At 42.0% G+C, this 72,089-nt stretch overlaps 1 protein-coding gene across 1 annotated transcript; it reads left to right on the top strand.

The window, feature by feature from the left end:
* Positions 1-47,224: 47,224 nt before the first annotated feature.
* Positions 47,225-50,570, top strand: LOC142139498 (claudin-8-like). Its single transcript, XM_075197148.1, has one exon. It carries the CDS (start codon positions 47,652-47,654, stop codon positions 48,324-48,326), a length of 675 nt encoding a protein of 224 aa, XP_075053249.1. The 5' UTR covers positions 47,225-47,651; the 3' UTR covers positions 48,327-50,570.
* The last annotated feature ends 21,519 nt before the right edge of the window (positions 50,571-72,089 follow it).

The raw sequence follows: 72,089 nt of genomic DNA, 5'->3' as shown, positions 1-72,089 counted from the left end.
CACCAATCAGCATGCTAGGAGGCGTCTGTTGGGTATGACAGAATCCTGTCATATCCAAGAACTCTGCAGCCACACAGTTTATTGCTGTGGCTGGTGGCCAAGAAGCAAGCAGAGAATGCTTAAAACACAGTTGGAGGCTAAGTAGCATCCTCTGCTTGTTTTTCAGCCAGATGCGGCCCTACAGAGTACAACCCCAAGCAGCCCAGCTCCAACCCTGAAACTTGTACCAGCCCAGGTGGCAGATACCACCTTGTCTCCATCGTTGGTGGGGGGAGCTGGAAAGAAAAAAATAAAAATAATTCATACTCACGTGATCGGCGCTGCGTCCCTCCTTCCTCTCTTCTCCATTCACACTGACTGCCGGGTGTGATGTCATCAAGTCCCGCCCGGCAGTCAGTGAGGAGCGCCAGACAAAACTAGAAGAAAGAAGAGAAAACAGAAAAAAGAAGAGGAGAGAAGAAAAGAAAGATGGTAAGTAAAGAAGCGGAGAGGCAAGGGGAGGGAAACAGAAAGGGACAGTGCTATAAAGAAGAGGGAGTAAAAAAAAACAACAGGGGAGAGAGGCAGAGAGTAAAAAAAAAAAAGGGTAAGAAACACTAAAAAAAAAGGGGAGAGAAACACTAAAAAAAAAAGGGGAGAGAAACACTAAAAAAAAAAGGGGAGAGAAACATTAAAAAAAAGGGGAGAGAAACACTAGAAAAAAAAGGGGAGAGAAACATCAAAAAAAAGGGGAGAGAAACACTAGAAAAAAAGGGGAGAGAAACACTAAAAAAAAAGGGGAGAGAAACACTAAAAAAAAAAGGGGAGAGAAACACTAAAAAAAGGGGAGAGAAACACTAAAAAAAAGGGGAGAGAAACACTAAAAAGAAAAGGGGAGAGAACACTAAAAAAAAAAGGGGAGAGAAGCACTAATTAATGGGCACTATTTTGTTTGTAGGGTGATGGTGGGGCAATTTAATAGTGGGGACTATTAATTTAAGATGGGGTGGTTTGGGGACTATTGAATATGGGGGTGAGTTTAGGGAGAATGAGGTCTATTTATTAAATGTGACTATGAGTTATTTAATGGCAGTAATAATGATTGCGGGAAATAGGTATTGCTGTTTGCAGGAAGGGAATAGGTTTATTTATTAAATGTGAATACTATTATTTTAATGTTGGGACTGGAGGAAGGCTTAATTATTAATCGTGGGTGCTATTGATTTAACGCCGGGGCTGGCTGTAATTTTCTAAATGTAGCCATTTTTTTCCCCCAAATAGGCCCTTCACCATTTCAGGATCCGGACAAGCCGCAACTAAAGAAAGCAGCAGCCACAGGTGGAGAAAGTGAGAAGAACAGGTAGGAGAGAGCAGCAGAGTGTGTGAAATGTTGTGATTCTAGTAGGAACAATGTCAATTTTTGGTGAGTGTTGTGCCCAATGCAAGGTGCAGGCAAAGACTGAACTCTTTGTGTACACACTGCATTCTTTGTATACTACACTGTGGTGCTAGATGTCTTAAAAGTCAGGAGTGCTGGGACATATGTGACGCTCTGGTGAATTCAGGACCTAGTGATTTTGATGTGCTAGCCACGCCCCAACGGCGCATTGCCATGCCCCCAAATTTTTGGGGCTTACTCGACTATGAGGGGGGGCTCCATGAATTTGTTGTACCCGGGCCCTGAATTCCTCTTGGCAGCCCTGATCGACAAGACAACAAGAGTGTACAATGGGCTGGAAAAACAAGCCAAATTTCTGGACATTAAGAGGTTGGTCTGAACTACTGAACCTCAGGGATTCCTATACATTTACATGTGTAGTCATTGGTTGATTGGATTTACATGAAACAATCTGACCAGTTCCCATTGGCCCACACCAAAGATACAAATGTTAGCCCCCATTAATTAGCTAAAAGAATAATTTCACATACTGCATTTGCTCCCAAAAAAGTATAAATCCTTTAATTTAGAGATGCTTAGGCTCGGTTCCTGGAGATCCGAACACACCCGAACTTAGGGGATCCGAGTATTGAGCCAAGTCAGCTCAGTACTGTCGCGCGCCTTCGAGGCAAAACGTCATTGTGACGTCATCGGATGTCGGATCTCGCGAGTTTTGAATTTCTATTTAAAGATCCAACATCACGGAGTGAAGGAGGGAGGGCGGACCCCCATTTATCTTTTCTGCCACTGCTGTGTGCCAATGTGTCCTAGATGTGCTAGGAACTGCCGTGTGTTTGTGTCATTGTTCTGTCGCTTACCATCCAGCCAGGTCGCTGCAGTCTTTGTTTGAAAGTGTATGAAAATAATATTGTGACCTGTGAGGTGGTCTAAATTGACTGCAAATGACTTGAAATTAGTGTTATAGAGGTTAATATTAATGTAGGAATAAAAAAAAAAGCAAAATTATGTGATTTTAGCATATTTTAGGATTTTTTCGAAAAAATCCAAAACCAAAACACACGAGGGTGGTTTTGCCAAAACCAAAATCAAAACCAAAATACGAAGCTAATCCAGATTCAAAACCAAAACCGAAACCAATTCACGGGGGTCAGTCAGCATCTCTGTCAATGAAATACTTTCATTGTCCAGACAGTGAACATTGGGTTAAAAAAATATCCACTATTTAAACGTCTGTGCTGGTATCTCAATGAAATATCTCTGAACACTGTCTAGAACATTATATATATCTGCATCTCAAAAGAAGTATTCTCTTGAAACATCAAACTAATAATAACATATTTAACTGCGGCCCCTAGAGCCATAAAAATATTAATATTTTACTGGGATGTTCTGTTCCACCGTATTGATCTTAATGAATGATGATGGCTCATACGAAGAAGATGTTATATCTCGATATCATATATTTTCAGATGGTGAGAGAATAAAATGTAAGTATTAAATTAAGGTGGCGACTGGATGATGAAAAAGCTTTTCATTTAAACATATGCATTTTTACAAATACTATTATCTCCGTCCTGGAAGGAATACTGTCTGCAAAATGAAAAACTAAAACCTTTTTTCCTATTAAATACCATTTACTGAAGCCTAAGCAGAGCCATGCAATTTTCTGGTTCAAATTTTATTCAGATTATACGTTATTTTCTTAACTTCAAAGTTGAAATAAAATAGAAGCTGAACAAGGACATTGGGAAGAATAGGCATTGTCTGTTTAACCGAATTGATGTTTGGTAATAAGTTAATGTTTAATTTTCTATTTAATCATAATCATAATTTCTTGCACACTGTGCACTGGCTTTTAGTTTAAAGAACAAGTCCATTTATGTCCCCGCTATCTTACCTGTCTCACATCTCCCCCCCCCCCCCCGTTACCTGAAGCTTGAAGCAGCCAATCACACTCACACCATGCAGCAAGATAAAGCCCTTAACAACTGTACTCCTTGTGAGGATCCACCATAATACCAGCTACAGAAGACAGGTGGCAGTGCACCTTCAACACTGACAACTGTACATTCTTTTTCATTTACTGCAATCAGCACTTTGCTTAAGGTCAAGTCAATTAGGACTAAGAGACCCCCTTGAATGCGACATTTATAAGGCCCTTACGCCTACCAATCTTTTAATTTCTTTTTAATTATTGTGAGATCAGAGCAGAGAGTCCCAGAATTTACCTCGCTATCAGCCAATCACATTGCGGCTAGTGCCCATAGATTGTAAGCTTGCCAGCAGGGCCTTCTTACCTCTCTGTCTGTCTGTATTACCCAGTATTGTTTTGTTAATGTTAGTTCCCAATTGTAAAGCGCTACGGAATCTGCTGGCGCTATATAAATAAATGTTGATGATGATGATGATAGTGCAGGTGATTCAGTTCACAGACATTCGTTTGTGGGGTTTTTTCCCCTGTGGATTACAAGAGGAAGATTTTGCAGTGGATTACAAGAAGATTGCCACAGACACGTACCTTCTACTTGTGCCCATGTTTTTAACTACACGTTTTATGTGCAACAAACAAACCTCCCTAGTACAACAGAAACATCTCCCTGTCTCGTTTCTAAAAAAAAAAATGTTTTGCTTAAACACTTACACAAAAACATAATATATACCCAAGTGACAAAGAAAGCACCAATTAGCATCAGCAGTTGTCATTGCAAACAGTCAATCACTAGTGCTGGGGATCACCATCATCATCCTCTAGTTGCACCTGACCCCGACCGGCAACAATAATATGGCTTTGTGCCTAATGCCCTATGCTTATCCCTCCGTGGTGACAAGGTACATCATGGGCCACATAATGTAGTGCACCCTCTTGGATCCTGCCCACTTCCCTAGTGAAGTGGATGATGGGACCTAGATGACGCAATGCCATTGTGTCATCACACCAACCCCTGCACCGGCCCCCAGAGGTGGAGCTACTAGAAGTTGTCACGTATGATATTTTCAAAATTTTTGTAGACATCACAAGAAAAGCAGGTCACACGTACATAGGCTCCTTATATTTGTGTTCAGACTGTGATACCTATTTAAGTGTAAGCACGTGATGATACTACATTTAACAAGAACATGAAGGAATTTTTTTTTATTTCAACTGCATTATAAATCTTAACTTAGATTTTGCAAGCAATGCTTTTAGTCAATATGTTGTGCAGTTTACAGCTCCTGGTCAATTTATAAACACACTAGGCAAGTCACACGTGTCTGGATTTTACAACAAAGAAACTAAAGCCACTTACACAATCTTATGGGAAGACCTAGTAACTGCCAGGAATCTCAGATCCACCCTTCCAACAGGATGCCAAATCAAGCATTAGCTGCTTTGAAATAATGTATCAACTATGTTCCTTAGACAATGTTAATGTTCTTTCGTGTCACTTGGAACCCTGCATCGGTTTTTATGTGCCTACCCTTTCAAATGGAGAGTAAATTGCGCTAACAAAGGAATTTGTGGTGATAAGTTGTTGTTTTCCTCCCATGTAAACTGGTTAAAAAAAAAAAACTTGGCAAACATTTTACCGCAGTACGTCTTTTAATGAAAATGATCCGTGGAGGGATTGCAGTGAGATGTGGTCTCATAGAACAAGGGCACCCATTATATCACTGAGGGCACACACTGCTCCGGCTCCTTGTGACAAGCAATTGAACCAAATATATCTTTGTGAGCGAACAGTCTGTATTGCTGTAGCTGTAAAGGGAAGTGAACCTCCTAAGTAAAGCATAAAAACCTTTACAGCAGTAAACAACCGTACAGTAATGTAAGCAATAGGCCAATGCCTAGGGCAGCACTGTTTAAGGGGCAATTAAGAACTGGCTTTATACTAAATATATTTGCTGTTTGTATTTTGCTAAACTTAGGGAAGGGAAGTTTAACCCCCTCCCCATATTAATTTGATGTATATTTTTCTTTTTCATTACCCTTTTTTTTCCTACTTGCATTTATTTAGTCAAGAAAAATAAGGAGGAGGAGTGTTGGATAGAGCACTATGGAGTGCACATTGACTTATTTTTTAATCAACCTTGGATGTTGGGAGATTACACATACTCCTCCCCTACCCCAGGGGGCGCTGGCACAATAAATGTAAGGCGTTTCCGGCAATATACTATCAGTGCACAGTCCTTATCTATGGAACATATGTGGCCTTGTGACCATAGTTGCCAATTCCGCTTATAACAACATTGGGCTTGTTTTTTTTCAGAGTTGCAGGGTTTTTCTGGTGGTCGCGGGTTGCGGGTTTTTGGGCTTCACAACATTTTTTTTTTTTTTTTTTCAAAAAACTTTATTGCCTTGTGTATAATAACGATTTAGTCAGTGTAAGGACGCTGCTGGTCTCTTACGTGGGCGTGACCTCAGGTGTTGGTAGGTAAATTTCAGCGTTGGCTCCTCTTGGGGGAGCCTGTCTGTGTTGTATGCAGTAGATATGGAGAGTATATATGCGACCAGACAGAGCATGATGTGTGTAATTATAGTGTAAAGCTAGGGACATATTGTAGTGTACAGAGAAAACAAACCCCTAAAGTGCAGCTATAACTCCGGAGTCTTCATCTTTAGTTACTGTAACAGCAGAAACTGCTGCAGATCCCAGTACTATTAACATTATCTTGATAATTGTATCATAAATAAAAAAATAATAAATTTGTTACTTTTTTGGGCTCTTTTTAGGAGTGTTTGGGCTTGTTTTTCACTTAGTGGTTGCTTGTTTTTCATTTCAGAGTTGGCAACCCTGCTTGTGACTGATTACTGGTTCACACTCACATATTCCAGCAGTCGTAAAATAAATGATCAGATTTCCCCACAATGGGAGAAAATAGTCATAACCTTGATTATTTATCATAACTTGCTGCCTCTCTATCCCCTTATAGCTTATTATTGTAAATATGAGGGATGAGGCTAATGCACCATCAGTCACTTACCAGTGGTTGCCCTCTAGGCTACGAGTTGCTAGCAATCTGACTTTAAGTTGCCATTTTTGCTAAATTAAAGTTTAATATAACCCCTTTCTGGGTAATGTTGTTCCCATGACATTATCCAGAATTCTATTCTCCCCCAAAAAGGAATGTTCGGAGGAAGTCTAACTAAGATGAACCCGACTTTCTCCAGGTGACTGTTCCGTGTCATCACAGGTATCATACCTTACAACCCAGGGGGTAAAGCATGGACACAAGACGCTTGTATGGAAGTGGCATTACCTAGAAGTCTGTTCTCAGAAAAAAAGAATGGCTAACTTGCGTATTGCCCCAAGGGTATATAGCTTTAAAATAACCATCATTGTTTCAGTGGGGCTAAAATATATATATGTAACATGAAGGATTTCACTTGAAGTTTAGATCTTTCATGTAGGAAAGAAATGCAGCAAGCCGTGTGCTTTAGTACTGGTCATGGATCTCAGAGGTAACTTCTAATATACACAATAATTTACAGTAGCCGGTGCATCCTTGTATCTAATGTGCAAGTTTTCCTAATATACACTGAATTGATGACATCAGAACTCACTGATTATAAATGATAACATCAGACTTCCATGACACAACAACAGTTATCTTGAATAACCACAAGTTACCCAATAGACAGTAGCGTTCATGAAATGTGACTGATCCAATCACTGTGTGAATGTCTCAGGGGGTGAGGGTCTTCCTTTGGGGAAAGAACTTTCCTTGACTGGAGTTCTCCTTTACACTAATTTTAAGATAAGTTCCCTTTGAATCCCATGCACATTCTTGGTGACCACTTAAACATTCCCAGAAAACACAATTATATATTAAACTAACTTGGTTTATTTTTTGCTGTGTATATAACAAAGGGATGCGCTATCAATGACTCTGCATTTTGCAAAATGTGGCAAATTAATACAATAAATGGAGCTCAGCTCATTCTACATAACGTGGTGACAAATAATCTATTAATGATTTGATATTCAGTAGTTAGCCAGAGTCAATTTCTCAACACCCCTCATTGTGTGGGTATTAACTGTTGTGACTGGCAGAACTAATCTTGCCCATTGAAATGAGACACATATATTTGTCACAGATATTAGTTTCTGTGCAAATGTCATTTTGTGACATTGTGCACCAATTTTTACACAAATATGAAACAGACGGATGGTAAATGTCACAGCAAATGCCAGATATATAATAGTACATATCTTGTCATGGGACAAGCTGGGTGGGTCACAGCATTCTTTGCAACATGCATGTTGGGCTCGCTTATGTGTCCCATATATCGTCATCATGCTTCAGGATGGGATGTTTAAATGATCTTCAAAAGGTGGAGAAAAAGCATTGGGGGGGAGCATTCTTGGTTTAGGGAGGCCTGCAAATTGGCCTGCTTTTTATGGATACCCTGGAGATGCCAGAGATCTAGCATCATACTATGTTTTTCAATGTCCCACCTTTTGAGCCTACAGATGATTTCTACCTAGATACATTTGCCTGAGTGTTATGAACACATGTATCATCATCCTATATTATTCAATGACCCACCTTTTGAGCCTACCAGATGACCTCTACTCATGCATACGCCTTAGATCGTGGCCCTTTATGGGAGACCTTCTACAGCGTACACATATTTGCAATACTTGAAGTTTTCATTCGTAATATGGCCACATGATGATACAGTTCTCTTTATGTTCATGGGCAACATTTATTTATTTACGTTAGCAAAGCAAAATGACAGCTTCAGTTTACACTAAGGAATGAAAACATGTTTTACATAATATTTCTAGGAGAAAAAAATAAAAATACTCCATTCCAGTTGGACACCAGTGTCCACTTACAAGTCAAGCCTCTTCACATATAAAACAGCTTAACCATATCAATGCCGGTGATGTCTGCAAGAGAGATAAAGGAAAAAAGGAAGCTAATGTAGTGCAGGGCACAACTAGGATATATTACTATATATGCCTGTATATATGGGAGCGCATCTTTTGGGCATGACACAATGCATCTTACTGGGTTTATTGCTTGGCATATATTATACTGTACATGGTCGCATGGGCTGTGTATCACGGCCATGGAGTTATGTATTGTTGGCATAACGCTGTTATTCTGGGCATTGAAATGTAAATGGTGGGAATTATTATGGCATGCATAGAATTCACTTATTTTGTGTCCAAATTTTTTACTCTTTGCCATAGTATGTACTCAGCATGATATAAGTGCACACAAATATGCTTATGGTTATTTTACCTCACATGCTAAGTGTTTACTGTCTCACAGTACTGTTCTCTGTGTTATGCAAGGCATAATAAATATGTCCTTTTTTATTGTACAATGCAAATATTGTCTTTTTTAGCCATGGTAGGATGGTCATTGCTTAGTCAGCATAATGCATACTGCATTTATGCATCCTTCATCATCATCATCATTATCATCATTTATTTATATAGCACCAACATATTCCGCAGCACTTTACAATTGGGGACAAACATAGTAAACTAATAAACAAACTGGGTAAAACAGACAAAGAGGTGAGAATGCCCTGCTCGCAAGCTTACAATCATCCTTTGCAATGGGTACAACAAAATCAACCACCGTAATAAAACCACATCTTCTATTTTATATATTCTTTTGAATAGTCATACCCCTAAACATTTACTAGACTTCACGGAATTAGGCTGGAAACGTAAAGCAAGCACCTCAAAGGAAGTATTTTCTAATATAGTACCTGTGCCACGAGCTACACCTAATAGACGGTGTAAGCTTCATAAGTGGTTGGGAAATTAGTAAAGGAAGGAACGTTTGAGGTTTTTAAATAACCAGATGAATTTCTCTCTAGGCAACTAGCTGTAAAGTGAGGGCAGTCTGTCCCGAAGCGGGGAGGATGCAGCTGTGCTGGGGGGGCAGCACGAGATTTTAAACTAGGAACTGGGGTTGAGGGGGAAGATAGAAGACAGTGTATACGGAATAGCTCATACTTGGCAAGTTGGCCTCAGGGAGATCCGTGGGGAGGTGGACGTGTGGGGGCAGGTCTCGGTGAATTGCGTCATTTGACAATGCCCCCTAAACTGGCATCACAATTTCTAGCCTATTAAGGCAGGGGGCGGGGCCACGATGACAAGTGAATCACTTCCTAAGCCCCGCCCCCACCACTTCACTAATTAAGTAACCAGGATCCGGGAGGTTGCCCTGCTCTCCCAGAAATCTGGGAGTCTCCCAGACATTCTGGGAGAGGCAACTATGGAACAGCTTTGTCCAGAGAAAGTGGGGGAGGACACAGAAACCCATGTTCAAGGCCAAATGGTCTGTTGGGTGTTGACATTACATTAGGTGACCTTCTTTATTGAAGGTGGAGCAAGCACACAAATAAAGAAACATCATATATAATTACCCTTTGTTAACTACATTCCCGCAGATGACTAAGTCAGCCTTAATCCCCATGAGGTGTAAGGGCTGTTCTAATGGAATCTCGACTTCATCAACAGAAGTGTTATATCGAGATTCTGAGCAATTAGGTGGAAACATAACCACAGTGTTCAGACTGTTTCTCCTCTCCCATCCAAGCACTCAGCTTCAACCTTTTAATTGGTTAGGGATCTGAATGGTTTTGTTGGTTTATTTAATGTGCCACCGTGACCAGTCTGTGTGGTTTTAAAATTACTCATTAAAATAGTAATACCGCTCTTGAGGTCATTGGCGGTACAGTAGCGTATCCTGCCTACGGGGGGTCCTTTGGATGACCATTTCTTTCTGTTTGATCACTCTTAACCCCACAGGAGCTCCACAGACGCACTGCTTGGCTCCCCAGTCATTCTTATGAAAAATTAAAAATATAATTAGATAATTTAAATATATGGCAACAAATGTTATTAGTCTCCTAAGCAAAACAGGTGAACTAGAATTTATGGTGTTGCATGAGAATTATAATGTTGTGAGACTAGGCTGGACGAAAGATATAATCTAGATACAATCTACAAATAAATTTGGACAATGAAACTAACAAATTTGGCAAAGGAAACTCATTTTGATCTTTTCAAAGACAACTACATCTTAGAAGTGGTAGAATAACCAGCTAGATGTTATATCCAATGTAGAGGTGAGGGGCATTTAGGGAAAAGCGATCACAACATCGTAATATTTTACTTAAGTTTCAATAAAACGCTTTGTGGCCAGCAGCCAAAACATCATTTTAGAAGGACAAAGATCGATCAGAGAAGCTGAAAACGCCTGTAGACGGGGAAAGTATTCTCTTAAATAAAGCAAAGACCAATTAGAAATTTGTAAATATTTTCAATAAAAGGTATTGAAGGTAATAAGGGGGGGGAAAGCAGAAGCAGAAAAACAGATAACTAAAGACAGCAATTCTAATCCAAAAACATTGTTAAAGTACATAAACAGCAAGAAATATAAAACTTGTAATGTTGGGCTAATAAATGATAAAGTAGGCAAATCATTGTAGAAAATAAAGAGAAAGCTGAACTTTTAAATGTCTGTTTTGTTTTACAACATGCCAGTAAATACATTGTGTAGCAATAGCAGCCGTTAAATCTTACTTGTACAACGCAAGGAGACGGGCAGTTATGCCTTAACAATATTAAGGAGGAAATTTACTAAATTGCAGTTTAGTATAGTATACTGGGCTACCAGTTCTACCTTACATGCGCAAGTCTACTCACACAGGCGCACAATTGTAGAATCTGAGGGATCTTGGCAGGAACAGCAGTTTTTCGTGACTGCTGTTCCTGTTGAAGATTTTTAATAAAAACACACAAACTTTCAATCCTTCTCTTTGTGATAATGGGGCATATTTGACAACTACCGATGGCAAAGTATCATACACTTACTGTTAGAAACACTTCCCTCTGTGTGTCCCGCATATTTAAGAAGGGTGCATCGCAGCAGATATCGTGGAAATCTGCTGCTTTGCATTCCTTTTCGTTTTTGGGAGCAGTCACCATTCTACAGTATGGTGACTGCTCCCGACCGCAATCTAACAAGTTCCGAAAAAAAGCTGAAGCTGGCGTACATTATCATAATTGAAAGATTTCAGTGCTGTCAGCTCTGCTCCGAAGAGCAGAGCTGGACAGCGCATGTGTGGAGGGATCACATGGTCCCTCCCTGTCACTCACCACTCTCGCTCTCTGCAACTATAGTTTCAGAGACAGAGCGGAGATCTTTGTGCGCAGTTACAGTAAGAAAAGAAACGAAGAAGACAAGGAGGAGATCCGGAGACAGCGCATTCCGAAGAGGGGAGTAAGTATGTTTTTTTTTTTTATCACAGAAACAGCAGTTTATCGGAACTTCTGTTTCTGTGCTTCGTTTTTCATAAATTTGAGAAATAGTTCAATCCTTATCTTAAGGATTGAAAACTATTGATTGATTGATAAATGTGCCCCATTGATTGAAAGGGAACATGTTAAAAATGCTGTGTTTAATAAATATGTCCTTGGAACTCTTAGACAATCTTTCCACTATTACAAAAATTCCGGTGATAAGTGAACTTTCATCGCTGCAATAAGTGCCAATCAAAGATCCTACCATTCGCTGAGATGGAGGCTGCTAATTATACATATGGCAGTCATCTTTCAAACATTTGCGTATTAGAAGTGTTCTATTTGACTGGAGGAAAACTGTTAACATCGATATATGTAATATATTTTTTATATGACCACTTATAGCCGCTGACAACTGAATCTTGCTAGGATCAGCAGTTTTCTCATCTGAAAGGATTATCTCTGCAATGCCCAGGGACAGGCATCTCACTTCCAGTCTCTACATATGATGCTGTCTGTTTTATTTATAGGTGATCTCATGGGCACGCGGTGGAGAATAGTCGTGCCAAGCCCTGCAGCGTGCTGGCAGGCGAGAGCTCAGGCACGGTGGGTGATCTCCTCGCTTAGGAACATTTCACACAGACCAGACACCAATGTGTATTCATTTAGAAAAAAATATGCTTTTAATGTAACTGTTTCATTGATCGACGTCTCTGACACCACAAGATACAGCTTGCCTGACATTTAGATGACTCTGTAATGTATAATTAAAAGTTAATGGTGTGATATTAAATTACGACAATGTGTTGCCCGAACGTTATGCTTCATTATATCAAAAGGATAAAGCTTTTGCAAATAAAATGTTGTCTTATATCTGAAGTGGCAGTGTAACTTTTTTATACCAAAAAAAAAAAAAAAAGGTTCTCCCAAATCATCTACGTTGGGTCTATTTATAATGGGGAAAAAAGTAGGTGTGAAGTTTGAACTGATAAATCTATGTTATCGAAGTTGGTTGCTGCAATTGCCATATTCTTGCAAACGCTTATTCATCATTACAAGTCTTGTGTTAATTTACCAACACAGGTGCAAAAGGCTACAAGGACAGTAACCATCTGCTTTTATAGTCAAAGTAATTTTCAATAAAGAATGATAGAGAGATGGTCTGGTGGTCATAATTATACCAACATTACTGTGAACTGTATTGATGCACTTATAGGGCCTGATTCATCCAGGAACGGTCCATTTACATGCCACGCCAGTGATCACATCTGCATGTAATTCATGTCTGGACTGTCGAAGTCAGCAAATTGGATAAAGTCATTTCAATTACTATAGAGCAAACTTGATTGTCTTTGTCTGAAATTATGCGTAGAGCACGCTACGACGTGGAAGGGCGTATCCAGCCGCAACACGTGGCAATAACAGTTTTTACACTTTTGTATACATTCGCACAAACACACACATTTGTAAATAGTACACATTAATCGTAGTTGCAACACATAGTTATTTATGTCGAAATATATTAGTGTTTATGTGTAATATTATAAGTTATATGCATATTAGTGATACATATGGTTCAGGTTAAAGGAAATGTGTCATGTCTGATATCATATTAATCCCCTTTACATCAGCAGCTGTCCGGTGCATTCGGCGAAGAGATCGCACATTGCATACTCTAGTTATTGATGTTAGGGAATAAACCTTTAATATGATGCTGACTATAAAATGCTAATAAACTAGTTGTAATTGGAGTCTGGGCGGGAAGAAAGGAGCACATCCCCTGGAGAGATGACCCCCGCCTTTGGATTCTTTCGTTTGAACTTTCCTATGATCTGCAACCCCCTGGACCTTCCTGAAGCCTGGACCAATAGAAGCAAGCCATACCATCTGCATTGTTTCACTGTATTTCTGTTTGCATATAAGCAGTAGCTCTCATCTAGTGTTCAATCACATTGACCACAGACTTCAGACCTGAATGACTGTTCACTGGATCCAGAGCGCCTGCAATAAGTAACGGCTGTACTTATTATTATTTTGCTTGAATTATTCTGCTACTTTTTGAGAATAAATATTTGTGCGTTGGAAACACAAATCGAGATTCGACAATCGTTATTGGATAGCGACAAAACGTGCATAACAGGACGCAGATAACACTTACGACTATCTAAGACTTGGAGGGTGGTACAATGGTGGGAAGGGGTGGGCTAACGTAAGCAATGTACAGAAAGGGCGTTCCAAGGGAGAACGCACACACATGCGGCTGATTCAGGTTCATGGCATTTCTTAGGTACGTGATTTTTAGCTGTAAGTGCCGACTGACTGTGATGACGGAAGTGTATGCATTCCGGAACATGTATTTGCAATTAAAATATGTCTTTATTGATGATTACAGTAATAAGAGGTGTTAATGTATTTTATATTTATTTTTCTTTCTATGCGTTCTGATAGGACTATATTGCACATATACATTGTGTATATCCTGCAGTGTGTTGTGTCTGTCTGCATACAGAAATGTTAATAAATAGTCCTCATTTTCCCCAAACAGCTCTACATTCATTTATTATCTCCTAAACCACCCCAGCATTAAATTAAAGATCCAATCACCCCATCTTAAATTGATAGACCCCACTATTAAATTAAAGTTCCTCACCATCACCCCACAAATAAATTAGCGCCCATTAAATTATTAGCCCTCACCTGCAATCCACCATTAAATTAATAGCCTCCCACATTAAATTATGACAACCCCTTCCCTCACACATTTTATTACCATACCCCCTCACACATTATATTAACATACTCCTCCCCACACACACACATTATGTTAATATACTCCCCCCACTCACACACACACATTATATGAACATACTATCCCCCCACCACACACACACACACATTATATTTACATACTGCCCCTCTCACACACATATTATATTAACATACTACCCCAACTTTGTTCCATCAGCGTGCTGTGTGGTCTTCTTTCTCCTCACACATGGGATGGCACCTGTCACGTGGTATGCGTCCCACCTGACTCCAATAGCAGGCCACACATAGAGGAAGGGGGGAGGGGTGACGGATTGTAAGGATCCACGGCCAATGATAGAAGGTGGTTGCGGAGGTGGGGCCAGTCACCAAGTAATAGATATATATATATATATATATATATATATATTTCTAATTAAAGCTGTAATATAAGTGTCTGGCTTCAGTAATTACTTTCATAGTGATTAATGTAGAATAAACACAAATTGCGCAGAACCACAAACGAAAAGATGCATATATGATACCAGTTTATGCAAATCAAATCAAATTATAAAGGTCCAGAGACAAAAATACAGCATAAATGATAAAATAACATTTTATATACAATGAGTCCTTTATATAAAACAGTCATGCAATATCGTTGTTCAAACAAAGCACCAACAGTATTAAATATCTTCAACAGTAAAATAGAAAGACAAAAGACAAATAGAAATTCCAATAGATGTCCCATGGAAGTTTTATAATGCAATCAGAAGTTAGTCATAAACTTGCAGGGATGGTAAAAGCAAGCAGTATAGAGACAGATATAGTCAATGCACAGAATCCTTGTATTGATATAGACTCACGTTTCCCGGCCTCCGCTCTAGCTTAGCTTGTCCCCATAAGAGGTTTGGCTCCCCCTAATTAGTTCTCCATTACCTCCCCATATATCTGGTGGCTGGTGTTTTGTTGGGTTCAGCGCGGAGAGAGGTAAGTTCTGGGACGGGTATCGTGCAAACTTGCGCATGTGCAGTAAACTATGCAATCTAATAATCAACGAGGAAAAAAGTGCAGTGATCGGGTTGCAAAGCCCGCACGGGCTGGACGTTGGCCCTACGGAGATCATAGTGGATTATATCAATTCCAACACCCTACCAGAAGAGGTCACAGAGCAGAGACGATGTACAGAGGACGGCTTCCCGGCCGAGGTCATGGAAAAGTCTATAATCATCACCGCGACCGCCATACCTATAGGCGAGCGGAGCTCCGCCCACATCAGTTTATTTATTACATTGGTGCAATGGGGCTTCCGTCAGGGGGGCCCTACAGCCACACAAGCAGGAGAGGAATCAGATCACCAAATTACAGTTGATCCGATAAGTGTCCGACCGGCAGGGGGGCCCTCAGAGAGAGGGGGGCCGGGGCCCGTGCCCCCTGTGCCCCCCCTTAATCCGGCCCTGGATGGGGCCCTCACCAATACATCGGTGAGTAGGATATTCAGAAGGGATACTTCCCTGTACTGAATATCCTTAGTCCCACTCCCAGGCACTCCCAGGCTCAGACCAAATTGAGATAACGGTGATAGGAGTAGAGTGCAGGGTCTCTATTTCTGTCCGTCACCTCGCATACCCCCTTCCTTCCACTGATTTACTGCACTTTAGTAATTTGTTTGGTTGTGGTTTCTCCCCTAGACTGAAGTGGTGTGGGGAGCCGTGTCGAGGTGTTGGTATGAACAGTTGGTGGACCAAGTGTGAAGATGGTAGGAACTTTGTGCGCATCTGTTGTTCCCCACAGGCGCTACACAAATACCTTCTGTATCCCATCCACAAGTCAACATTCCCTTCAGGTCAATCTAGCAGCACTCTAACACAAATAGGTCTGAATACTCCAGGTTTACAAAACCATTCCTCATCCCTCAGCATGCATTAGAGACATGATCAAACAATTTTATTTTCTCAAATACCATGCCACAAGCAATGCAGGATCCTGTGTTACATACAATGTGCCTGATTCATGCTCGGACATAAGTCGGCTGGCGTTCCGTATCTTGCGTGAAATAGCTCTGTGCATGCCCAAAAATGGACCTTACTCCAATGAGCGCAATTGCCTACGACTTGAAGGGCAGAAAGTGGGTGGGAAATGGTGGACGGATATAAGGGTGTGCCGAAGGTTTCTCTTAAGTGCGCTTGTTTTAACCGTATCACACACACCAGCTACAAGGGCAGGTGTAAGTGACGGCTGATAGTGATGACTGGCACAGCATAGTCTTTGTTTGGAAAGTACACACAGATAGCACAGAATATGTCTGTGCAAGTAAGATAGACTATAAAAACACATTTTATGTTCAGTACGCATTAAGAACATCTTGATCTATGTATTTAATGTTGTTTTTTTTATAAAAGACTATTTTTTTTTAAACCAACCTTGTTTTCATTAATGATTATACTGTATATGTTCATTTATTTTTTTGCATGCGTTCTGATGTGACTTTATAATGGACATACACTTTTGTGTATACTGCGTCTGTTCTGTCTGTCTAAACAAGGCAAGTACTGTGTGGGTAGAGCGTAGTTACACCCAGATTCAAATGGAAATGTATCTTGGGATAAGTTTGGATTTGAGTACGGTTGGAAGTACGCTCTTGAGTTCGATTTGAATCAGGCCCAGTGCATTCATTTATTCTAAGTTTAGGTTCATCCAAATATATATCCAAGTTAGCCCACCCTGCCTTAGCCCACAGAGAATGCTGAAAGGGCCTCTGCATCTGTCCTTGCTCTCACTGCATTAAATTCTAGATTTCTGTGAGGGTATACGGACAGTTGAAAATATTGTTATTTGTATTGTTTGTGCTTTTAACAGTATACCTCCTTACTGTAACAATTTAGGCAGGACAGTCCCAAGTCTGGAGGCCTATCCCACCGTCCTGGCAGCCAGGACACTTGTCCCGACTTGTTGGGAACATTGGGACAGCAGAGTGGTGGTGACGCCACGCAGAAGTGTCTCAAGGGGAGGGAGAGGCACAAGACACACCCTGGGGCGTGGCTTCACCCATGATGATGTGGCCACACCCCTAACGTGATGGTTTGGGCGTGGCTGTATCCCGACTTTGAAAATGTAAATGTTGGTAGGTATGTAACAGTGGTAACTAAACTGATCGTTGCAAAGACAGATCACTTGGTTCTCACAGTGTACCAGTCAACTACACACAGTGGAGGCTGCCGTTTAGTAGATGGAACTAATTTTTGATGGGATGTTGTCAAAAATATGAACCATGAATGTATCTTTAAATGCACAAAAATAATTATCTCTCTATTCTTGTAACAGTTTAACAGGAACAAATAAATCAATATAGGTGTTATAGACATGTCATCAAAATAGTCTATTTGAGAACAATGGACAAGCCACAAACTGTTCAACTTTGTCACGGGCACTAGGAGTCTTTACCCAGGGATCACCAGATGGTAGGCTTACCAGAGCAATGTAGATGGTAATAGGGTACTCTGGTAGCTGGGTGATCACGGAACATGAAATGATGGCCGATGAGATGCTCAGGAAAGTCTATGACTAGCAACACTGGTAATAATGAGATAATAATACACAAGGAACTGTATGGACAAGGACACGTGAAGGTAGTCAGTGGTCTGCGATAGCAAGTTGTACCACTGCTATAGTGAGGAGGAATGTCCAACAGAAACAAGGAGGTGATGAGAGTCAGCGGTCTGCGGGTAGCAAGTTGTACCGCTGTGTGAGTGAAGGAATGGAATCCAAGTGGAGGTATCCAGGTAGTCAGTGGTCTGCGGTAGCAAGTTGTACCACTGCTATGTGAGAGGAGGATGGAACAGGTGATACCGGAAACAGGGATCAGTGGTCTGACATCAGCAAGTTGTACCACTGAATATATATGTGAGGAGGTGCACAGGGGAAGACTGCAACACAGGATATACACAGGCACCTTATACACGATCCACAGTAATATGCACAATATAGATATATATATAGATATAAATGACTGAGCAGGTCTGCAATCTAGAAAGTCTCTTGAAGTAGTCCAGCACAATGATAACACAGTCAATGATGGCAATAGACTCAGCGGATAGCAGACTCCAGAGAGAACCAAACACAGTCCAGCAAGATATGCAATACACAGCACAGTCAATGAGAAGTATGCATACCGTGGTTCAGCAGTAGCAGTCAGATGGGATTGCAGCGGTACCTGAGCGGCTGGAGGCCGACTGGATAGGAAGCCCCTGGATAGGTGAGGCAGCGGTCTAGCAGGTGCAGCGCACAGGTGAGTAGACCAACAGGGACACGAATCCACAGGAGTCAGCAACACGTGGAACTGGACTCATAGGGGACCCAGGAGAATGGAGATGATCCAGCAGAGGGTAGTAGATGAGATACAAATCCAATGCTGACAGGAGGGTAGAGACCAGTGGAACACGTGAAGGCGTGGAGCGTGGATCAGCAGGAGATGGACGATAGCGCTGTCCACAGCAGCAGGACTCAGCGGCACACGGAGGTAACCAGTAGCAACCACAGGAACCAACAGCGATGGGAAACAGGAGTGCAGCGCAGGGCAGGGGCTGTTGATCACGAAGTGTAGCAGATGGTAATGAAAGCGGCAGTCTCGAGGAAGCCACAGCAAAGATGAGATGAGACTGTAGTGCACGGAGGCAGCGGATAGTAATCAGCTGGCAGTCACGATGTTGAACACAGGCGAGTTGCAAGCAGGAGACTGTAGTGCACGGAGGCAGCGGATAGTAGACAGCTGGCAGTCACGATGATGAACACAGGCGAGTTGCAAGCAGGAGACTGTAGTGCACGGAGGCAGCGGATAGTAGTCAGCTAGCAGTCACGATGATGAACACAGGCGAGTTGCAAGCAGGAGACTGTAGTGCACGGAGGCAGCGGATAGTAGTCAGCTGGCAGTCACGATGATGAACACAGGCGAGTTGCCAGCAGGAGACTGTAGTGCACAGAGGCAGCGGATAGGAATCAGCAAACAGACTTGATGAGAAGCAGGTGAGTGAAGTGAAAGCTGGAGTGCACGGAGGCAGCGGATGGCAATGAGCAAACAGTCACATTGATATAAAATAACGTTGAAGTGGTTTAGAAGACTGTAGTGCACGGAGGCAGCGGATAGGAATCAGCAAACAGTCATGATGATACAGTTGATGGTAGAAGTGGTATGGGAACCACAGTAGTAGAAGTGGTTTGGAAACCACAGGAATAGAAGTGGCTTGGAAACCACAGGAATCAGCAGCGCTGAATACACGAGGAATACAGGAACACCTTCAGAGACTCATGAGGAATGAGACTCCAAGATCAGGCAACGTGGTGTTGACCACAGGTGCTTAATATAGGGAGTGTTGCCTGATCTGCCAATTGAGTTAAAGGGGTATACACTGAAGTATAGAAAAGGGCTGCGCATGCGCAGACCCTCAGGATGGTGGACGACCACGGTTCCTAAATGTCCGGGAAGAGGCACTCACGGTCCGGTGAGTGACAGTACCCCCCCTTTTAAAGGTGGGCACAGAACGCCTGGAACCGGGCTTGTCCGGATTTTTGGAGTAAAACTTCTTCAAAAGGGCAGGAGCATTAAGATCTTCAGCTTTGATCCAAGAGCGCTCCTCAGGACCAAAGCCCCTCCAATGAACGAGGAAGTGGAGGACTCCTCGCGAAATTTTTGCATCTAGTACCTCGGTAATCTCCAAATCCTCCTCCTGATGAACTTGAACTGGCTGCGGAGCTGAGGGAGGAGTTGAAAAACGGTTGATAATAAGAGGTTTGAGCAAAGATACATGGAAGGCATTAGAAATCCGAAGACTCTTAGGAAGAAGGAGTTTCACACATACTGGATTGATAACTTGAATGATCCTATATGGACCAATAAAACGAGGGGCGAATTTCATGGATGGAACCTTCAAACGAATATTTTTTGTGGATAACCAGACCCGATCTCCAATTTTTAGTGGTGGAATAGCCCGCCTCTTCTTATCAGCGAAAGATTTATATTTGACAGATGTCTTCTTTAAACAGGTCATGACCTGAGACCAGATATTTTTAAAGGTCTGACAAACAGTTTCCACCGCAGGAACTTGGGTGGGCGGGAGGGCAGGAAATTCCGGAAAAGACGGATGGTGACCGTAGACCACAAAAAATGGAGTTTTGGATGATGACTCATGGTACATGTTGTTATGGGCGAACTCAGCCCAAGGGAGTAACTCTACCCAGTTGTCTTGATTGGCTGATGAAAATATCCTTATAAAAGTCTCAAGATCTTGATTGACACGTTCGGTTTGTCCATTGGATTGTGGATGGTAAGAAGATGAGAGTGCTAATCGTATGCCCAAGGTTTTACAAAGGGCTCGCCAGAATCTGGACACGAATTGTACTCCTCTATCAGACACAATCTCAGATGGACATCCATGGATACGGAAGATCTCTTTAATGAAATGTTCAGCCAGGATAGACGAGGAAGGCAAACCAGACAGAGGGATGAAATGAGCCATCTTCGAAAATCTGTCCACTACCACCCAAATAGTGTTATGGTTCTTACTAGGTGGTAAGTCAGTAACGAAATCCATACTAATATGGGTCCATGGTTTGGACGGAATGGGTAGTGGTCGCAGCAACCCTGCTGGGGTTCTGCGGGAGGATTTGAATTGCGAACATAATTCACAGGAAGCAATGAACTCTTTGACGTCTCTCCTCATAGAAGGCCACCAGTAACTTCGAGAGAGGATCTCAAAAGTCTTGTGTTCACCGGCGTGTCCAGAAAAACGAGAGGCATGGAACCACGAAAGGATTTTCCTCCTTAGTATAGGAGGCACAAGGGTCTTCCCAAATGGTAGCGTTCTGGTGGATGAAGCAGCCAGTGAGATACATTTGGGGTCTAGAATGGTATGGTTGGAAACCTCTTCTATATCAGAGGACGTAACAAAGGCTCTAGATAAGGCATCAGCTTTTTTGTTCTTGGCAGCTGGTTTGAAGGTAATTATTAATTCAAAACGGGAAAAGAAAAGAGACCATCTTGCTTGACGAGGGTTCAAGCATTGGGCAGACTGGAGATATGACAAGTTCTTATGATCCGTGAAGATCGTCACCGGATGGCGAGCTCCCTCCAACAAGTATCTCCATTCCTCTAATGCGGCTTTGATAGCCAGTAATTCCTTGTCCCCGATGGTATAATTCTTCTCTGCGGGTAGGAGACCCCGAGAATAGAAGGCACAAGGGTGGAATTTTTGCTGTTCCGAGCGTTGGGAGAGAATAGCTCCTAAGCCCACATTAGAGGCATCTACTTCTAGGAAGAAGGGGAGTGTCACATCAGGCTGTCGAAGGATTGGAGCCGAAGAGAAGGACTCTTTTAATGTTTGAAAGGCTTGAATAGCCTCAGTTGACCATTGCTTAGGATTAGCCCCTTTTCGAGTCAGGGCCACAATAGGAGATGCAATGGAAGAAAAGTCTTGAATGAAGCGTCTATAGTAATTGGCAAAACCTAAAAAACGCTGGATAGCACGAAGAGTAGTTGGCTGGGGCCAATGTAGTACAGCATTTACTTTGTCAGGATCCATCTTCAGGCCAACTCCGGAAACTATATACCCCAAGAATGGAATCTGGGGTAATTCGAATGAACATTTTTCTAATTTACAGAACAATGAATTTTTCCGTAGCCTGGAGAGGACTTCTGCCACATGTTGGTGGTGAGAAGACAGGTCCTGTGAAAAAATCAATATGTCGTCCAGGTAGACGACGACACATACATATAATAAGTCCCGAAAAATCTCATTGATGAAGCCCTGAAAAACAGCGGGGGCATTACATAGCCCGAAAGGCATTACCAGATATTCGTAATGCCCGTCTCTGGTGTTAAACGCTGTCTTCCATTCGTCACCGGAACGGATTCTGATTAAATTGTAGGCACCACGAAGATCCAACTTAGTAAAAATACGGGCTCCCTTGATGCGGTCAAATAGCTCAGTGATCAACGGAATGGGATACCGATTCTTGATAGTAATGGCATTGAGTCCACGAAAATCTATACAAGGGCGTAATGATCCATCCTTCTTTTTGACAAAGAAGAACCCAGCTCCAGCGGGCGAGGTGGAAGGTCGAATGAACCCACGCTGGAGGTTCTCCCGTATATATTCAGATGTAGCTTGAGTTTCAGGTAACGAGAGTGGATAGACCCGGCCCCTGGGAGGAGTCTTGCCAGGAAGGAGGTCAATCGGACAATCCCAAGAATGATGAGGAGGAAGACGTTCAGACTGAGCTTTATCAAAAACATCGGTAAATAAAGCATATTGAGGAGGGAGTCCCGGTGAAATAGCTGAGATGGAAGCTTGCTGTACCTTGAGAGGAATGACTTGGGAAAGGCAATGATGGTGACATTCAGGCCCCCAAGACGTGACTTGAGGGGTGCGCCAGTCAATCTGGGGAGAGTGACATTGAAGCCATGGAAGGCCTAGGACAATCGGACTTGTCGTAACAGGAAGAATTAAAAACGATATCTCTTCATGATGCAGAGCACCAATCTGAAGGGTTACTGGAGACGTACTCTGGGTGATGAGACCGTTGATGAGACGTGATCCATCGATAGCCGTCACAGTAATGGGAGTTTTTAAGGTAATCACTGGTAGAGACCATTGATTTACTAACGATTTGGAAATAAAATTTCCTGCTGCTCCGGAATCAATCAATGCCTGTGACTCAAAGGTTTTGGTAGCAAAGGAAATAGTCACATCAAAAGCGCAGACTTTAGATTTCATAGACGATGGAGAGGACTCCAGGGACCCTAACTTCACCTCTCCAGAACTAGTTAGGGCCTGGCATTTCCCGATCTCTTAGGGCAGGAGCTGAGGACATGAGTGGAATCAGCACAATAGATACAGAGTCTATTCTTGACTCTTCGTTTCCTCTCCTCAGAAGATAACTTGGAACGTCCTATCTCCATGGGAATCACAGCGGGTGACACTGGACGAAATTGAGGGTTAGAGCGAAGAGGTGCTTTAGCAGAAGTCGTTTTCTCAGCCTCTCTTTCACGAAATCTCATATCAACACGATGGCATAGAGAGATCAAATCTTCAAGTGACGAAGGAAGCTCTTGAGTAGTCAGTGCATCTTTAATTTTATCGGAAAGCCCCTGCCAGAAGGCGGCAACTATGGCTTCAGTGTTCCACTGAAGTTCAGAGGCTAAGATCCTAAATTGAATGACGTACTGGCCTACAGTATGAGATCCTTGTCGCAGACGGAGGATGCTGGAAGCAGCGGAGGTCACACGACCTGGTTCATCGAACACACTTCGAAATGTAGAAATGAATTTGGCACTATCTTGTAATATTGGATCGTTCCTCTCCCACAGAGGGGAGGCCCAAGCCAGGGCTTGTCCTGAAAACAAAGAGATAAGATAGGCCACTCTGGAACGATGGGTAGAAAAATTTTGAGGTTGGAGCTCAAAATGGACTGAACATTGGTTAAGGAAACCCCTACAAGTTTTGGGGTCTCCATCGTACTTTGACGGAGTAGGCAGGTGAAGCGTGGAAGCTGTAGACACCTGGGATGGCAATGGGGAAACGGAGGAAAGCACAGGAGCTTCAGTAGTAGCTGTCACAGTCTGTCCAGATGTTCCTTGGGAGGTTAATGACTGATAACACTGAAGTAACAGCTGTTGGCGGGCATCCTGTTGCTCCACACGGCTAACCAGATGTTGCAGCATCTCTTTGGCGGTAGGTTCCGCAACTGGGTCTGTCATGGCCTGATCTTACTGTCACGGGCACTAGGAGTCTTTACCCAGGGATCACCAGATGGTAGGCTTACCAGAGCAATGTAGATGGTAATAGGGTACTCTGGTAGCTGGGTGATCACGGAACATGAAATGATGGCCGATGAGATGCTCAGGAAAGTCTATGACTAGCAACACTGGTAATAATGAGATAATAATACACAAGGAACTGTATGGACAAGGACACGTGAAGGTAGTCAGTGGTCTGCGATAGCAAGTTGTACCACTGCTATAGTGAGGAGGAATGTCCAACAGAAACAAGGAGGTGATGAGAGTCAGTGGTCTGCGGGTAGCAAGTTGTACCGCTGTCTGAGTGAAGGAATGGAATCCAAGTGGAGGTATCCAGGTAGTCAGTGGTCTGCGGTAGCAAGTTGTACCACTGCTATGTGAGAGGAGGATGGAACAGGTGATACCGGAAACAGGGATCAGTGGTCTGACATCAGCAAGTTGTACCACTGAATATATATGTGAGGAGGTGCACAGGGGAAGACTGCAACACAGGATATACACAGGCACCTTATACACGATCCACAGTAATATGCACAATATAGATATATATATAGATATAAATGACTGAGCAGGTCTGCAATCTAGAAAGTCTCTTGAAGTAGTCCAGCACAATGATAACACAGTCAATGATGGCAATAGACTCAGCGGATAGCAGACTCCAGAGAGAACCAAACACAGTCCAGCAAGATATGCAATACACAGCACAGTCAATGAGAAGTATGCATACCGTGGTTCAGCAGTAGCAGTCAGATGGGATTGCAGCGGTACCTGAGCGGCTGGAGGCCGACTGGATAGGAAGCCCCTGGATAGGTGAGGCAGCGGTCTAGCAGGTGCAGCGCACAGGTGAGTAGACCAACAGGGACACGAATCCACAGGAGTCAGCAACACGTGGAACTGGACTCATAGGGGACCCAGGAGAATGGAGATGATCCAGCAGAGGGTAGTAGATGAGATACAAATCCAATGCTGACAGGAGGGTAGAGACCAGTGGAACACGTGAAGGCGTGGAGCGTGGATCAGCAGGAGATGGACGATAGCGCTGACCACAGCAGCAGGACTCAGCGGCACACGGAGGTAACCAGTAGCAACCACAGGAACCAACAGCGATGGGAAACAGGAGTGCAGCGCAGGGCAGGGGCTGTTGATCACGAAGTGTAGCAGATGGTAATGAAAGCGGCAGTCTCGAGGAAGCCACAGCAAAGATGAGATGAGACTGTAGTGCACGGAGGCAGCGGATAGTAATCAGCTGGCAGTCACGATGTTGAACACAGGCGAGTTGCAAGCAGGAGACTGTAGTGCACGGAGGCAGCGGATAGTAGACAGCTGGCAGTCACGATGATGAACACAGGCGAGTTGCAAGCAGGAGACTGTAGTGCACGGAGGCAGCGGATAGTAGTCAGCTAGCAGTCACGATGATGAACACAGGCGAGTTGCAAGCAGGAGACTGTAGTGCACGGAGGCAGCGGATAGTAGTCAGCTGGCAGTCACGATGATGAACACAGGCGAGTTGCCAGCAGGAGACTGTAGTGCACAGAGGCAGCGGATAGGAATCAGCAAACAGACTTGATGAGAAGCAGGTGAGTGAAGTGAAAGCTGGAGTGCACGGAGGCAGCGGATGGCAATGAGCAAACAGTCACATTGATATAAAATAACGTTGAAGTGGTTTAGAAGACTGTAGTGCACGGAGGCAGCGGATAGGAATCAGCAAACAGTCATGATGATACAGTTGATGGTAGAAGTGGTATGGGAACCACAGTAGTAGAAGTGGTTTGGAAACCACAGGAATAGAAGTGGCTTGGAAACCACAGGAATCAGCAGCGCTGAATACACGAGGAATACAGGAACACCTTCAGAGACTCATGAGGAATGAGACTCCAAGATCAGGCAACGTGGTGTTGACCACAGGTGCTTAATATAGGGAGTGTTGCCTGATCTGCCAATTGAGTTAAAGGGGTATACACTGAAGTATAGAAAAGGGCTGCGCATGCGCAGACCCTCAGGATGGTGGACGACCACGGTTCCTAAATGTCCGGGAAGAGGCACTCACGGTCCGGTGAGTGACAAACTTGCAGATGATACATTGATATACATGATAAGAACAGGAAAATGACAAGTATAATTACTAGAGATGTGTGTGGGCCCCCCCATGCTTTGGTTTTGGTTCTCAGGTAGTCAGTACTTGCCTCAAGAAACAAAGCAAAAAAATCAAAACTACTGCAAAGGAAAAGAATAGTTTAAGAGAAAATTCTGTTGGATTATAGAGAATGCAAAATGCTCATCTCTAATTATTACACAAGTTGTACTTTTCCTACCCTCTGTCAAATGAAATAAGCTCATACTGTAGTTCTGTTAATGTTTGAAATTTGCATAGGAATGTGTGATTGGAATGTATAAATATATACTGAAATAATAGCAAGAAACACCCTTGATTTGCATATGATGAACATTTAAACTGCATTCTCACTTCATGATAGGGTTTTCTGTGTATGTCTTGAAATAAAAACTTTGAAAGAACACAAACATAAAAAATGTCACCGGATCAGCTGAACATTGCTCAACTCCCCGGTGATACCGGGTAAGAGAAGACTCTTCTATGCTCTTCCTGAGATGGTAACAATCGGAGGACAGCGTCAACATTTGTACCAAACCCTGAATGAGTTTCCGACACCACCTTCACAACAACAATAGAACTTTGAAGTTCACAACTAAAGCTAGTAGGAAACACACCGTCTTCCTCGACCTGGAAATCAGAATAGGGATCAACATTATAGAAACACTCACACATTTTAAACCAATAGATTGCAATAGCTTTATACTGGCCGTGAACATCATCATCCCCAATGGTTGAATAATATACCGTTGGGGCAATTCACACGTCTGAGTACAGTGTCGGACTGGGGCATGAAGGGCCCACCGGGAATGCAACACTAGGGGCCCACCAGAGGTGGTGTGGTCAGCCATCATAGAGGCAGGACCAGACACTAGAGGGGGAGCGGTCAGCCCACAAAGGACAGCTAGCACCTTAGTGTAGTATATAAAGAATGCAGTGTGTGTATAAAGAATACACAGTCTTGACCTGCCTCTTAGATTGGGCAGAACAGTCACCAAAAATCAGGATTGTCCCACTAGACCAGGTTTGGCTAACCTGTGGCACTCCAGGTGTTTTGAAACTACAAGTCCCAGCATGCTTTGCCAATATATAGCAGCTTATTGCTGGAAGGGTATGCTGGGACTTGTAGTTTCACAACACCTGGAGTACCACAGGTTAGCCAAGCCTACACTAGACTCATCCTGTCCTACCTGTTGTTGTCACTTTTACCACCTGTGGCTGCTGGTTTCTTTAGTTGCGGCTTGTCTGCATCCTGGAATGTTGAGGGCCCTATTTGGAAAAAATAATTGGTACATTTAGAAACGCCAACCATCCCTGCCATTAAATCAACAGCACCCACATTTAATAATTAGGCCTCTCTCCAGCCTCAACATTAAAGTAATAGCACTCACATTTGATAAATAGATCTATTTCCGTCCAACCAACCCCAACATTAAATTAATAGTATTCCCATTTAATAAATAAACCTATTACCCTCCCTCCAAACGGCCCCAGCAATAAATCAATAGCATTTACGTTTAATACAGCCATTTCCCACTACCATTCCTAGCATTAAATAATTAATATTCACATTTAATAGATAGCCCCCCTCCCCACACTCAGCCTCCTCCCCACACTCAGCCCCACATTCAACTATAGACCCAAACCAACTCAGCATTTAGTGTTCTCTGTGCAGCTATAGTACTCTCAATTCACACTATATATACATATATATTCTTTATTGTTTCCCAGGAGTTGTGGTGTTTTTAACAGTGTATAGAACCAAAGCAGGGGAACTCTCTTGCTAAGCCTTGTGACAATACCGTTTGGCTAAACCATCTACAGAATTTTACAATGATAATGTTTCCGTGATGTATAAAACAAAAGTTTTTCATTAATTGTGTACACTGGTATTTTCACATCCAGGCAAACATCTGAATAATGAAAACTTAAGTTTATTTAACACAACGGAGCTATAGTACTTTTTATTAAAAGGTTAAACAATTATACCATAACAACTGAATACGTTATAATTATCAGTCTCTCTTTAGCCAACCCCTGGGCACAGTCCTGTGGTTACTAGCATTCTCCCCCTCTTACAGCCAGCAAGGCAGTCCTGCTCCAATGACAGCCTGTTTTTGGGGCACACGCTTATACAAGGCTCACAGGCAATGAGGAAAAAGATATCTGGTCCTTGCAGCCTCTGCATCTTGTTGGTACAGCATGAGTCGTAACCTCTTGCTAGTACTGGTTAACCTGGATCCCCCTCCTGTGGAGGCTTCTGGGTACAGGTTGGGCACTCCCAATTCTGGCTCCTCGATTGGCAGGGAGTGAGGTGCTACGCATTACTTCTGGACCTCACATTGGTTGTTGCTCCACAAATTCTGAATGTAATAGACTCCCACAATAAATGTCAACAAAGGAGTCTAATCACTGCTGATTTTACTTAACCCTTTATAGCTTTTTCCTAAGATCCAGAGCATTGTACACACTTATGGTGAATGCTAGTCAGCTATCTGTGTGCAATTTAACAGTACCTGCAGACTGCAGTACAAAGAGGGGGAAAAAAAAGAGGTGCCACTTACCTTACCTTGAAAAGCTCCGGCATCCTGCTCCTCTGGGCGGCGCGGCTAGTGACAAGAAGACAGCCGCGGTAGAAACTCCGTCCTCCTCCCCTGCTGAAGTTCACAAAACACTACCGCGCAGGCGCAGAGAGCCAAGGCACGGCTCTCTGCGCCTGCGCGGTAGTGTGTTTCTTACACAGACGACCGTCTACGAGGTGCTCCCTGCAAGCTCCGCCCCAATGTCGGAGGGGGCGGGGCTTAATCGCGGCTGGGCCTACCGGTCTACAGCCCGGCTGGCCGGCAGGCCAGTCCGAGGCTGTCTGAGTAGACACTGTTCCAAACTACAAATGTATGAGAAACAGTCTAGTTCTTAAAAACAACTTCTATGAGAAAAAAATATAGCACAAGTATAGCTGAGCAAGCATACATGGAAATACAAACGAAGGACAGGACATTCCTACTAGAGTATAAAGACTAAAAGCATATAAAAACATAATAATACAAGTAAACAAGATATAGACAGAGTAGCATTCATTGCTCAGTATTCTGGTTCATCAAGAACAATAAAGAGTATAATAAGAAAACATTGGCACGTCTTATTGAAAGACGAGATACTATCTACCATATTAGCCGATATACCAAAAAACATTTTCAAAAAAGCACCTAATTTAAGACAAAAGCTTGTGTTCAGTGTTCTAAAACCGGGCAGTACCGGAGCATCTAACTGGCTAGCCAAAAAGAGGACAAACAGGTTCTATCCATGTACAAAGCGTTTATCGTGTAAAACCGGACGTGTTACTAGTACCAAACCAGTAGAACAATTCACTTCAAACACTACAGGCAGAAACTACAATATAAAGGCCAGAATCACCTGTGACAGCAAGAATGTGATCTATCTTGTGACAGGTCCATGCAATGGAGAGAAAACTAAAACCTTGCATCTCAGAGCACATCAGGAATATAAAGAAGGGGAAGAAAACCCATAATGCATACAACCACTTTACAATCCACCACAATAGCGACCCCACATCAATAAAATTCCAAGGGATCCAACTAGGGAAACCTCAATGGAGAGGAGGGGACCTTGGTAAAAGGCTGGATCAGGCTGAAACAAAATGGATCTATGTGGTAGAGATATTAACCCCGAAGGGATTAAACATTGACAGAATTGGCATCAATTCTCTAACAAGAACCATGAAGTATTAGGAAAGATATCAAAACATCGGATCTTCAACTATCATCACTAGATGTAATACGATCTGACGTGTCCCACACAACACCAATATCAACAGGAAAAATAGTAATAAAAATAAAAATGAGAATAGAAATAAAAATAAAAGTAAAAATAAAAATGAAAATAAAAATATAAACAGGTGAAGCATCTAATCATTAGATGGAAGGGTTGCACGAATAGCCAATGCATTTCCAAAATAAACCCAGATCTACATATAGGAGAAATTACTGTATATATTTAAGAAGTGCATTTAATATTATTAATAATAATAATAATAATAATAATAATAATAACAAAAATAAAAATAGGATTGCACTGATAATTATCCCATCAGTATTTATTTAATTTTACTGGTGTTGAACTGGGGCTATAGGCAGAGAGAAGATACATTGTATAGAAAGGATCCCAGGGACATACAACTTCTGTTCACATTCATGTCACTTCAAGAAGGAGCACATATCAACAGATAAAGAGTAGTCTATATGTATAGGTAGGTCCTCTGGAGGACATTGTTTAATTATGTGATTTATGCATTTGTTTTGATAACATAAGGGTGGTGTGAAATTAGGACTTTTAACAAAGCCTATACAAACACTGGGCTTAAAGCTAGCCTGGGGCAAGGAAACGCGTAGGGTTGTATGTACTGATCGGACTCACTGATTGAACTGACCCTCATAGACTGACCACAACACTGATGGGCCGGAGGTCAGAGAAGACTTGCCAAATGGTTCAGACGCCGGCTTGTTACATCTTCACACTGGGCAGAAATGTGAATGAGCCAGTACGATTAATATGCACATTTATATAACATAAACAACTACTATTTTAGAAAACAAAGGCAGCACCAGATCCTTACTGTTGAATCTGTGTTTACTTGGTTTAACTAAGGAGGGTGGAGTGCTGATCTGAACTGTATAATTATTTGTACCAATGCTGTCCTTGAATCGGCTTGCATGGAGAAGCGTCCCCAGCGAAGGATACTGCCGGTGTTATTCCTTATTGTCCCGGGGCAGCAAGGAATACTACTGGTATTTTCGCAGGAGTTAAGGCTTGATAAGTAGGCCCCTATTTCTTGGTGAATTTCTTCTGATACACCAAAATGGGAGGTGGTCCTAGGTGTCTGACAATCTTCATGAAATCTTCATGGAGACTATCAATTCACAAAGAACCAATGACATTACTGAATTATGAGAGATACATGAGGAAACAGCCTATAAACTCACTAGGGGCTGGTGACTTTGTCCATCATACCTCAGTAATGCAATTGGTCCCTAGCAGAGCCTAGGGCCCAATGGGCATTGAAGAGACAATATTACTCTATCCTGCTTTTATATATGGTCTTCTTGACAAATGGAGGGGTAAAATGGGTAGTCAGTACTTGCCTCATCCCTAGTGAACCAATTAAGTCTGTATTCACATGAAAATCGGTTTCGACCAGAGAATGGCTGCCTCTATTGTTTAAGGTGACTGGTTTACTTTAAATTTCTAATAAGTAATATGCAAGGCGTTCATATAACTCATCGCATTGCATAATTTGGAATGCGAACAGCCTGGAATTAACATAGACATCTGTTGTATGATTAAAACATAACCTTAGTATTAAACTGCCAAGGTTTGATATACTGTATTTGAAGTACACTGGAGGATAAAACCTGAGACCTTTATAATTAGCATTTCAAACTTTAATAAAAAATAAATTACTGTACACGATAGAAAATATAAAGCATGAACTGCTAAAACAGAATTATTTCTTCATTAGTTGATCTTGTAAATTGCAACCAGTTTGTTCTTCCAGCCCCAAATAAACGGTCCAATATCTGTAATGCCGCTCATGTCTAGCATGATATATTCACACATCAATAGTGAGATATTAACTGGTGTTGGAAGTGTAAAGGGCAAATATTAACTCAATTTTTCTAACATGGAATAATGTAAACTTTTACTGCACATTCTTTTTACAGAGCTCTCAAGTAAGTGTCAATGTTGCACTCACCTGGAATGCATAGAACTATCAGATATGTGGACCCAACATTTCTCTGTCAGCTGCTTCAATGATGGCTAATTTTATCTTCATTCTTCAGTCGAATTCTGACCTTCTAAACTTGCCCAACTGGTTTAGATGTCAGTTTCAGCTATTGGAAACAGGTTCTCGGAAGTAGCAGTTAAGTTGTCTATTGAATCATGCTGAGTAGCAACCTATAGTTTACTGTGTTGGACATACGAATCACCCCATCTGGTTAGATAGCATGAGATTGAGGGTACGCTCCTAGAATCCCCAGACCTAATTGTGGATGGATCACTTATAAATAACTTAATTGTCCCTGGATCGCGTAGAAATGAGTTATTGAAGATATTTCTATTAATTAGGAGTGCAATGCACCTCTATACATCATTGCAGATGCACTTATCCTTTTATATTGGTAGGTGTTTTGTATGGAAATGTATAGACTTCAGAGACAGTATGTCATGTTTGGGTTTTGCAACTGTCTAGAGATAAGTAATCTCATGTTAATTAGACTTTTTCATCGCTGAGTGACCAAAACGTCTGTTTAGCCTGAAAGACAGGAGAGGGTAATTATATTTGCTTGTAGACTCCCTAGGCAAGTGACCACAGATAAATGTAAATTTTGCAAGTTAAATTGCGTTCAAAGCAAGATTACAGAAATGTTATATCCGATGGTAAACATTCAATAGAAAACCTCAGATGTAGTGGTGCTTCTATCAGCAATGTAAAAGGTGTTAAACCACTCTAGGCTGATTTATGTGCAGGTTGCATGAATCGGTCTGGTTTGGGTAAAGGGGCAAAATTGTATTTAAAGAGCCCTGTTTTACACTGAAATGTATTATACCATCTGTTCTTCTGGATATCACTAGTACCTCAAACTAGTGTATGTAACCGTCCTTATTAGGACACTTGAGCTAAAAAAACATCACTGCTTCAAGAACTTGCTTTGTCGACTACTTACGCTGTTCTAATTCATGTAACCTGAAGATTAGACCAAATCTAATCTGTTATCCGGCTGTCCTGAGGTTGGGACCCTGCATCCAATACCACCGATCTGCCCCCTACCCTACAGCTCTGCCAGTGTGATAGGCCAGGGGGAACCATTCACAGAAACCCTGATCTAAAGGCAACAGGTCAGGCGTACAAGCCTAGGTGCCCAGCAAGGGGGTACTTTAGCAGCGAAAGTTACCCAGAAGGAAGTGGTCCTAGGTGCTGGTGAAGTAGCGTAGTGGTTACAGCAGCAAAAGCCCCTCCTACTGCGGTTAGAGAGCGCATTTGGGATAAAGAAAAAGGGACGGTGGCAAGGCAAACCCAGCTGGTCCTCAGCAACACAACAGAGAGGTTGGCATAGGAGGTCTGTCGTGTCACACTAATGTCCAGGGTTTGGACGCTCTTTGCATGTCATGTAAAACTAGTGTGCACAATTTTCATTGCTATTTTGAGTTGCTCAAATTTGTCACTTGAGGTTGGAGAGGTGGTTCAGGGTGTTGTTGTGCAAGTGATGTAAGGGCATAAAGTAGCACTTTAAGACGTGTTTTATTTAGGGTTACACATATCTTTGAAATAGGTTCATTACCAAGCATAAACAAGACAGATGCAGCTTTTCAGTTCAGTGATCTACATAGGTATTAGAAGTATCCCATACTTGCCTACTTTCTTCAGCTCCCTTCCGGGAGCCAGGGAGTGGAGGGGGGCGGGACGGACAAAATTGCGTCGCCGGGAATCGCGGCGTTTGGGATCTAATTCTGCCCACTTCACTAGGAAGTGGGGCACTTCCTAGTGAAGTGGGCAGAATTCGGGAGATTGCCACACTCGCCCGGGAGTCCGGGAGACTCTCGCAAAATGCGGGAGTCTCCCGGACATTCCGGGAGAGTTGGCAAGTATGAAGTATCCTGCAGCATCTTGTGTAGTAGAGCACAGCAGACCTGCCTGCAATTTGAAATGCACACGTATCTAGAAATCCATGCCCTGCTGAATTCAGGAGTATGCAAAGCCTAAATATGGGAGTATAATACTCAAAGCAAGTTGCACTTAGAATGCGTACCTTAATGAATCAGGCCCATGGAGTGCTTTGGTGGTGGTGGTGGTGGGGGGGGGGAGGGGGTTGGCTGGGCATGTATTGGAATATGCTGTGAAATTACCATGACTCTGCTTATGAAGGACAAAAGGTTGTTCCGCTGGTATCGTTCTTGAAAATGTAATGTTAAGTATGTCACTCTATTATATTCCAGTGTAAACAACACTATAACGTGTCTGTGTTATACAGTCACCATAAATGCAGAGCAGGTTATAAACATTGTCGCTGTCAAGGTTTACGAGGAGAAGAGGAGACCGAGATTTTTTTGGCCGAATGCATTATATCACGGATTTTATTAGTATCTTTTAGAGTGAGGCAATAAGCCTTGTAATTTCTTATGCCTTTCCTACTCTGACTTGAATATTATGCTATTGTGTGTAAGCTGTAGAATGGTTATAGGCCTGTTGAAAAGCCAGAAAAGGGTCCTGGGGTTATGTTTGGAGAATGAGGGCGGGCTCCATCCATTAGGTCCATAAACCGGGACTTCCAAGTTACCAGTGATTCTGCTGATAATTAAGAGTTGCACCTGAGTGCTAGTAAAAGGCGACAAAGCAGCTCAGTTAGTCTCTCACTGCCTGGGGACTGGGGCTGCAGAGTCTCTGTGAGAGAAAGCCTCATCTCTGGCCATTCGAGGTACTAGGTTACTGCTGAGTCTTCCAGCTCCTGGAGCCATCTGTGTTTCTGGGTACTGTTTTCCCGTTCCAGACTTTGGCAGGTTGTGGGTTCTGGAGTGGTCTGATCCCTTTGTCCCTACTTTTTGCACAGGTCCTGACTCCTGAGTTGCCCGGGCCAGTTCCATGTTTATTCTGTCCAGGAGATAACCACCCCTGGTATTCCTCTACCTGAGTTCTGAGCCTTCCAGTTCCAATCTTGGTACTATAACCTTTTGAGTTTCTGGACTTTGGGGGGTGCTGAGTCTCTGGACATGGGTTCGGTCTCTCTGTTCCTGCGTTCAGGTTCCAGTCCACCAGGTCCAGATTCCAGTTGGTTATTCCACTACGGAGTCCAGTCTAGTATTTCTCCTCCTGTCATCTGGTAGTCACGAATATAGTATACCCACTCTTCGTGAGCAAGGTCTTTATCCGGCCTCCTACTTTCCACTTTAGCTCTGCTACAGCTAGTCCCACAGGTCCTGAGACGTATCCCAGAAACCCTATTGCCATGACAAGATGGTACAGAGCCCCCCTACCTGGTCACAACATATATATATATATAATTGTGATACTGAGACCCAACAGATGACAGACACAGACAACTTCTTGTTTTGAAAAATGGTGCTTTTTATTGTTCATGTCACAAATAGCATAGCAGAATTTTATCAGGTAGCATCTCAAACTTGTTCATGGCCAAAGTCTCTCAGTGGAAGCATGTTAGATAACACTGACCAATCTGAGTCCTCATTGGGAGGCATGGCACCTTCACCCAAGCTCTCACCAACTAATGATGGCAGGAACCAGTTCTGCATTAGAACTTGTGCAGCTTTCCTTTGTCCTTTCCCCATCCATTTAGCTGGTGGAGCTTTATTCTCTGGAACAGTGCTCTGTCTGGTTCAGGTTTTATGGCAGAGCATGACACTTTCCTCTCCCTTATCCTCAAGCCTCCAAGGCTGGACCTTGGGCCAGGGATTCAGTTGCCAAGTTGTCCAGCCGGACTTGTGCCTGAAGGATCCGTTTGAACAGCGGAAAGTCTCTGTCGAGTATAAAAGGGTTAGGCAGTTTTGGGGCAACTGCCGCTATTACTGTGATTGTTTGTCCATTTACCGAAACAGGGAAATGAGTCCTGTCATATTCTTTGGCAGTCCCATGGACACAGATAACTTTTGCTTTGGGCAACTTGTGAGCCAGAACCTTTGCAATATGGAGATGAAAACTAAGGTCAGTTCACTACCCAAATCTACCAGAGCCAATACCCAATGGTTATTAATTAAAACAGCCACGTGGAAAAAGTAGGACTTTCCCAGAAGTGGACTCATATTACAGCATAGATTGTTTTTTTGAGCGCTAGAGAATATTCCATAGATTCAATTAACATTGGGCATTGTCCCTGCCAATGTCCAGGCTCTCTGCATTCAAAACATACTGGACCCAAAGCAGTTTTGGCTGAATTTTTGCCCGGCAAACTTTCCTCACCAATGCAAAGTCCTCCTTTCTGCATATCAGGTTTTGACCAAAACACAAACTTTGGAGCAGGCAGCGGAGTTTTGGGCATAAGCTGCAAAGCATTGTATCTCTCTGCTACAGTTGCCAATTCCTCATACATCTGATGGTCCACCTGCATTGCCCACCTTTGAAGCCCGCAGTCATTACCTTGGATACAATGATCAATAGCAAGAATTTCTATCATCCTGACTGCAGTGTTCAGCAAGCTGAGCACGAACCAGCAAATCTTTGCACAGTCTCCATTAATGATACTGTTGGGCCTTGCCCTCGCTGGAGACTCCAATCTTCACCAGGATAGCGGTTTTCAGCTGCTGATAGTTACCAGCCTGGTCCTTGTCCAGGTGTATATAGGTACACTGAGCTTCCCCTGAAAGATAGGGAGCTAGCTCTCTGTTTCATCTCCTCTGAACAATCTCCTCCCAGAGAAGACGGATATTCTCCTCCTGTGCTGCTGCCACATTCACCAAGGATTTTATTAAATCTTCCATTTCCACAGAAGTCTGGGCTTGCATATCCTGAATCATATGCAAATACTTTAATACCTCTTGATACTCGCTGGGCCTATTCTCAAGATATGCCGAGGCAAAAAGTACGAACCCCGACATTCAGTTATTGTATGTTCGAAAGGCATCCTCATCAGTACCATCATTTGCCCTAGCCTAACTTTTCTTACCAACCTCAGTAATAGCAAACAAGACAATGTATACACCCTGGTCAATCTAGCCCTCAGACCCCTCAGAATAGCCGTGTTCGCGCAGCGCACCATGTCACCCATTTGCTGAATTGTCTCAACTACGCTCCCAACCTGTCCACCAAATTGTCGACTAACCCATCTCATGTGTGAATGCAAAACGAGTGTTTAGAGATGTTGGCAGTGAAATCCCTGTGGGAAGGGGATCCAAAAGAGATGGGAGATGCATGGCCAGAATGGGGGCGGATGAAAATGATTGGGACAAATTTATAACCTGGGGGGGTTAGCGTGATGGATTGTGCACTGTATTGAGTGGCCAGGTCAGCTTGTGTGGAGTATGAAATAGCAGTATAACCACTGCCTGCAGCTGACATGGACACTGACACTGTAGGCACAATGGCTGTGGGAAGGGATGGGGGTGCTCTCTGGCCACACAGCTGCTGTCATCGCAGTCAGCTGGAGCTGAGAGATGACAAGCAGGGGGGAGATTAGCTGAGGCTGAGAGATGAGGAGCAGGGGGGAGCTGAGTGCAGCCCCTGTGGTCTGGGGAAGTTTTGGGACTAGGTGGGGCTGGTTGCACAGCTGCAGAAGCCCTCCATCTCCGACAACCACTCTGGGACATCTGGTGCATGCACCGAGCAGCGGCAGGGATCCAATATCCCTCTGCTTCCGAAACAAAGCGCGACCACGGCCATCCAGATGTGCGACACCAGGGAGGGATTGAGGGAAATACTAGAAGGGCCGTGGTCCAACAGCCGGGCGGGTGTGGACTCATTGCTCTAGATAGCTTTCACCAAAGCAGATGAGTTTTGCTCAGCTGTCACAATGATAAAATAAAGTTAAATCGTGGCAATCAGGGAAACTCTTACCATGATAAGTCTAATTTAATAAATAGGCCTCATAAGTCACCCCTGGTCAGTGACTGTGTGCGAAGGCCAGATTTAAAACTGATGGTGACATCATTCTAGGGAAGGGTAAACAAAACCAAACAAAGAAAATAACAACAGACCAACATTAAGGAACAGCCCTATATTATAAAGTCTTAAGGTGGTACCACCTAGTAAACGCCAGACAACTGTACTTTATTAGGAATTACATTCATAGCTCTGTGTCACCAGTGATAACATGTTAGTCTGAAGACTGCATGAGGGCAGTGGTGGCAGCAGTAGTGTTTTTGGGGTAGGTATCTGGGCATTGTGGGAGTCACATGAAGGCAAGATGGCATTATGTGCAGGCATAGGACTTTGTGGAGACACGATGGGGCTATTTGAAGACATAGTAATGCAAATGGGGATACAATGATATTAATACTATATGGAGGCGTTATGTGGTTATATGGAGGTATTATGAGATCTCTTGGCTACACGCGGTGGTAGCAGTAATTTTTTGGGCTTAACCAATATTAAGCCTATCATTTTACAAGGCACCAGTGCTTTATGCCTCATTAACGTCGTCTGTTCTTAGAGAATTGATAGGCTGCTGTCTCCTGAAAGTTGGTTTAGCCTTCAAAATATTGGATGCTTCCAATGTGAGTAGGTGCAGGATACACGCTAAACTTAATAGTCAGGAGTGTAATAACTGAATGGGTTAAATCTAGGGAAAATGTATTTTCCCAATATATAATGCACATATCAATAATCTACTGTATGTAAAGTGCAAGTACGATACCGCAATATCTCAGATTTCCCTTTACAACCCTATGGTGTGCGAAAGGAAATCTGCGGTGTAGCGGTATCAGGAGGGAAGAAGCCGCACGTAGCCACGATCCCGGAAGTTAATTGAATATGCCCCTAACTGTTGCAAAAACACAATGAGATTCATCTGGTTAGACTCATCTGGTTAACATTGATCATTACAGTGCAGTTGCAAAATGACTGTGGGGCACATTTATCAATATTCACATAAAGTGAAAAGTAGTTTTCAATCCTTATCGCAATGATAAGGATTGAACTATTTCTCACATTTATGTACAGCCCTGCACAGAAACAGCAGTTCCGAAAAACTGCTGTTTCTGCGATGTAAAAAAAAAAATCATACTTACCCCCCTCTTCGGAAGCGCTGTCTCCGGGTCTTCTCCTCCTTCTTTTCATTCTTCAATTGCGCATGTCCAGTTCCAAGAACTGCACATGCGCACACAGATCCCCTCTCCAGAGAGAGCGCGCTGAGTGACAGGGAGGGATCATGTGATCCCTCCACACATGCGCTGTACAGCTGGCGTACATTAACATTACAAGTGGATATAGACAGATAGGGTGGGTTGCGCTACCTCTAGATATGTGAAGCAGCCAATAGACGAACCTGAAAATGTGTAGGAGGGAATCCCTACCCTCCCAAGGGGAAACAGGGTTTGAAATAAATAAATATCAGGTTCTGGGCGCTGATTGGTGTGAAATATATGGCAGGATGGATAAGTAAAATAGGATATAATAGATGTTTATTGTAACATGGTTTGCATGAAACACATTCCGGCCGGAAAAAATATTGTGCATGCAATGCACTACATGGTGTAATAAAGGCACATGATATCACAAATGTATCACAAAAAATATATAAATAAATAAAAATAAATATAAATAAATGGATATATATCACAAAAAGGAGGGCACAAAAATGTATATACGTGTATACAGGAGCTCAAAAGTGACGGGTAACAATTGGAAAAACAAATGAAAGGTAAAAACACGGAAAAAAATGACAGTCCTGGCTTAACATAAAGCCCGCTATGTAGGCTATGAGCCCTTGTAGATATGGCGTTAGAGAAATGTTGTCCAAAGAACCAATGTGTATCCAAAGGGTTAAACAAATGGTCCAGGGTGACTTACATATTTTCGTTCGACAGAGAAGGGTTGTTCACGGGGCGAGGATTCCTCCTAGGATGCGGCAGCGTCTCTTGTCCCTCGGTTGTGGATTTGAGAGAATCGCAGGCACGCAACCTGTGTATACAACGGAGGTGGCGTGTGTAACGTATGCACGCTCTCTTGTTTGATTCGCGCCCAACAAAAACCTGATCAGATGATTCAGATGAATGAATGAAACTCTAGCATGCTAGATGGATGGTCCTTGGCTGGAAGATCCCTGAGGAAGCTCACCGGCATTCTAGCCACGAGCGAAACGCGTTGGAAAACATAGCGACATAAATCTTCCAGCCAAGGACCATCCATCTAGCATGCTAGAGTTTCATTCATTCATCTGAATCATCTGATCAGGTTTTTGTTGGGCGCGAATCAAACAAGAGAGCGTGCATACGTTACACACGCCACCTCCGTTGTATACACAGGTTGCGTGCCTGCGATTCTCTCAAATCCACAACCGAGGGACAAGAGACGCTGCCGCATCCTAGGAGGAATCCTCGCCCCGTGAACAACCCTTCTCTGTCGAACGAAAATATGTAAGTCACCCTGGACCATTTGTTTAACCATTTGGATACACATTGGTTCTTTGGACAACATTTCTCTAACGCCATATCTACAAGGGCTCATAGCCTACATAGCGGGCTTTATGTTAAGCCAGGACTGTCATTTTTTTCCGTGTTTTTACCTTTCATTTGTTTTTCCAATTGTTACCCGTCACTTTTGAGCTCCTGTATACACGTATATACATTTTTGTGCCCTCCTTTTTGTGATATATATCCATTTATTTATATTTATTTTTATTTATTTATATATTTTTTGTGATACATTTGTGATATCATGTGCCTTTATTACACCATGTAGTGCATTGCATGCACAATATTTTTTCCGGCCGGAATGTGTTTCATGCAAACCATGTTACAATAAACATCTATTATATCCTATTTTACTTATCCATCCTGCCATATATTTCACACCAATCAGCGCCCAGAACCTGATATTTATTTATTTCATTAACATTACAAGTTCCCGAAAAAAATGTTTTTTCGGGACTTGTTAGATTGCGGCCAGGAGCAGTCACCATTCTGTTGAATGGTGACTGCTCCCAAAAACGAAGAGGAATGCAAAGCAGCAGATATCCATGATATCTGCTGCGATGCACCCTTAATAAATATGCGGAGGACAGGAGGCACCTTAATGACCCGTTAAAAGCACTATCGTGCTTTCTTAAATATGTCCCTGTATGTATTAAAGATCCCTATTACAGCTAGCTAAAAAGACCAACATGTGTACTAGACTTCACAAATTGTTCCACATTGATGGTGAAGTCCAATCGTCTACAGTAGCCTTGTGTTGAGCCCTGTGCCAAGAAGAGTACATACAATAGCAGCAAGGAAGATGTGAGCAGAACATCTATTTTTATCTTTTGATAACTTGTAATTATTGGTTCTATTTTGAGCAACACAGCACATTCTATTAGTAGGTAGAGATTACCTTTGCGCTATAGACACGTACTTTTCATTATTAGCATTCACTTGGTAAATAAACTTTCTCTGAATATTATCAGTTTGTTTACGAAGGGACAAAGCATATTATGATCTGAACAAATACACAGAGCTCGTTTCATTAATGAGTCCTAAAAATTAGGTCACAGGATAATTACCCAGAAGTGTACCTGCGTTTACATAATACCAGCTTTCAGTTTTGTGTAAATATATTTATGACTTGGACAAAAAAAGACTTTAGATCTGGCTTCTTCCTGGCTCCACTCCAAAACCTTGCATAGGGGAGTGTTTAGCTATATATTAATCTTACTTTTAGAGATACATTAACAGGTACTGGAAAGTCTAGGTTATTTCTTTGCTCAAGTTTAAATCGCTGACCGATAGACAAAGTTCTCTCTCTCTGCTGTGACTCCAGAGCTGTGGATTCACATTCAGATATTGCTACAGTATTCAGCAGTCCCGTCCTCTTAAACACCAGTAGAACGTGGCAGGTAAGTACAGTACTACGAGGGAAGAAGTGAATGTCTTTGTTAGCTCCACAGTCTCCAAGGCACACACTAAGGGGTATATTTGCTAAACTGCGGGTTTGAAAACGTGGAGATGTTGCCTATAGCAACCAATCAGATCCTAGCTTTCATTTATTTAGTGCATTCTACAAAATGACAGCTAGATCTGATTGGTTGCTATAGGCAACATCTCCACTTTTTTAAACCCGCAGTTTAGTAAATATACCCCCAAGGGTTCTATTTAACAAAATATATGGAAGATTTTCTATCGTAGCTTCGATCATGGATAGAACATCTTAGCCCACTGCTATTTACAGTTGGAATTTTGCTTTGGCAGTTGAGCAATGCTCAGCTCCCCGGTGTTACTGGGTGGTAGCGCTAAAAAGAACTCTTGCCACTTTGCCAGCCACTCTTTGCTCAGTCGGCACATGTTGTTGGCGCTCACATGCACGCTGGATCTGGAAGCCTGGACTTAATCTTTCAATTTCAGATTTATTAAATAAATAATAATAATAATAGAAAAAAAATGTTTAAAGAGTATAAAATAAGTAATTGAACATTCTGATTAAAAAGAGTTTATTAAAATAAATAAATCCTTTCTTTATGTGTTCCCACTTGCTTTAACCATGACAGGGGCAAACGTAGGATTTGCAGAGAAGGGTTTCCATACCACGCAGCCAGTGGGCGTGACCAGCATGCATGGGGGCGTGGCTATAACATTAGAAAGTGCTTGGCTGCTCTCCAACTCTTCCTATCCTGATAATATACTTTTGCAATGCTGCATGGACTACTGTTAGGTACACGCAGCTCTCCCTTTTCAAGCAGAGCGGGGGCAGGGTCCAGCCACCTCAATTATACAGTGCCCCTTACTTGGAGGGGGGTTTCCAGGCACTAGGAACCCTCCCCCCCTCCTCGGTTTGCCTATGCATGAGATGCCTGAGGTAGCGGAAGGAGAACAATGGTGGAACATGTACCGCTGCTGACCATGATAAAGAGGTTGGGGAACACTTATACGGAGGTCTTCACTGCACCGGGGTGTTTGTTAAATAAGGAAAAGCACTAAATCCAGGATTTTCTCCTATGTTAAATCATCATTCATCATCATCCGCTAAGAAGGTCGGTTAGAGCCTATCACATAAGTGAATGGTTAATACTCAATAGAAGGCTGTGAACATTCGCTTGAAATAAGAATCGGGGGGATGTACTAATGATTGGTTTCATTGTAAATTATCTTAAATGTCACTTTCAACTTGTGGAAGTTGCCCTATCCTTCAGGTCCAGCAAGCTACGTCTCAGATAGCAGATTAATATACAGTATATGGCATGCTGATCACTAGGGGCTAGCTTACATTGGAAACACATATAGAGATGTCAAGAACCCAGAGAACACCAGTGAGATAAAAATCTGATTTTCTTAACACCTTATGTCATTAGGTCAAAGTTCCTCACTTGAAAAGTGTTAAAAATGCAGTGGGAGATCCTTATCTTACTGGTGACCTGAGATTAGTTGACACTTCTGACAAAACGTATCCTGCTTGTAAGTTTATGGCAATTTTCTTAACAATAAAATGGTGTTATTTAGTGAGTCACAAAGTGCTATGTTTGAAGACAATTTTCATGGACACTGGACTGTCGGCATGTGAACTGGTGCCTGCTGCACAATCACTCTGTATTCAGACAGAGGACACTGCAGGACCACTGCACAAGTTCATATAACAGTTGTGTTGCATTTTAAATAGGCACCTTACAAGATAGAAACGGATATTGAGAACTGCATACAGCAACCAAAATAAGGCTAGTATTTTTTATTATTATTAATATTATTATTATTACTACTATGGCTGATGATTTCTCATGCACATTATTGTTCTGTTGCGCTGGCATTTGGTATTTAGGCCAAGAATCCAGATCACCTCCAGCATCAATGGGAATTGTCAGTGCAGTTGGCAGATGACTAACAACTTATGTCATATTCAAACCACATTCATCAACATGCCCAGTAATCATCCAAATGAACGGGGAATGGGACCTTTGGAAGTGTAAGTGTAAGTCATACATTGTACTCTGCATCCTGAGGTTTGACTGAGCCATACATTGTACTCTGCATCCTGGTGTTTGTCTGAGCCATACATCGTACTCTGCATCCTGGTGTTTGTTTGAGCCATACATTGTACTCTGCATCCTCGTGTTTGTCTGAGCCATACATTGTACTCTGCATCCTGGTGTTTGTCTGAGCCATACATTGTACTCTGCATCCTGGTGTATCTCTGAGCCCTACATTGCACTCTGCATCCTGAGGTTTGTCTGAGCCATACATTGTACTCTGCATCCTGAGGTTTGTCTGAGCCATACATTGTACTCTGCATCCTGGGGGTAAATGTATCAATATGCGGGTTCTTCAACACCCGCGTGTTCAGCCTCTTCCGCGATTAAATTTCAAGTGGCGCTGCATTGTAAAGGGTTAACTTCCCTTTACAATGCAGCGCCGCTTGAAATTTAATCGCCGAAGAAGCTAAACACGCGGGTGTTGAAGAACCCGCATATTGATACATTTACCCCCTGGTGTTTGTTTGAGCCATACATTGCACTCTGCATCCTGAGGTTTGTCTGAGCCATACATTGTACTCTGCATCCTGGTGTTTGTTTGAGCCATACATTGTACTCTGCATCCTGGTGTATCTCTGAGCCATACATTGCACTCTGCTTCCTGGTGTATCTCTGAGCCATACATTGCACTCTGCATCCTGAGGTTTGTCTGAGCCATACATTGTACTCTGCATCCTGAGGTTTGTCTGAGCCATTCATTGTACTCTGCATCCTGGTGTTTGTTTGAGCCATACATTGTACTCTGCATCCTGGTGTTTGTCTAAGCCATACATTGTACTCTGCATCTTGGTGTTTGTCTGAGCCATACATTGTACTCTGCGTCCTGGTGTTTGTTTGAGCCATACATTGTACTCTGCATCCTGGTGTTTGTCTGAGCCATTCATTGTACTCTGCATCCTCGTGTTTGTCTGAGCCATACATTGTATTCTGCATCCTGGTGTTTATCTGAGCCATACATTGTACTCTGTATCCTGTTTTTTGTCTGAGCCATACATTGCACTCTGCATCCTGAGGTTTGTCTGAGCCATACATTGTACTCTGCATCCTGGTGTTTGTCTGAGCCATACATTGTACTCTGCATCTTGGTGTTTGTCTGAGCCATACATTGTACTCTGCATCCTCGTGTTTGTCTGAGCCATACAATGTACTCTGCATCCTGGTGTTTGTTTGAGCCATACATTGTACTCTGCATCCTGGTGTTTGTTTGAGCCATACATTGTACTCTGCATCTTCGTGAATGTCTGAGCCATTCATTGTACTCTGCATCCTGGTGTTTGTCTGAGCCATACATTGTACTCTGCATCCTGGTGTTTGTTTGAGCCATACATTGTACTATGCATCTTCGTGAATATCTGAGCCATTCATTGTACTCTGCATCCTTTTGTTTGTCTGAACCATACATTTTACTCTGCATCCTGTTTTTGTCTGAGCCATACATTGTACTCTGCATCCTGGTGTTTGTTTGAGCCATACATTGTACTATGCATCTTCGTGAATGTCTGAGCCATTCATTGTACTCTGCATCCTGGTGTTTGTCTGAGCCATACATTGTATTCTGCATCCTGGTGTTTATCTGAGCCATACATTGTACTCTGCATCCTGTTTTTTGTCTGAGCCATACATTGCACTCTGCATCCTGAGGTTTGTCTGAGCCATACATTGTACTCTGCATCCTGGTGTTTGTCTGAGCCATACATTGTACTCTGCATCCTGAGGTTTGTCTGAGCCATACATTGTACTCTGCATCCTGGTGTTTGTCTGAGCCATACATTGTACTCTGCATCCTGTTTTTGTCTGAGCCATACATTGCCCTCTGCATCCTGGTGTTTGTCTGAGCCATACATTGCACTCTGCATCTTCGTGAATGTCTGAGCCATTCATTGTACTCTGCATCCCGGTGTTTGTCTGAGCCATACATTGTACTCTGAATCCTGGTGTTTGTCTGAGCCATACATTGTACTCTGCATCCTGGTGTTTGTCTGAGCCATACATTGTACTCTGTATCCTGGTGTTTGCTTGAGCCATACATTGTACTATGCATCTTCGTGAATGTCTGAGCCATTCATTGTACTCTGCATCCTGGTGTTTGTCTGAGCCATACATTGTATTCTGCATCCTGGTGTTTGTCTGAGCCATACATTGTACTCTGCATCCTGTTTTTGTCTGAGCCATACATTGTACTCTGCATCTTGGTGTTTGTTTGAGCCATACATTGTACTATGCATCTTCGTGAATGTCTGAGCCATTCATTGTACTCTGCATCCTGGTGTTTGTATGAGCCATACATTGTATTCTGCATCCTGGTGTTTATCTGAGCCATACATTGTACTCTGCATCCTGTTTTTTGTCTGAGCCATACATTGCACTCTGCATCCTGAGGTTTGTCTGAGCCATACATTGTACTCTGCATCCTGAGGTTTGTCTGAGCCATACATTGTACTCTGCATCCTGGTGTTTGTCTGAGCCATACATTGTACTCTGCATCCTGTTTTTGTCTGAGCCATACATTGCACTCTGCATCCTGAGGTTTGTCTGAGCCATACATTGCACTCTGCATCCTAGTGTTTGTCTGAGCCATACATTGTACTCTGCATCCTAGTGTTTGTCTGAGCCATACGTTGTACTCTGCATCCTGGTGTAAAAGTAACCCAACCTCTTTAAAGTATAGTTGGCAACATTCTAAATAATTGTCCAGGGACACGGCTGTTTTGACTTACCTTGGAGCCCTTCAAACCGGAATATGTCATGTTTATTGAATGTGATAATAGTGTGACCTTTGACACTGAAATAGTAAGAATGGATGGTAAGAATTGCAGACCAAGAGATAGGTACTTTTGTCAACTCTGTATGATGTAATAAGTTGAGCTTTCATGTTATACATTGACCAGAGAAATGTAACCTACAGTTTGATTTACAGAATCTTTTCCTGTGATCACTGCACGTTATATGTATTTTTAAAGATTATACTTTCCTTTTCTATTTTAAATATGTATCAGAAAACATGAATTATTACGTCTATTATAATGTACAGCTTTCCCTTTTATTTTCACTTTTTCTTTAGACACCTGTTATTTATTTATTTCTTTGCAAGTAGACTTGTTATTCTTCAAAAAAAAAAAAAAGTAATCTCAATCTGTCCAATCGGGTCACTGTAATACAAAAGAATGTGGTTTCTCGGGCACGGAGACCTGTGTCTCAGTGACTGCTTATCGCTGTCTCCTGTTTCTCTTTTACAGAACACTTGCAGTTTTCTGGAAGGCATCCATAAGCCTGAAATATTTGCTGTTTATCGAAGCAGTGGGTGAATTGTATGTGTGTAACCTGCCCTCTACCAAACTTGTTCGACCTGTCAACTACTGTGATGTACTGCAAGGAGGGAAACAGCTAGGAGCCGAGAGGTTACAGTTATTGAAATGAAGAATCCTTTGTTGGTTTAAGCACACCCCTTCGTGCCATCCTATCATTGGTTGGTAAACTTGTTAAACCTGATAAACAAGTACTCCTGCTCCACTTGGTGGCATTTCAATTTTAGAAACTGTTCAGCTTATAAAATTCCAACCAGTCTTCGCTGGATTGTAGTTGGTGACAGGTGGCTGAAGCATCTATTACAGTATTTCCCAGCGGAGATCTTATTGTGCAGTGCACTCACCTGAGACCCGTCGTTCAGCCTCTGCTGCTGCTCTGCATCAAAGATATCATGGATAAAGGTGCTCTGCAAATTGCTGGACTCGTCCTGGGGGGCATTGGCCTCGTTGGCACGTGTGCTGTCACTGGCATGCCGCAGTGGAGGGTGACTGCTTTCATCGGGAGTAATATCGTCGTGTTTGAGGTGCTCTGGGAAGGCCTCTGGATGAATTGCTACAGACAGGCGAACATCAAGATGCAGTGTAAAATGTACGACTCCCTGCTAGCACTTACACCGGATTTGCAAGCAGGCAGAGCATTGATGTGCACTGCAGTCCTCCTGTCATTTCTGGCCTTCATGGTAGCCATCATTGGCATGAAGTGCACGCAATGTATGGAAGATAACGAGAGATCCAAAGGATTGATACTGCTGGTGGCTGGAATCGCTTTCATCTTATCCGGCGTCGTAGTTCTGATTCCAGTCTCTTGGACGGCCAATAATATCATCAGAGACTTCTACAACCCTCTTGTCCTTGCATCCCAGAAGAGAGAGCTTGGTGACGCTCTTTACATAGGCTGGGCGACAGCGCTCTGTCTTGTAGCCGGGGGGATTATTTTGTGCTGCTTCTGCTCCCCCACAGAGAAAAAATTCACATACACCTTGCCCTCAAAATCGGCATCAAATGTCCCACGTGAAGGAGTGGCAAGGAAAACTTCAAGTCTGTACTCAAAGAGTCAGTACGTCTAGCAATGCGTTATGCATGTCTGCAACGTTATGGTCTATCTGAGCCCAGATATAACAGCCATCTTTTTTTGCACTGTTCTTGTTGAAAGGAAAGGTCCTAACCTCTGACCCCGTGGGGCACAGGATGCCCTAACAGCGGCACTTGGCGATAGTGGAAATACAATGTTTAAAGAAATACATCTGACATTCACCCAGCTGCTGTTAAAATAATAAACATTTTTAAAGGGCATTTTGTCTTCAGTGAAAAGATGATGAATGCGTATGGAGATGTTTCCTCCAAGCAGGCGAAGGAAGATGCTAAGAGCAACTACTTACTATAATATATGGCTTTTTTGGATTCTCTTATGACTTTTTTGGATTTTCTTAATGTACATACTTTCTACTGTAAATAATAGGACTATAAATAGACTGTGTCAATTGAATGTTGCAGCTGGTTGACCAGTTATTGTATATATTACTTTGGTGTTGCGACAGAACTGTTCACAGGTGATTATAAATGATTGATGAAGGAAAGTTTAAATACCAGTTTTATTTTCTGTAATGAACAGAGCTAGTTCTGTATCACATATCACCCTATATACAAACAGTACTAGTAGAAGAACACAGTCATGTCTAGTCCATTTGTTTGATTTTATGCATGTGTATTATTGTATGAAACTCACACGTACTATGTGTTTATGCTGGCATTGAGTATTTTTAAAGTCTTTAAGCAGTTCTCTGATAAAGTTCACATACTCTAGTTCAGTTGTTGTGAAACTACAAGCCCCAGCATGCTTTGCCAGCTGATAACAAAACGATAACTAGCAGGGTATGCTGGGACTTGTAGTTTCACAACACCTGGAGAGCCACAGATTGTCCATGCTTGCTCTATTTTTTCATTACCAATGGTACCACACCACGGCATAAAAAGTACACTGGATGCACACAGCAAAACTTCTTGATTCGCCCCCCTGCCTCTAGAGGGTCCATCCAGCTGACTTTAAGGTGCAGGCATACTCTCCGCTATCGAAAAGCATGCTTAGCTCTCCTTAAGTGTGCAAGGAGGAGGAAATATTTCAAGAGTTGCACTGTGCAAAACTATTAACGTCACATCAAATGTTCAAATCCTACCAGACATTTATTAAATAGGTTTCCATTTTCTTCCCAAAATATTGCTGGGTTTAGTATGATTTATGGCTTAAATTAATCATGATGGTGAGGGGCCTCTTGTCTGCCTTTATTAGATGTGGCACTTTTGTGTGTTAAGCATTTTTCACCTTCAGCAAAGTGCACCTAGAAATACGCTTGTCTACTGGAACGTGCAAAATTAGTCCTATTAGTATCGCAGTTGAAAAGTGGGGACAAGAAAAGTCTCCCAATTCTCGAAAATTACAAGTGTACAGAGCGGCACGATTTCTATACAGTCACTGGCTACTTACGGCCCACTCTTTGCAAAACTACATTCATTTTGCAAAGTGGGAGCGTCCCTCTGCACAGCAAGGAGTTCAATCTAATTTTTGCTCTTCTCCACACACCAAATGACTCATTGCCCCTCGCTCTGGACAACATCACCCATAAGCCAGTGCAAAATTCTGCTCCTCCTTGCTTGACAAACTTATGCGCTTTGGAAATCTAGGCGGACCAAAGCAGGGCGCCACCAAAGAGGAGATTTTTGATGGGTCTTTTGCTGTACCTCTCCCATTTTGCTCTTCTCAATGAAACCCTTGGGGTTAAAAATGATTGACACTTGTGTAGAGAAGCTTATTATAGGATAGAATTCTGTGTATAATGTCAGCCTGTGTTATATAACCACAGCACTGATTTTCTTTCATGGCAAATATGTTGATTTTGTGTTTTGAAATGGGGGGACATATGCAGACTTGCCTGTTAAGTGTCTAAGTGAAATCTAAAATATATTTTATTAAAAAAAATATTTAACATGAAAAGTTATATCACTTTGGAATGTAATCAATTAGAAATGGCACCGTTTAAAGTTTGCATTATATGTTGTTTTATTATTATTGATGATAGATTTTATATCGATGCTTTCATAGTTTAGTATGTTGCTGTCTGTGGAGAGTGTGCAGTCACTGCCTTTCTTCAGAGAGAGGGGTGATACCTGCGGTATAGAAAACAAAACAAAACAGACCCACCAAATTGCCAAAAGGGGCAGCATCATAACAAAACACAATGTTTTCTAATAAAAATAGCAAAGTTTGCTTACATTGAATTGAGCACGACCTATTAAAAATATTTTGGTGACCACAATGTTGCTTTAGTCTTAGTGTATTGTCTATTACCTGTCATTTTACAATACGGCCATGCAGGCTTTTCTGCTAATGTTCTGCTTCTGCATATCCTCCAGTGCTGCTAACATGCCCAATTTCCTGTGGTGAGAATGAGAATGCAAGAAAAGGGGCGGGGCCTCTTCAAAAGCATGTGATGTGGGAGATTTTATTGTGGTATTGCTGGACTGGGAGCGAGGCCTGATTTGTCTGAATTTCCAGTTAGGTATGTTGAGAGTTAGGCTGATATTATAACATACTTATCAACTTTAACATTCTCCCCTCCAAGTCAAGGGAGGGCATAACATTGCAAATAGTGCCATTTTAGCCCCCGCCCCCCACAGAAAAACAGGCCTGCTCTCCTGGGACTCTCCTACGAGATTTGGGAGTCTCCTGGACATTCCGGGAGGAGAGGCAACTATATCATACTTGCCAACTCTCCCGGAATGTCCGAGAGACTCCCGAATTCCGGGTAGGTCTCCCAGAATCCTGGGAGAGCTGGCATTTCTCCCGCATCAGAGCCGACATGGAGTTGTGTATGGATGGAGGGGGCGGGGCTTTGTGAATCGTAGCATTTTGGCCGGGCCCCCAGTTACGTAATGCTTGCTTTGGGTCTTTTTTTACCAGTGTTTTGGGTCTTTTTACCAGTGCTGATATGTTCAGCAGCTGCTGGAATGCTAAGTTATAATTTACAGACTTATTTATTAGAGCGGTGTAAAAAGGACATGATGTAACTCTTATCAACCAATAAGATATTAGGTTTCATTAGTCTGACCTTAATAGACTGATTAAAGCTGCTACCTGATTGGTTGCTATGGGTTAGAGTACATCATTGCTCTATTCAGCATGTCATTTAATATGTCCCATAGGGTGATATCACATGAGAGATTAAAGCATTCCCCTTAGTGTAAAATGAAATTAAGAGCAACCTCTACACCTGCCTGTGTTATGTCATTTCTTGAAAATATTTCATGCTATTATATAAGCTTCTTAGAACAGTGACCAGTTTATTTTACCACTGTACATAAATAAGTTATTTCAATAGAGGGTTTCAAAACGGTTTTCTAACGGCAGATGACTTTAATTTATTAGGTTGTATGTGTCCCCCTATAACTTTTACCAAATACATTGCTTTATCCTTCTGTGCTTTTCAGGCATGTCTTCATACCATCAAACATAATTGCTTATTTTTGTTGCCCTTACATATGATATAAAGCTTCTGTTTGAATTCATTTATCGAGTGCAAAAAGCACAGGGGAGCGATGTTGCTTCAAATGGAAAATGAAAATAAGCAACTCTGCCTTATGATATTATTACATGGCTGATAAGCTTAAGAAAACAACATATTTAGTACAAATGTGTACAAACCAATATACTAAAATTTTCTGACAGTGGAAAGTACCTCCAATGCTTATCGGGTGTAACATACAATGTACAGCAGAAGCAGCCTATTGCTAGTTAATTGCTGGCGGACTACAAGTTCCAGCATGCTTATTCCGAAGAAAACCTCCACCATTCATTAGCAGTGGAAAACTAAAGATATTAAAAATATGAAAATGGAATTAAACAAATTATCTGTAATTCACTCTGTAACACACACACTTATAATATATTTTTCTTAATGGTTGTGGTATTATTTGTAACAATAATAACATAATATTGGCTTATTCTAACTAATTTTTTTTTATATTTTGAAAAAAAAAATGATGATACAAAACCAATAAATAATTATATACACACTATGACGTTACATATAAATAACATGTATACAGCATTTTAAAGCTAGTGTCCCTTTTCACTTGTCATGTTTAAGACACTAAGGGGTATGTTTACTAAACTGCGGGTTTGAAAAAGTAGAGATGTTGCCTATAGCAACCAATCAGATTCTATCTTTAATTTATTTAGTGCATTCTACAAAATGACTAGAATCTAATTGGTTGCTATAGGCAACATCTCCACTTTTTCAAACCCACAGTTTAGTAAATATACCCCCTAGAGGTAAGTACAACTCATCCAAGCCCTGGGGGAGCACAAGGACAAATCCACACTGTCTAGCACACCTTGGAACAATCTTGTGTTTATAACTAATTGTAGTTTACACTGTATGTTCTGTTCACTACTTATGTTGCATAATCTTATTACATTGACAATTATTATTTTATAAGGTTTGTCAGTTAGTGTGAAACCTTAGCAGTCTACGTGCTGTCTGTTTCCTTTCTCCAAGAAAAATAATTATGATAGAGCGGAGACTTTAATCACTTGCAGTGGTTATGATTGCATAACTTGGTTTTATGTGTAAGAGCAACCTTTCTGGTCTATAATAGTTCCCAGAGAAACACCTGTATTAATGGCTAGTAAAACAGTGTATAGAATATCAATTGAGGCAGCTCACTTCAGCACCGTGCTCCTTATTTCTGTCTGTTGTGTACATTTAGTTTACAGTTATAAAATAATAAAGAGGTTAGGAAACACCAGTTTACCACAATTGGCCGGAGGACTGACTCGGCCACAAGAGGGCATATGAGAGAGAAGAGCGCCCCCTAGGATGGGATGGCAGCACATGATTGGCTCATATCCTAAAACCCAAGATAGTCCCAAAGTATGTGGGCAACACAGTGGCTTAGTGGTTAGCACTTCTGCCTCACAGCACTGGGGTCATGAGTTCAATTCCCGACCATGGCCTTATTTTTGTGGATTTTGTAAGTTCTCCCTGTGTTTGCGTGGGTTTCCTCCGGGTGCTCCAGTTTCCTCCCACACTCGAAAAACATACTGGTAGGTTAATTGGCTGCTATCAAAATTGATCCAAGTCTATCTCTCTCTGTCTGTGTGTGTATGTTAGGGAATTTAGATTGTAAGCTTAAATGGGTGAATTCTCTGTACAGCGCTGTGGAATCAGTGGCGCTATATAAATAAATGGTGATGATGATGATACCTTGGGCTGGGTCACTAGGTCACCTGCTTTTTATTCCCTTTAAAATGCTCCTAATAGACTGTTGAGTTGAGTCTTGCCCCTGGGCTAAAATTTGCCAGTCCTCCCCTGCCAGTATTTGTATATAGAAAACCACGCTAATGTAAAAATGTAAAAAAAATTCATATCTTATTTTATTTGTGATAAAGCATAACATGTCTCAGAATTTCCTAATGGGAACAAAACAACGCTGCTTTATGACAATGGAAATCAGAATGATGAAGCTACCTAATATATGCATGAAGCAGAGATATACAGAAGCTTAATTAAAACTAATTACAAGGTACATTTAACTATCGTTTATATAAAATTATATTGCTAAAGTAAAAAACAAAAACAATAGATTTTCTAGTTACATGATCAACCTCAAGGTCAAAGAGAAATGAATTAATCATGTCCTTCATGTAAAAATGCCATTAGGTGTATGTTTTATTGAAGTGTACTATATAACATGCATTTTACATTACTGAACAATATGTTTCTGCCTCAGTGCTTCCGATAGCTTTATACAGATGGTGCCATACGTCCCCTGTGTACATTTTTACGTTACAAATGTATACATATAGAAGGTTGAAATATGAATTTACACTGCAGATCATTTATGATTGATATTATATTCATAATGTAAAAACCAAAGAAAATACATACGTCCAATGTGTGCATTCATTTTCATTTCAGCTTTCCTGATATTTTGGTGTACTGTTTATTACCAGCAGATATGAAATTCATTTTCTTAAAAGAAATGAGTAAATGTTAATCTTGTATTTACTAGTGGTGATGGAACTGTGATAAATTCTGTAATTGTACTGTCTGCTGTAATAAATTCAATATATTCTTCCCAGGGCTGTATTTTTGTCTACCATACTGTACTCCCCAACATTTAGACTGTACAAGCAATCTGGCCCCTGAGGGAGGGGTTTCAGAATGTTTTAGCTCCTGTGGGTCAAAATCGCTTCAGTTCTTGTTCAGTTGACGTTCGAGTAAGTTGTAGAGGAGATAGATGTACCTGAGGGAGATTGTGAGATAAAGAGAGAGAGCGTAAGGCTAGGTACACACTGGAGTTTTTTAAGCCTTTTGTCCGACCAAGCGATAAAGGACCACTCGGCCACATAGCGCATTAGTGTATATACTTACACGCTGAACGACAGTCGTTCCAAAGTGCCGATTGTCTTTTCATTTGCTTGGTCGCACTGTTTAATAATCTCGTTCCAGTCAACTTCCCATCATGTAGTGTGTATGCAGTAACGATCACGATCTCCACAGAAGTTACAGAGTCATGGGGGTATATTTACTAAGTCGCGGGTTTGAAAAAGTGGAGATGTTGCCTATAGCAACCAATTAGATTCTAGCTATCATTTTGTAGAATGCACTAAATAAATGACAGCTAGAGTCTGATTGGTTGCTATAGGCAACATCTCCACTTTCTCAAACCCGCAGTTTAGTAAATCTAGCCCAATGGTCTTTTCAGCTGATGCCGGCAATGACCATGTCCCGCTGCTGTAGATGGAATAATTTGTCTGTTTGTTCTGAGACTGAATATTTTGTTTTAGAGTCACAGAAGCTAACAAAATTTGTTGTGACATGTGGATAGCTATAACAAGGCGGTTAATCAGTGTGCTGGGAATGAATGAATGAATGCATATTGTGCTGTCATTCTCTAAACAACTATGGGACCAGATGAAGAGCACAGGTCTGAAGGTAAATCGGTAAATTTGGTAAGATGCTGCTGACAGATATGACTTTTGACAGCTAGAAATATTTATGCACAATTATGGGGGACACCCCAAAAGCACTGGGGAGTGCCAAATATTAAAACAAAATTATAAACCTCTATCCTCCTCTCTTCTATAGCGATTTTTGTTAGAGCAATTGCAAGAAGAATATTGTATTCTCTGTCCCTGCTCTAATCAGCCTGTGACTACACCCTGCTCTCTCCCTCTGTCAAATGGTGATGGATTGCTGTGGAGGCGTGTATTTATAATCTTCAAGTATCGCGAGAACCGAGATCCGACAACGTCACAATGACGTTCGGCCTGATTTAGATTCGGAGCGGGCGGGAGAGTACCGAGCTCCTCAGCTCGGTACTCGGATAGCCAAAGTTCGGGTGGGTTCGGTTCTCGGGGAACGGACCCGCCCATCTCTAGTAGAAACACACATATCATCACCATTTATTTATATAGCGCCACTGATTCTGCAGCGCTGTACAGAGAACTCATTCACATCAGTCCCTGCCCCATTGGAGCTTAGAGTCTACATTTTCTAAGATACACACAGACAGACACGGGTCAATTTTGGTAGCAGCCAATTAACCTACTAATGTATTTTTTGGAGTGTGGGAGGAAACCAGAGCACCCAGAGGAAACCCACGCAAACACGGGGAGAACATACAAACTCCTCACAGATAAGGCCATGGTTGGGAATCGAACTCATGACCCCAGCACTGTGGGGCAGAAGTGCTAACCACTAGGCCACCAAATACTCACCCATGATAACTTGTCATAACCAGATGCGCTTACTGCTGCTTCGGACATATATAGAAATGTGCACGCCTCTGCCTATGGGCGGAAATACATTATTTTTCTGTGTTATTTTCTAAGAGTATTTTCCTCCCATTATGTGCCCACCTCTGCATCAGCCACACTCTGTATCTGTCCTTCAAATATTTAAAACGTTGCTACATGTGACTGAACGGGTCTAATAAATGTTGGCAGCAGATGTGACCACTACATAATTTGAAATATTATGAATTGTTGGTCTATACACCCAAGTCAATTGGGGAATGAGCATTTGACATATTACCAAAAACTGGGTCAACAGATGTTTGGTGAACAAGACTAACCCAAGCTAGAATGAGCAGAGACCTCAGCATGCTTGTCTTTTGCAAACCACCTAAGGGGTAAGTTAACCTAGCCACTCAACTCACAGTCAGGGATGCAGGAAAGTTAGCAATAGCTAAACATGGGGCTAACTTCGTTATTTCCTTACATTGTCAGTATGGTTGTCAGTAGCTAATAAAGTACACATTGGGGTATATTTACTAAACTGCGGGTTTGAACAAGTGGAGATGTTGCCTATAGCAACCAATCAGATTCTAGTTATCATTTATTTAGTACTTTCTACAAAATGACAGCTAGAATCTGATTGGTTGCTATAGGCAACATCTTCACTTTTTCAAACCCGCAGTTTAGTAAATCTACCCCAAGTTCCATATTCCCTAGTGGGTACATAGCACCCAAACCTAGTGAATGGTGACCAAGGTAGTCGGAATTAATGTCACCACAATGTTACTGGTATCGTATATGAATGATGTTTCATATTTGGGACATTCAAAAGTAGATTTTATCTGCACATTCTGCAATTTTTTGGGTTTATGTCCATAATAACGTCCACGTAGTGGTGGAAGTGGGGATGTATACGCAGTGGCGCACGCAGGGGGGGTTTCTGAGTCTCTAGAAACCCCCCCCTGCGCTAACTAAGTGGCCACTGTCCTATAGAGCAGCCGCGGCGCTGTCAAAGAAGCGTCCGCGGCGGTGCTGTATTGTATACAGCACCGCCGCAGACGCTTCTTAGACAGCAACGCGGCTGCTGTATAGGACAGCGCTGGCGAAACGGAGCTGCTGCTCCCCCCCCCCCGACAATCCTCCGTGCGTCACTGATACGGTGGTATGTCATACCGCCCCTTCTCCTACTGCCCTTATTGTAACACTATCACATTCCATTCACTTACATTCCCATTACAATTTTCATACTGCCACTTCTAAATGTCTACTGCTTCCAAGTGTGTGTGTTTACATCTATGAAAATCCAAATTTAAAACCAACATCATACTATTACAAATGTACTCGTATGGGCCCTTAACATGCAACCCTGACCTTAATGTTTATACGTTAAACGTTTACGAGTAAGATCATTCATGGAGTGTATTGTAGCTGTCAGCAGCTGGATTAGTTCTATACAAAGCAGAACTTGCAGGAGATCATCTGTTGACAGGTCTGAAATGCTCACAAGAGAACCGGGGTATTGACTAAGCATACAGGTTTAATAATATTACCACAGCCTTTACATTTAATGAAGCTGCAATAGTCTATTCCATCCGTATTAGTCATGTCAACACTACCTTTAAAAGAAAAAAAACCCCCACTAAGGCACTAATAAGAGTAAATAAACTAATCTATGCTTCAATGTGAATGGTATACATATTAATCTAAATCGTTTATGTTGTATCGGGTCACGTGATGGGTCATTCAGGTTCATGTAATGTCATCATTTAAAGGGGCATTATACAAAAAATAAATACTAGACTGCAACACAGAGCTCTGCCACTCTGTAACACTATAAACTGCAATGACATATCTTAATAAAGCAAGCTCAATTATACAGCTATTAGGTGGATGGGGTCTGTGATATGTCCAGACTGGGCTGTGAGGAAGTCGGATCCCAAACGTGCCAAATATATCATATAAAGGATCCAAAGATACCTCTTCACTCAATAATCCCTTAACACATAGGGGTATATCTACTAAACTGTGGGTCTGAAAAAGTGGAGATGTTGCCTATAGCAACCAATCAGATTCTAATTATCAGTTATTTAGAACATTCTACAAAATGCTGGAATCTGATTGGTTGCTTTAGGCAATATCTACACTTTTTCAAACCCTCAGTTTATTAAATATACCCCATAGTATTTAAAATAGCCCCACTCCTACTTGTTAGAACAAATCATCTCATAACATCACTGACTGAGGCCTTATTTAATTTCTATGTGATCAGACACATGTGTAATGGCTGAAAACTATTCGCTACCATTCTCAGTGTATCTGACAGGGGAGAAATGCTAAATAATCAGACCTGGTAAATGGTGGACACTGATCTGAACTATTTCACAAGCAATGAATTGGTTGGTTAATGTGTCCAATCAGACTGAAGGCTAACAGGTCAATCAGAGTCATGCAGAGACACTATACATTGTAGATTACATGACAAGTGAAGCCATAAGCTAAACGTCTACAGCACCATCAATATTAGGATTCCCTTCAGCCCACTATGATCGTGAGGATCAACCAATTTTGACTCAGGTCAGTAGCCGGCCTCCTCCTTATGCCCCTATGTCTGCCACCTCGCCTCTGGCAAGCCCTTTTTCCACTTCCTGTTTCACAGGACTCTATTCCCTTTCCCACCATGCCCCGCCAGTCTCCCAATCAGCCAGGTCTCATCAGCCCCCCCACCATCTAAACCAATTGCCCCCTCCCTTAATGTCCACTGCAACTCGCCCAGTTCTGCACAGTCATCCAGCTTTTGGGACCTCACCGTATCACAGCAGCCCCCACGCTAGCTGGCACGCAGCCGCATAACATGCCTAGTCTGGTAGTTCAACTCCCGGAGGCTGGCGGCGCAGTTAGTTTGCCACCCATCCGCCTTTCTCCGGTCAGACAGCAGCTCCTAGCGCAGCCCTGCAGTTCTCCACTGGTCAGGAATCAAGCTAAGTCTGGTGTTTTGTCAGCACAACAGGTACGCACTAAAAGGTCGACTGGCACTTCCCCCGGGTTTGAGCGGAGCAGCAGGGAGAGCGGAGCAGTCGACGGGACAACTTGACTCCGCGCAACTGGTAATGGAGGTCAGCACAATGACGTTCCAGGCGGCAGCGGATGGTGCAGCAGTGTCCTCAGGTGAGCATGGAAGAATTTCTTACGCACTTTCACAAGCACACAGCCCACCATTAGCTTCAACTAGTGGGAGGTTGTCGGATGACGACCAGGGACTGCGTACATTAATGAAGATTTTGCACGCTCATTTCACCGTGTTCAAAACTCAGCAGAAGGAAAGTCTAATACCCAGCAGGCCACTACGCTGCAGATGTGGTAAATTGCTCATATTCAGCTCTACTTACCGGACTCCACCTGTTTATTAAGGATAGGATAAAGAAGGGTTTTTATGTTGACCTGTTCAAACTCACTGAGGAAGCTAAGAAAGAGTTAATGGCAGCCAAAGAAAAAGGGGGTATGGGTGAGGATGCGCACAAATCTTTCCCACGTTGGCTTTCGGGTTACTGTTCTTTTGCGACTCCCGCCCTGAGACAGTGATGAACATGTGGCGGTATCTGCACTTCATCACCGATATTTTCCTGACAAATGCGGGATCACATTGGCGAAATTATGACGAGAATTTTAGGAAGAGAGTGTCTGGCCAACATATAATTCCTTTTGATTGCAAAAACGTAGAGATCTGGCTGGAGATGGTGCGCCCCAGCACTAGTTTGGGCGCGCCTGCCCCACCCACAAGGTTGCAGCAGCAGGGGAGGCAAGGCACGGCTCAGAACACACACAATAGATGTTTTGCTTTCAACAACGGGTTGTGCACCCGTGGAGCTAACTGTAAATATAGACACGTCTGTTCACAATGCAGGGGGCCACATTCAGAAAAAGGATGCCCACGTCCCTCCGCTAATGCTGGTAAAGGCCGCAGACCTCCTCCTTCCAGTACTTCCTAAGGCCAGCTCCCCAATCCGTCTGAAGGAGTTAAATCGCTGGTTTAGGCAGGGCCATCTTAACAACATTATGGGCCCCCGGGCAAAGCAGTGCACCGGGGCCCCTAGATATAGATATAGATATAGATATAGATATAGATATAGATATATAGATGTATACAGATACAGATATAGATATTGATATATAGAGATAGAGATAGATAGATGTACTTGCTCAGTGACCCTTGTAGGTTTTTTTTGCAGGTTTTTTTCTTTTGCAGGATTATTTATTCTCATTAAGAGCCGTGCCTATGGGGCCCCCTTTCCCGTGGGGCCCCCGGGCAGCTGCCCATCGTGCCCAATGGAAAAGATGGCCCTGGGTTTAGGCTCTCTCCGGATGCAGAACTAGTCTCCTTTTTACATTCGGGATTTCGATTTGGATTTAAACTCCCAGTGCGGGGAGAAGTAAAAGCTCAGGCAGTAAAAAATTTTAAATCAGCATATACCCTCCCTCATATAGTGAAAGAAAAAGTTCTTAAAGTAGTTCATTTAGGTCTTATAATGGGACCCTTCCCCTCCCCCGATAGCAATTTAGTCATTTCTCCAGTAGGAGTAGTCCCCAAAAAAGCGGCCGGTAAATATAGATTAATTTAATATTGGTCACACCCCCAGGGGGATCAGTTAATGATGCCATTGATCCCAATGACAGCTTGGTCATGTCAATCATTCGGTAAAGGGGCTTTACTAGCGAAACTAGACATCAAGTCGACTTTTAGACTCCTGCCCCTTCATCCAGAGTCATTTAAGTACATGGGTTTTTGGCTGTCAGATGGATATTAAAATGCAAAAGTACATTAACTCCGCACAGTCGGCCCGCAATCTTCCTCTACGTCAGGTGCAGAAGCTTCTTGGTCTGTTTAATCTCGCATGCAGAGTGATTTCCATTGGCAGGGTTTTTTGCAGAAAGCTACAATTAGCCACTGCGGGCTTCACCAGTCCACATTGTAGGATAACTCTGTCGAATGACATTCGAGGAGACTTGACAGTTTGGTCAGAATTTCTCTCTTCGTTCAATGGAGTGCGGATATGGCCGTCGGAATCCATCTTTTCAATGGCGCTGGATTTGCACACTGATGCTTCAGGGTCCTGGGGTTTTGGTGCTTATTTCCAGGAATCATGGTTTTGCTTTGAGCTGGCCCGAGTCCTGGGTTATTAGTGGTTTAGTAACAAATTTGTTGGAGCTATTCCCAATAATTGTTGCACTAGTGCTTTGGGACTCACGTCGGAAAGGGCGAGACATTATCTGCTGGTGCAGCAATTTGGGAGTAGTGCAATGCATAAACAGGCAAAGTGCTTCCTCCCCACAAGCTATCAACCTACTGAGGCACCTGATACTTAGATGTTTGGAGTACGACATTTCTTTTAAAGTCCTGCAAGTTCCAAGAATTGACAACAAAATAGCCAATGCGTTATCACACTGTCAATGGCTGGCCCTCCATGCTAAGCGGGTTTAATAGATAAGGTTTTTTAAAGGTTATTATAACAGCAGTAGGACCTCTGCAGTCTGCAGTTTATTGAATCAAGACCAGGGGGTATATTGACTAAGCTGCGGGTTTGAAAAAGTGGGGATGTTGCCTATAGCAACCAATCAGATTCTAGCTTTCATTTATTTAGTACCTTCTACGAAATGACAGCTGGATTCTGATTGGTTGCTATAGGCAACATCACCACTTTCTCAAACCCGCAGCTTAGTAAATCTAACCCCAAGAGATTGAAGATGAGGATGTTGGTTGAGTGATTTGAGCAATTTCCCCCTATACAGGGAGCACAGATCAGTGGTAGTCAGCATATCGATGCTGACTACCTCGACAGGACTTACCCCGACGTCTTCATGTTGGACAATGTACAATGCTTTTAAAAGTACATTGTCCATACCCGCATACTTACATTACCCCCCTTAACAGCACCGACAACAGTGTCACGGTCGCGGGTGACGTCATCAACTCTCGCCGGCGTCTTCATTCATAGCGATGATTTGCAGTTGTCCTGGAGCCTGGTCGGGAAGGAGCCGTTCGTTGTGAAGACTTTGGGGTAAGTTTTGTCGGAATAATAATCAGATGTCACCCCTTTATTATCCGGTCTCATGCATGCATGCATGCTGGAACTTGTAGTGCAACCATGAAGCCACCAATGGTGCGCCAATGATAGAAAAATGTAATTACCCCTGTTATACATTAACTAGCATTACCCCTGTAACTCAGACTTGCCAACTCTCCCGCATTTTGCGGGAGACTCCCGCATTTTGCGAGAGTCTCCCGGGCTCCCGGGCGAGTGTGGCAATCCCCCGCATCTGGATAATTCTGCCCACTTCCTAGTGAAGTGGGCAGAATTAAGTCCCAAACGCCGCGATTCCCGGTGAATCGCGGCGTTTGGCCCCGCCCCCCGCTGTCAAATGACGCATTTTGCGTCATCACGTTATGGGGGCAGGTCCAAAATGACGTCACTTGGAGCCCCGCCCCCCCCGTCACGCCCACCTCCTCTGCAGGCTCCCGGATTTCACCAACAGAAAGTTGGTAAGTATGCTGTAACTAAATAATATATTTATATTGCCCCCATTATAAAATAATAAAGTAAGATTGCCCCTATCTATCCGCTGTTAGCTGTGCTAGCAAGGGTTGAGTTAGATGGACGAGTGATACATTGTCTCTCAAATATCTTACAACTCATCACATTCCAGTACTGTCTTTTCAAATTTTTTATCGAAGAAGCTCAAACAATTACAAAAAAGGAAGTCACTCAGGAAATAGACTTCTGTTACCAGGACGAATGGTCATTTCTGGTACAGTTTCAGTGTCTTGATTGTACATGTTGATATTTACACATTATACCAAAACTATGTATGATGTACACTACAACCAAAATCATTGTAGATATTTTACATCATCTGTTCCCAATATTAGATAGTACAGTTCACATCAAAAGCCAACTAGTTCCTATAAGATTGCAGAGTGTTTCTTGAGGCACAGAGAGACCAGAATGGGAAAAGGTGTGTATACGTTAGAGATACATCGGGGGGTCCAGCAAGCATGCTCTAGTTTCATACCAAATGGTTTGGTGGAATCTCCCAAATTTGTTCGTTGGGGGGATTCAATAGCGCGTTGATTCCAGTACATTTTGACATTTATAGCCATCAAAATGTATCAAGGCACTATGTATTTTTGCATACATACTTTGTGAGTCACAATATGTAATTACATATCCGCATTCATAAGTTCATTTATTTCACATTTATTTTCTCTTTCACTTTGCTTTAACTCTTTCTCCATCTGCATAGACAGGTGGCTCACAGCACTGGGGTCATGAGTTCAATTCCCAACCATGGCCTTATCTGTGTGGAGTTTGTATGTTCTCCCCGTGTTTGCGTGGGTTTCCTCCGGGTGCTCCAGTTTACTACCACATTCCAAAAACATACTGACAGGTTAATTGGCTGCTATCAAATTGACCCTAGTCTGTCTGTGTCTGTGTCTGTGTGTGTTGTTAGGGAATTTAGACTGTAAGCTCCAATGGGGCAGGGACTGATGTGAGTGAGTTCTCTGTACAGCGCTGCGGTATTAGTGGTGCTATATAAATAGCTGCTGCTGATCTATGGAAAGTAGGTTATTTGTATACGTTACTGGACGACCAGTTCTACCAGTTTACAATGCCGTTGATCCTAAGTGATGGCACATGTAAAATCTATAGTACCTACAAATCTGTATTCCTTTTTCATTTTGACAATGAAGACTATCGCTACATAAATCCTTCCCATGAATGTTATTCCGCAACACATTTTATTTACGGTTTTAGTAGCAACAAACTCTTTAGGCATAATGATCTTACTACATTTCCATGAAGGGTGCCAATAATTCGAGAGTTGAATGTAAAAGCTAATTTAAGAACATACAGCTCACAGTTACATGATTTTATGTGTTTCATAGCATTCTAAATTTTTTGAGATGCAATTTGAAAACTAAAATAAAAAATACCAGCCTGGTTTTGCCAACTCCCCCCCCCAAATAACCCTAAATTGTAGATAATGAAATAGGATCTTGAGTGATAAGTGGGAGGCACGCTACACTACAGGTGATGAGAGCAGGGGCAGGTTGGGCTGGGGGGCATATACCTTGGCGCGCACACTGGCTCCCCCTTCACAATTGTACATGACCCCATGATTACATTATCCCCTTAAGAGCAGCGTTAACAACGTCGACTATGTCAGTGACGTCATCCAGTCCCGCCGGCGTCTTCTTTCTTCGGAATGGCTTCAAGTCGCTTCACAGAAGAGTCGTGATGGATCCTCGACGGGGAAGCAGCCGTCCGGACTCAAGATGTCGTGGTAAGTCTTGTCGGTGCAATCAGCACCGTTATTCCGTACCCCAACCTACCACACTGAAATAACAAAACTGTGGTGTCAAGCGTATCGCTGTTTGAAAGAATACTGTACATACAACTTATTTTAACTTTATTATTTTTCTTATCCTGGCGGTCTCTCTTAAATCAGCATTGATTAATAAGTAATCGTGCCCATAAAGGCGGACCACTGCTGATGTAAATGTATGGAACACAGACGGAGGGGGTAAGTATTATAGCAAGAACCGGTGTTCTGGTAGTAACTATAACTACAGCATTAAAGCTGTAGAGGCTAAAACAGTTCACATATCGTAAATCATGGAATCAAAATGGAATTATGATGGAATTCTTACCACTCATCGATACATTGTATCTAAACAGACAATAAACAATTACATAATCATTCACCTCTTTTGCTAAGATGCCCCTAAATTAACCATGGTGCAGTCAGTTGTCTTCAGATAATAATGAATTGACTGTAGTCAACCGATTTACAATGAACTTGTTAAACTACAGACTGATGCCAGACGGGAGCTCCAGAGGGTGAAGGGAGAAGAAGTGCGAGTCTGAGAGCTGACATTGTCATATTGACTGTGTGGTTGACTGTCCATCTCCATTATCTTTCCCCTGTCACATACCGCATGATAAAGAGTTTATCTCCTGTCAGTAGAAGAAAATAATAATAAAACTAGCTCATTATTACACCATATGCTGGGAACGGCAGTGTTCTTTTTTTATCAGGGATGGGCAACAGATGCAGTAGCGAATTGTATTCTTTCATGAGCAAATTCAATTAATTATAGCATCTGTCTGCCCCCTGCGTTAAGTTTAACAGTTCGCTACAAGTTCTGTATACAGAGGCTATAAAATTATTCAACCTTCCCCAGTCCCTTTCTTAGCATTTTTGGCATTTTATTTTCTTACATCATTAAATGAAAATTGATTTATTTGGGAATTCTTACTATTGAGCAACACACAAACTATATCTAGTGTCAAATAAAAAAAACTGTAAAGCTAATACTTAAATAATTACAAGTTAAAATAAAAGATAAATAGAGTATGTACTCGCAGCATTTGTATGGTGAAGCATGCTATTTTCTCTATCAGGAGGACTATAGAGTATACTATTAAGTGGTTACACTTACTTACAGGCCCTACAATTTTCTTTCTTTTTTATATACACATTTTTTCTTTTATTTTTGTGTTTTTTATATGCAAATAATTTTTTGTATTTTTCAATGTGTCTGCAGACCTTGTTTTTATTTAGCTTTTGCAAATATCATTGCTTATACATGTGTTTGTCTTTATAAATTTACTCATTTATCCTTTACATCTCTGTCTCTGCATTACTATTTTACATTAGCGCCGGGGACTGTTGTTATATATTAATCTGTGGTTATTTGGAGAGATTTAGGGATCACCTCTCCTTGTTCCCCATTTGGCAGCTTATTCATTTAGGGTGAGCGCTGGTATATCTATCTATTACTCAATGAATAAATATGCCCTTCATCATCATTTATTTATATAGCGCCACTAGTTCCACAGCGCTGTACAGAGAACTCACTCACATCAGTCCCTGCCCCATACACAAACAAGCTCTAAATTCCCTAACACACACACTAGGGTCAATTTGTTAGCAGCCAGTTAACCTACCAGTATGTTTTTGGAGTGTGGGAGGAAACCGGAGCACCCAGAGGAAACCCACACAAACACAGGGAGAACATACAAACTCCATACAGATAAGGCCATGGTCAGAAATTGAACTCATGACTCCAGTGCTGTGAGGCAGAAGTGCTAACCACTGAGCCACCGTGCTGCTCTTAAGTGAGAAACTGACTAGGACAGTACAAGTCAAACAAAACCTTGGTAGCCTGACCAGCCCACTAATACACTCAGCCACGGAAAGGATTCTGGTAAATGTTAGAGTTACCAGATTGTCAGTCCGTGCCCGTTTGACACTTGATGCTGCTGTACAGTGCTGAATATATGGTGATTTATTAGTAAAGCTTTGTAAGAAGTCAGTTAGCACAGTGCTGTAATTGGACAGCTCCTATATACAATTAGAAGACATCAGCAGCCTCTTGTGGTGTGTTGTCAAAATTTGTTTTCTATATTTTATGTTGCAAACAGTATAATATGCACAGACTTGTATTTCTTCGCTGCAAAGATTCTTTGAATGTTGGCCTTACAGGTCTGTAATTGCACAACTGTTAAGATATATACCATCATTTTCCTTATAGCCTGCCACAGTGACTTATCTTTTTTCATGGAAGTGCTGCTTTAAACAGCTCTATCCTTGTAAAATCGAGACAGACCCTGGAGTCAGGGTGTTGAGATGTTCTGGAATCTGGAATCAATGAGTTTGTGTCTCTATGTTGTACTTAGGCAGTGAAACAAATCTGTAGGTGACTCAAAACAATGTAACTGGTAGATAAAAGTGCCAGAAATAATTATACAGTCCCGATGTCATCTAATTTTACTATTTACTTAAGCCATAAATAAGAATAACACAAGCAATATTTTAGGAAAACAACAGAATCGTTTATTTTATTAAAGTAGTGTCAGGCTGGGTACACACTACAGAAAACTTCTCTCAATGCAACATCTTTAACAATTTTACCAACCACAGGGAAAAAAAAGTCCCGATCAGCAGCCGATTCCTGTGTACACACTATACACGTTTTACATGATTTACCTTCAGATCTGTGCTCTTCATCTGTCAAAACCATCAGCTGAAATGATTGTGACTCTGCACATTCCATGGAGATCTATGGACACTGCCGGTCCTGAGTACTTACACACTGCAGGATTGGAACAACATCGTTCCATCATTGAACAAGATTTGTAGTCTGGTTTAAAAATCAAATCAAACGATAAGATGTGCATTGGAACGATAATCGTTCAACATTGGAGCATTCACACTAATGCTATATCGGGCCGAACGGTCGTTTATCATGTGACTGGCCCGATAATCATCCGAAAACCCTGTAGTGTGTACCCAGCCGTACTAAAGGTGCAGAAAGTTGGAGATTGATGAGACATTTAGACTTTTACACTGTGCACCTCCTAAAGATTTTTCCATGTACACCTTGAGCAATAGACCATCTCCATGCAATGGTGCTAAACCAAGATGCCTTTTAGTGTACGTCAGGTCCACTTCATGAATGACATCCAATTTGTTTCCCATGCATGTAATCCCTTCTTACTGTTTATGAAGGTACATTCTAAATGCAGTGGTGTGGAAACCTGAATCATATACCCTCTGTCAGCCTGCATGACTATCTCAATGTAGCCTGGATATAATAGTATCTGGTTTGTCAGTTTATACTGAATCTTTTAGAGCTGGCAACAGGAAGAGAGATATTATTATGACATAAAATATATATTACGCTTAAAAGATGTTCTTTATCTCATTATGTTTGAATTACCGTATTACCCCATGTATAAGACGCACCCTTTTTCGAAAATTTTTAGGGCTAAAAACCGGGTGCGTCTTATACAGTGGCAGCGGTAAATTAAGGTTACGATTTGACCAGTGGCGGATCCAGGAGGGGGGGGGGGCGAGATTGGGGAAATCGCCCCCTTTAGCAGGAGCTTGCTGCCGGCAGCTGCACACTATGTGAAGGTCCGTTCGGTAGAGACAGACAGGGAGAGTGTGCTGGCCGGCTGCTCTGATTGTGTTTTAAACACAATCAGAAAATGCCCTACTGAAAACGCCACGCCCACAAGAAGGCTATGAGAGGCAAGTCAGCAAAATATTGGATTCAATATTTACATTTTTTAGATTGCAATCGTTTATTTATTTATCCATATTGACACGGAGACTGGAAACTTTCTATATTACTACCTCCCAGGACCTTTTGACGGAGGGGTGCGGAAGCACACCAGTCTGGTTTCAGTTGTGAACGGAAGGACGTGCAGGGGAAAGTGCCGGCCGGCGTCTCTCCAGCCGTAATCACTTTGACAAGGAACTGAAATCACTTTTTGGATAGCCAAACTTTAGGATATATTCCAGTATTGAGGTACCAATCTTCCCTTATCGTCTTGGATTAAGTGTATTTGGGACCACTGTTTGACAATCTAAGGCAGTATTACATGGAGGTTCCGTTGCCGACCCATTAGAGATCTGACATCCTTGTTTAGAACATACAATCTTTATAAATGTTCCATCTCCTTTTATATTGGATTTGTTTTTATCATTTTTCTGGACTCAGTTTTTTGTCTTTTTATCCTTTTTCTATTTTTTTATATATTGCTATGTAGTACTGTCTGCAGACATATTACAATTTTATTATTACATGACGTGTGTATTTATGCATTATATTAGGTTTTAGCCGTTTGTGGTATCCACTTTTTACTGTGCTCACATTAATTCTTATTACATATAAATTTATCTATCCTTATCCTTTTTATTTAGTTTTCTTCTGAGCGCTAGGGAGTGTATCTTAATACTTTAAGTCAGCAAAATGGCCTGATTTAGAGAGGGAATTGAAGATATGGTTTTAAGAGCAAAGGGCAATTGGAATTCCTGTGTCCACAAAGATGGTTCAGCATGAGGCAAGAAGAATTGTTGATAAAAAAGAAGTTACTGATTTCAAAGGAGGACACAATTGGTGTTTCAGGTTCATGAAACGGAATGGACTAAGCATGCACCAGACTTGCCCAAAAGATGCCTGAAATCTATGAGCAGAAGGTCCTTAAATTTCATCTTTTTGTCACTCAATGTCGGAAGACACATCAGTTTGAGTTGGGACAGATTGCAAATATGGACAAAGTCCCCCTTCAGTTTGATACCCCAAGTAACAGAACTGTTGATAAGAAGGGGGTGAAAACTGTAATTGTGAAGACAAGTGGACATGAAAAGAGCTATTATACAGTTGTTCTAGCTTGTTGTGCCGGCGGAACCAAGCTGCCTCCTATGCTGATTTCCAAACGCAAAACAATGCCAAAAGAGGTCATTCCTCGAGGAGTGATTGTCCATGTTCACGACAAGGGTTGGATGGATCAGGATGGGATGAAGATCTGGTTTGAGAAAGTTTGGAGCAGAAGACCAGGTGGGCTCTTACGCAAACCTGCCCTATTGGTGCTTGATCAGTTCAGGGCACACATAACACCAAACACAAAGACGATTGCTGCAGAGCAAAAAACAAAACTTGCTGTCATACTTGGAGGCTTGACATCCCAGCTCCAACCACTTGATGTCAGCATTAACAAACCCTTCAAAGCTACCATGTGAGAGAGGAATGGAACCAATGGATGAAGTCTTCTGGGGACAATTTGACACCAGTGAAGAAACCAACTATAGAAGAAGTTTGTACCTGGGTGAAAAGATCCTGGGATAATATCAAGATTGAGATCATTGTGAAGTCATTTAAGGAGTGTGGCATTTCAAATGCCTTAGATGGAACTAAGGACAGGGTAATATATGAAGACAGTGATTCGTCATCAAACACAGATGAGGACAAGCTAATGGATGGGAGTTTTGACAGTGATGAGTAGTTTTATGATGAATAAAACTTGAGTTCAATAACTTTATGCAATACATTTTTTTTAAAATTTTGGGCCCCAAAATTATTGTGCGTCTTATACATGGGAGCTTCTTATACATGGGGAAATACGGTAAGTCCTCAGTGTCAGAAAAGAACAGCGCTAGAGTGAAATAAGACATTCCCTGTGGACCCAGTGCATTGTACATGTGTGACAACTGGTCTGGACATTGAGATACAAAATACCTACAGTCATTACTCCTTATGGAAGAAAAGGAGTGGATGGATTTATTTTGGCCACATACTACCTAAATCATGTGGAAATGCTGTCATTTTGTATAAACATAGTTAATCGAGGCGTCTGTTGAGGTTTATATAGCACAGGCTTTAAATGGGCATTTCTGAAGATTACTAAGTCCTACAATGTTTCCACCATACCTTGGCACCAAGAAATGCGGTTAGGCTTCTTTAAGTAACTGAAAGCAATATTATCATCCAATTCTTTCTTAAGGTCCTCGTCAGATAACAGGATGTGCCAATGTTTTTGAAAGATGGTTGATAAATCACGCCATTCTGCACAAAAGGTCCCTACCATTCTGACTGAGGCCTTATCCTTATTTGAATTCGGAGATGGATAGATAAGCGTCTGTCTATCTCTCTGATCTGCAGAGATTTTAGCTTTCTGTATGGTCTTATTCCCATAACCTCTTTTCTTTAAACGATTGGTATCCTCCATCACTCAAGTGCCCAATTCCCACCAGTTCTTAAAGGTGTTCCGAAAGGGGAATTTTTACGTATGAGGCGTAATTGTTCAGATACCAAAATATACCAAACAAGATCAGCAGAACTTACCAATCGTACATTGGCACATCCTGTTATCTGACGAGGACCTTAAGAAAGAATTGGATGATAATATTGCTTTCAGTTGGAGAAGATCAACAAACCTAAGAGATAAATTGGTACATAGCCATTTACAGTCCCCAAGGAAAGAAGACAATAGACCGAAAGGTTTCTTTAATTGTGGTACATGCAAGGCTTGCCAATTCACTATCCCAACAAAACAATATATAGACAAATATGGTAAGGTCTGGTACATTACTGAATTCCTAAATTGTAACTCTCAGGGAGTCATTTACTGTCTAATTTGCCCATGTGGACTAAAATATATAGGGATGACTAGCCGCCCTTTCAAAAAACGTCTCTTGGAACACATTGGCAATATCAAAAATGCCTTAAGAGACCAGAAGAATTTTAAAAAATTGACTACTGTAGCCAAACATTTTATGAAATGTCACAACTGTGATCCCAAACATATAAAAGCTTTCGCTATGGAGAAAACTGTCCTAAATTTAAGAGGAGGTGACTTACAATCACAATTATTGAGGAAAGAAACCAGAACTATCTTTCTGATGGGCAGTATGTTTCCTAACGGTCTCAATGATTATAATAGCTATTCTGCCTTTCTATAACACCCAATTTATTACTTATATTCCTATATATCGTCTCAACATTTTGTAATACCATGATATAGGTCTTTTTTTATTCACACACCACCTTCAGGGTTTTATACCCCTTACATCACTTTATGTCTCCATACATAATGATCATAATAGCTATTCTACCTTTCTACAATATTCAACTTATCACTTATACTCGTATATATTGTATCAGCGAATTGTAACACCATGGAATAGGTCCTTCTTATTCACACACCATCTTATTGGGTTTATACCCCTTATATCACTTTATGTTTCCCTACACTAGTCTCACCCTACCCCCCTCCCTTAATCATATCACTGTTTTATTTTTGTCACCACTCTTTATCTTTCCTGTTTCAGGTCATCCAGCAATAATATGCTAACTTTAGATTAATCACCACTTTCCTCTCACGGGTGGTTATATTTTCTGATTACTAGTCTTTCAGTATTTTATATTTTTTTCATTGGTTTCACTATCAGATCATTATGATCTATTAGTATGATACATGGATATTATTTATACTCACTGTAATGTAGATTTATCAACATCTCTAATATATCTTCTTCATCATTCATATGATTAGATTTCTTAATATTTATAATTATTGTATATAATGGAATATATATAATATACAAGGGTTCACTTCTGCTAACACCTATATGTCCATGATTGTATGGGAATAGGCAATTGGTATTATTCCTATTTATAATATGAATG

This window comes from Mixophyes fleayi, chromosome 2 (genome assembly GCF_038048845.1).
Source record: "Mixophyes fleayi isolate aMixFle1 chromosome 2, aMixFle1.hap1, whole genome shotgun sequence".
Taxonomy (NCBI): Eukaryota; Metazoa; Chordata; class Amphibia; order Anura; family Limnodynastidae; genus Mixophyes; species Mixophyes fleayi.
The sequence above is the reverse complement of the archived record's forward strand: the minus strand, read 5'-3'. Positions and strand labels throughout refer to the sequence as shown.

Excerpts from the sequence above, each read along its gene's own strand:
- LOC142139498 (XM_075197148.1), top strand. The coding sequence starts at position 47,652 with ATGGATAAAGGTGCTCTGCAAATTGCTGGACTCGTCCTGGGGGGCATT.